The sequence below is a fragment of the Choloepus didactylus genome, chromosome 14 (genome assembly GCF_015220235.1).
Source record: "Choloepus didactylus isolate mChoDid1 chromosome 14, mChoDid1.pri, whole genome shotgun sequence".
Classification (NCBI taxonomy): domain Eukaryota; kingdom Metazoa; phylum Chordata; class Mammalia; order Pilosa; family Megalonychidae; genus Choloepus; species Choloepus didactylus.
In genome coordinates, this window is record NC_051320.1 from 1,887,217 (window position 1) to 1,959,305 (window position 72,089).

Sequence of the window (72,089 nt, forward strand, 5' to 3'; positions counted from 1 at the left end):
TTTGCTAACAAGAGACCTGCCCTACTGGAGATACTAAAGGGAGCCCTACAGACAGAGAAACAAAGACAGGACAGAGAGACTTGGAGAAAGGTTCAGTACTAAAGAGATTCGGTATGGGTACAATAAAGGATATTAATAGAGAGAGGGAAAAATATGGCAAACATAATCCAAAGGATAAGATGGCCGATTCAAGAAATGCCTTCACGGTTTTAACGTTGAATGTAAATGGATTAAACTCCCCAATTAAAAGATATAGATTCGCAGAATGGATCAAAAAAAATGAACCATCAATATGTTGCATACAAGAGACTCATCTTAGACACAGGGACACAAAGAAACTGAAAGTGAAAGGATGGAAAAAAATATTTCATGCAAGCTACAGCCAAAAGAAAGCAGGTGTAGCAATATTAATCTCAGATAAAATAGACTTCAAATGCAGGGATGTTTTGAGAGACAAAGAAGGCCACTACATACTAATAAAAGGGGCAATTCAGCAAGAAGAAATAACAATCGTAAATGTCTATGCACCCAATCAAGGTGCCACAAAATACATGAGAGAAACATTGGCAAAACTAAAGGAAGCAATGGATGTTTCCACAATAATTGTGGGAGACTTCAACACATCACTCTCTCCTATAGATAGATCAACCAGACAGAAGACCAATAAGGAAATTGAAAACCTAAACAATCTGATAAATGAATTAGATTTAACAGACATCTACAGGACATTACATCCCAAATCACCAGGATACACATACTTTTCTAGTGCTCACGGAACTTTCTCCAGAATAGATCATATGCTGGGACATAAAACAAGCCTCAATAAATTTAAAAAGATTGAAATTATTCAAAGCACATTCTCTGACCACAATGGAATACAATTAGAAGTCAATAACCATCAGAGACTTAGAAAATTCACAAATACCTGGAGGTTAAACAACACACTCCTAAACAATCAGTGGGTTAAAGAAGAAATAGCAAGAGAAATTGCTAAATATATAGAGACGAATGAAAATGAGAACACAACATACGAAAACCTATGGGATGCAGCAAAAGCAGTGCTAAGGGGGAAATTTATAGCACTAAACGCATATATTAAAAAGGAAGAAAGAGCCAAAATCAAAGAACTAATGGATCAACTGAAGAAGCTAGAAAATGAACAGCAAACCAATCCTAAACCAAGTAGAAGAAAAGAAATAACAAGGATTAAAGCAGAAATAAATGACATAGAGAACAAAAAAACAATAGAAAGGATAAATATCACCAAAAGTTGGTTCTTTGAGAAGATCAACAAGATTGACAAGCCCCTAGCTAGACTGACAAAATCAAAAAGAGAGAAGACCCATATAAACAAAATAATGAATGAAAAAGGTGACATAACTGCAGATCCTGAAGAAATTAAAAAAATTATAAGAGGATATTATGAACAACTGTATGGCAACAAACTGGATAATGTAGAAGAAATGGACAATTTCCTGGAAACATATGAACAACCTAGACTGACCAGAGAAGAAATAGAAGACCTCAACCAACCCATCACAAGCAAAGAGATCCAATCAGTCATCAAAAATCTTCCCACAAATAAATGCCCAGGGCCAGATGGCTTCACAGGGGAATTCTACCAAACTTTCCGGAAAGAACTGACACCAATCTTACTCAAACTCTTTCAAAACATTGAAAAAAATGGAACACTACCTAACTCATTTTATGAAGCTAACATCAATCTAATACCAAAACCAGGCAAAGATGCTACAAAAAAGGAAAACTACCGGCCAATCTCCCTAATGAATATAGATGCAAAAATCCTCCACAAAATACTTGCAAATCGAATCCAAAGACACATTAAAAAAATCATACACCATGACCAAGTGGGGTTCATTCCAGGCATGCAAGGATGGTTCAACATCAGAAAAACAATCAATGTATTACAACACATTAAAAACTCGAAAGGGAAAAATCAATTGATCATCTCAATAGATGCTGAAAAAGCATTTGACAAAATCCAACATCCCTTTTTGATAAAAACACTTCAAAAGGTAGGAATTGAAGGAAACTTCCTCAACATGATAAAGAGCATATATGAAAAACCCACAGCCAGCATAGTACTCAATGGTGAGAGACTGAAAGCCTTCCCTCTAAGATCAGGAACAAGACAAGGATGCCCGCTGTCACCACTGTTATTCAACATTGTGCTGGAAGTGCTAGCCAGGGCAATCCGGCAAGACAAAGAAATAAAAGGCATCCAAATTGGAAAAGAAGAAGTAAAACTGTCATTGTTTGCAGATGATATGATCTTATATCTAGAAAACCCTGAGAAATCAACGATACACCTACTAGAGCTAATAAACAAATTTAGCAAAGTAGCGGGATACAAGATTAATGCACATAAGTCAGTAATGTTTCTATATGCTAGAAATGAACAAACTGAAGAGACACTCAAGAAAAAGATACCATTTTCAATAGCAACTAAACAAATCAAGTACCTAGGAATCAACTTAACCAAAGATGTAAAAGACCTATACAAAGAAAACTACATAACTCTACTAAAAGAAATAGAAGGGGACCTTAAAAGATGGAAAAATATTCCATGTTCATGGATAGGAAGGCTAAATGTCATTAAGATGTCAATTCTACCCAAACTCATCTACAGATTCAATGCAATCCCAATCAAAATTCCAACAACCTACTTTGCAGACTTGGAAAAGCTAGTTATCAAATTTATTTGGAAAGGGAAGATGCCTCGAATTGCTAAAGACACTCTAAAAAAGAAAAACGAAGTGGGAGGACTTACACTCCCTGACTTTGAAGCTTATTATAAAGCCACAGTTGCCAAGACAGCATGGTACTGGCACAAAGATAGACATATAGATCAATGGAATCGAATTGAGAATTCAGAGATAGACCCTCAGATCTATGGCCGACTGATCTTTGATAAGGCCCCCAAAGTCACCGAACTGAGCCATAATGGTCTTTTCAACAAATGGGGCTGGGAGAGTTGGATATCCATATCCAAAAGAATGAAAGAGGACCCCTACCTCACCCCCTACACAAAAATTAACTCAAAATGGACCAAAGATCTCAATATAAAAGAAAGTACCATAAAACTCCTAGAAGATAATGCCGGAAAACATCTTCAAGACCTTGTATTAGGAGGCCACTTCCTAGACTTTACACCCAAAGCACAAGCAACAAAAGAGAAAATAGATAAATGGGAACTCCTCAAGCTTAGAAGTTTCTGCACCTCAAAGGAATTTCTCAAAAAGGTAAAGAGGCAGCCAACTCAATGGGAAAAAATTTTTGGAAACCATGTATCTGACAAAAGACTGATATCTTGCATATACAAAGAAATCCTACAACTCAATGACAATAGTACAGACAGCCCAATTATAAAATGGGCAAAAGATATGAAAAGACAGTTCTCTGAAGAGGAAATACAAATGACCAAGAAACACATGAAAAAATGTTCAGCTTCACTAGCTATTAGAGAGATGCAAATTAAGACCACAATGAGATACCATCTAACACCGGTTAGAATGGCTGCCATTAAACAAACAGGAAACTACAAATGCTGGAGGGGATGTGGAGAAATTGGAACTCTTATTCATTGTTGGTGGGACTGTATAATGGTTCAGCCACTCTGGAAGTCAGTCTGGCAGTTCCTTAGAAAACTAGATATAGAGCTACCATTCGATCCAGCGATTGCACTCCTCGGTATATACCCGGAAGATCGGAAAGCAGTGACACGAACAGATATCTGCACGCCAATGTTCATAGCAGCATTATTCACAATTGCCAAGAGATGGAAACAACCCAAATGTCCTTCAACAGATGAGTGGATAAATAAAATGTGGTATATACACACGATGGAATACTATGCGGCAGTAAGAAGGAACGATCTGGTGAAACATATGACAACATGGATGAACCTTGAAAACATAATGCTGAGCGAAATAAGCCAGGCACAAAAAGAGAAATATTATATGCTACCACTAATGTGAACTTTGAAAAATGTAAAACAAATGATTTATAATGTAGAATGTAGGGGAACTAGCAGTAGAGAGCAATTAAGGAAGGGGGAACAATAATCCAGGAAGACCAGATAAGCTATTTAACGTTCTGGGGATGCCCAGAAATGACTATGGTCTGTTAATTTCTGATGGTTGTAGTAGGAACAAGTTCACTGAAATGTTGCTATATTATGTAACTTTCTTGGGGTAAAGTAGGAACATGTTGGAAGTTAAGCAGTTATCTTAGGTTAGTTGTCTTTTTCTTACTCCCTTGCAATGGTCTCTTTGAAATGCTCTTTTATTGTATGTTTGTTTTCTTTTTAACTTTTTTTTTCATACAGGTGATTTGAAAAAAGAAGGGAAAGTTAAAAAAAAAAAAAGAAAAAAAAAAAAGAAAAAAGACAAACAAGGGAAAAAAAAAAAAAAAAAAAAAAAAGATGTAGTGCCCCCTTGAGGAGCCTGTGGAGAATGCAGGGGTATTCGCCTACCCCACCTCCATGGTTGCTAACATGACCACAGACATAGGGGACTGGTGGTTTGATGGGTTGAGCCCTCTACCATAAGTTTTACCCTTGGGAAGACGGTTGCTGCAAAGGAGAGGCTAGGCCTCCCTGTATTTGTGCCTAAGAGTCTCCTCCTGAATGCCTCTTTGTTGCTCAGATGTGGCCCTCTCTCTCTGGCTAAGCCAACTTGAAAGGTGAAATCACTGCCCTCCCCCCTACGTGGGATCAGACACCCAGGGAAGTGAATCTCCCTGGCAACGTGGAATATGACTCCCAGGGAGGAATGTAGACCTGGCACCGTGGGACGGAGAACATCTTCTTGACCAAAAGGGGGATGTGAAAGGAAATGAAATAAGCTTCAGTGGCAGAGAGATTCCAAAAGGAGCCGAGAGGTCACTCTGGTGGGCACTCTTATGCACACTTTAGACAACCCTTTTTAGGTTCTAAAGAATTGGGGTAGCTGGTGGTGGATACCTGAAACTATCAAACTACAACCCAGAACCCATGAATCTCGAAGACAGTTGTATAAAAATGTAACTTATGAGGGGTGACAATGGGATTGGGAAAGCCATAAGGACCAAACACCACTTTGTCTAGTTTATGGATGGATGTGTAGAAAAGTAGGGGAAGGAAACAAACAGACAAAGGTACCCAGTGTTCTTTTTTACTTCAATTGCTCTTTTTCACTCTAATTATTATTCTTGTTATTTTTGTGTGTGTGCTAATGAAGGTGTCAGGGATTGATTTAGGTGATGAATGTACAACTATGTAATGGTACTGTAAACAATCGAAAGTACAATTTGTTTTGTATGACTGCGTGGTATGTGAATATATCTCAATAAAATGATGATTAAAAAAAAAAAAAAAAAGAAAATACATGATGCATTAAATTCACAAGCACATATTTTCAATGTCTTACAGAACTTATCATCTAAACCATGTTATATAAGATGAAATAAAGCATACAAAATTAAACAATCAAAATCCATGTGTGTTGCTATAAACCATAGATTTTAGCAGGTATGGATACAGATTTTTTTGTTCTTGATGTTTATACAAATTGTGGATTTCCATTTTTTAAAAATAAAACTATAATACAAATTGGGGTATAAATGTGAATACTTATTTACAATGGAAAATTAAATAAAACAAATTTCAGTCATAAACAATTTGTTCATTGTCATGTAATCTATAAAATCCATCAATAAAATATTTTTGTCAATTCATTTGCAGACAAAGCATACTGGTTGGAAGGAGTGTTGTTAGAAAACATTTGGTATCATAGCAGAAAGCATTATTTAATAACACATCATTGACTTTGAACCCTTTAGTATACCCACTACACCACAAAAAAAAAAAAAAAAAAAATGTTATTAACTCACCTCCCTGTTAGAGGGCTTTCAGAAATCCCAGTGGATACTTGAATGTAACCTGATGTCAGGTGATGTGCAATGGAGTGGAAAGTGGAATGGAAAGGAAAAGTGACCTGAATATATCATGACTATGTGAGATGAAGATGATCCTGAGAAACTTAATTTTATAATGCTTACAAAGATACATCACTATATGAGTGCTTTGCTGGGCACCACCCAGGGTCTTGGAAGATGCCTTTGAAAATGAAACACTAAACCTAAGTTTTCATTGCCTTCATGTTAATTCTACCTCTCCCTTTAAAAATATCAAAATTCCATGAAAAATCATAGCTAAAAATTGAAATGTATTAAAAAATTTGGGATGCCATTATGTAGAAAAATAGTCTATTATGTCTACATTAACAGCTACATGATTTTATTACCAATAAGGATGCTCCAAACATTGCTGACTATATTCAATCTGTTATATCATTGCATAATGGGTTTCATATGGATACCTCTGCTTTGAGAAATAAGAGATTCTACCAAAATTTTAGCTTCAAAATCAGATGTGGAATTATTTTTCTATAACACACCATGAAAAAATGGTCTTCATTATGTCTAAAATACTATGCTTAGATAACGTTACATGAAAACTAATAATGATGCTTCTATAATAATTAATAATAATGGGCCAACAGAACCTGACACTGCTGCCTGAATTTATTTTACTGGGAGTTATCAGGTGCCTTCAGATACAGGGTCCCCTTTTTGGGGTCTTCCTCATCTACATGGTCGCAGTGGTGGGCAACCTGGGCATGATCATCCTGACCAAGGTGGACTCCCGCCTCCACACAGACTATGTATTTCTTTATCAGACACCTGGATTTCATAGATCTTGGCAACTCTACTGTCCTTTATCCCAAAATGCTGATAAATTTTGTTGTGGAGCAAAATACTATTTCCTATTATGCCTGTGCCACTCAGATGGCTTTCTTCATTACGTTCATTATCAGTGAACTTTTCATGCTGTTGGCCATGGCCTATGACTGCTATATGGCCATCTGTAACCCTCTGCTCTACAGTGTTATCATGTCCCAGAGGGTTTGCCATGTGCTTGTAAGTATCTCCTACTTCTACAGCACTTTTCAGTCTCTGTTGATCACCATTAAGATTTTTACATTGACCTTTTGTGGTTCTAAGGTCATCAGTCATTTTTACTGTGATGATATCCCTTTGTTACCCATGCTGTGTTCAAATGCAAGAGAACTAGAACTGTTGGTCATAATATTTTCAGCATTTAATTTGATTACCTCCCTCCTAGTAATCCTAAGGTCCTATATGCTGATCCTGATAGCCATACTTCAAATGCATTCTCCTGAAGGAATGAAAAAAGCTTTCTCGACATGTGGTTCTCATCTGACGGTGGTGTTTGTGTTCTATGGGACTCTACTATTTATGTATGTGCAGCCTGTATCTGGTCATTCTTTTGACATTGACAAAATGACCTCTGTATTTTATAATTTAATTATGCCTATGATTAACCCCCTGATATATAGCTTAAGGAACAAAGAGGTAAAGAATACCTTCTCTAGGGTCTTTAAAAATATATGCAACCTTTGTATTTAATATCAAATACAGGCTATAGTTTTAATAAATTATAAGGAAGGTAGATGTCACTTGATATTATTTCTAATAGGTATAATTACATTCTCTTTGTCTCTTGAACAAAAACAAAATATAAAGCATGGAAAAATTTATTTTCTCCTTATATTCATTCAAATTATTTCCCATATTTTAGACTCAGTTTAAATGTCATTTTCTCCTCAATATTCCTTATTGTGATTGATGCTTCCTTACATATTTCCATAGAAAGTCATCCTTCTATTTATGGGAATACTTAGTACACTCTACCTCAGTATATTATGTGTCTGCTTCTGACAGTTCTTTTTAAGGATAGAGATTTTCTTAACCATGTTTCCATCATATTTTCTGAGACTAATTCAACCACACAAGCAAAATTTATGACAAGGAGTTATCCATGTCTACTATCAAGACCGTGGAGTATTTTTTTGTCCTCCTGTTATCAGTCATTTCTATGCTAATAATCTTTTATTTTTATCTATGCTTTACAAAACATGTTTGAAAGAGACTTGATAATTTTGATTTGTTAGCACTTAAATGAATTTTCTTCTTCCTGTGATACTCATTGCCCTAAATGGTGATTCTCCTGGGCATTTCTAAACACACAGATAATAGCTACAAAAAAAAAAAAAAAAAAAGGAATGGTTATAAAAAGTGAATAAATATATAGTGGAGAATAGGAAGAAGGGGACAAAGGAAAGATATTTAGGATGCTTGATTGGAGGGCCTAAAAACTTAGTAAAGGTGACAGCTGATGGAAAACATGACAAGGAAAATCTATAGTAAGATCCAGAGATAATAAAAACACATTATCTAATTCATATTGTCATTGGATTTGGAGAATATTGTTATGAAAAGGAATTAAAACATATGAATAGTACAAATTACTCTATCATGAAAACGTTTTGTTGCCTGACATCCAAATATCTTTATAATGGAATATGTGAAAAATAATACCATTCATTAATACAGGATATATAAAAGCATGGTGATCTAAATTCTAATGAATTAATACACATTCTAATAATGTATTATACCCTTTTATCCTTATTTTACATTTTTACACTAGAAATATTTGCTTATAGATTTTTATATCATTACAGTATTTTCTCACTTTCAAAATGAAGAAATAAACAAACATCTTCCTATATTCCATACTTTCTTCATTTAGCTAAATAATTAAAGAAACTAGTTACAAGAGAAAATGTTGTGTCATAAATACCACAAAGTAAAGATAAAGCACAGTTTTTATTCTCTACTTTGTTGTGGTATAGCGAATGCAATAAGAAAAACTTTAAAACTGCTAAATATGATAACTGTTAAAGAAGCACATAAATAAAGTTTTGCATAATGCTTACAGTCCTTATCATACCTGTTGACCTTGTTCTAGTCACCCCAGGCATACAAGCCACTAATCTAGGCAAACACATTATTTTACTAAGGTTAAAGTATATTTTTTCCTTCACTTCCATGGAAATCAAAGAAAATCTGATAGAGTTAGAAAATATATACAATTCCCAACAATGAACTAAAAGAACATCATCAGAAATATAGAAAGACTTCATATCTTGTGAAAAATCAAAAGAGTGAGGAATCAGAACAACAATCAATCTTGGGAAATCAAAAGAAAAATAAGCAGAAATTTATTAACTGTTTGCAAGCTTTCTTTTCAAAAATAGAGATTAATGGATAGTTTAAATTGTATTGCTAATGAAAATAATATTCCTACTATACATGTAGTTTGCATCATACATATATGTATATAACATATATTTTATTTAGAGGAATGCAAAATATAAATGAAATGAATATGGCCTGTGTAATTTGAGCCTATATTCCATCAACAGAAAAGGAGAATGTGAGCCAAAGAGAAATTGATTTTTACATACATTTTATATATATATGAATGTATAATTGATGAAATAAGAACTGGATTAGTAAAATGAAAACAGATTCAATTAAATTTTTAGTCTTTTTTTTTCATTTAATATAAAATTATTTTATTCTTTAACCAAACTCCAAAATTCTATGTGGAATGGACATTTTATTTTATAGGATTGCTCACAATATAATACAATTCTAAAAATCCTAGAACTCAGATGAAAAGGATAAAGCGAAGCATGTGATAAACAGGTCATTAATAGAAAATGGGACTAAAAAGTTGTGAAATGTACATCCATAGCCTTGTACTGAACAGAAATTCACAAAATAAAAAATAATCATTATAAAGAGTACAATTTTGTGGCATTTAGTACATTTAGTACATTTACAAATTTGTGCAACCACTGGCACTAATTCCAAAACCTTTTCAGCACCCCTAAAGGAGACTCTCTACTGATTAGGATGTCACTCCTCATCACTAAGCAATGGTGAAATCTGCTTTCCCTTTCTTTGGATTTAACTATTTTGCATATTTCATAGAAATTGAATCATAAAATATATGACATTTTACCTCTGTCTTTTTTTCCTCACCATAATAATTTCAAAGTTCATCCACTATGTATCATATTTCATTGTTTTGCATGGCTGAATAAATTGCATTGTATGGTAGAGCATATTTTGTTTATCTAGTCATCTGTTGGCAGACATTTCTGTTTTTCCCATCTTTTGGCTTTGTGACGTGTTTATATGAATATTCATTTACAAGCACTTGTTTGAATACCTGTTTTCAATTTTCAATTATTTGGGTAAATACCTAGAATTGACATTTCCATTGTACTAATAAGGGTTTGTCAGAGAAATAAATACACACATGCACACACATGCAAACTTCTTAGGAGGCTGATTATAGGAATTGGTACATGTGATATGGACCAGTTGGAAACTCTGATGAAGGGGATGTTAAAATCCCCAAAGGAAGCAGGCTGGTTGAAGTAGACACAGAACTTCTTTCTGACTACTGACATCCTCAATCCTTGCTTTAATTCCTCCAAATGATTGGATGAGGAGGGTCCTCTCATTGCTGAAGGCAATCTCCTTTGCTGTTTATAGATGTGATTGACAGTGGATAGAATCAATTGAATAATTATTTACATATGAATCAATTGAATAATTATTTACATCTATTAATGAAATAACCTCACAATCAGTCCATTGCTGTCTGCTTGATCAAACAACTTGGCACCATAAACTAAACCAGTTAACACATGAAAATAACCCTCTTGACACTGATCCTTAATCTCTAAATAAAGACAATACTATAATATAGCCATACTATTACCTAACATTATTCAAATTTCTTGCCTACAACTGGAAATGCACTAAGCCTTTCTCCAGAAGAGGAAGCAAGTCCTTGGGTGATATTCAGTATTATAATTTATATCACCAAATTAAATATTGTGCTGTAAGAGTAATACAATTTATGTTAGGAAATGAGATCAAATATATATATTTATAATATAATGTAAATATATATATATATATACACACAAAACACATGTAATAAGTACCCATAACAACAGTAGTCCTTGCTTCTGCAACTTGTCACATGGTCATAGCTCATATTTATTACCAACATCTGCTACTACTGATTGCATTTTCCATTTACCTTCAACAAGCACCTCAGCAGGTAATGGTTCCTTGCATGATAATGTGACTCATATTTTCATTCCTGAACCATATGGGCCATTTCTTAATTGAGTTTCCATAACTTTCCTTTAACTTTGATTCACAAGTGATTATAGTGCGTAGAGACATCCTAAGGAATATCCTGCATTCTAGGTACACTACTTTTTGTAGTAGCACATCTATTTCCTTTTGATAATCAGGATCAATCACTCCTGAAAGTCCATAATGTAAGGTACTTTGGTTCAAAAGATGGGCAATGAAGCCAAATGGGCGGGTAATAAAGAAAAGTTTTATTTGAGAGAAGCCTCAGGGTGACCCCTGCTGCAGAAAGGCTGCTCAGAGGGGAAAGCATGCAGGTGGGTGGTGGGATTCCTTTTCATAGGGCCTTTTGCCAATCAGGAGGTTACACAGTGTAAGGTATGTGAATTTTGGCCAATAGGCAGCTACACATAGATTATTTTGTAACTTTGGCAACCCCTGGCTTTTGCATTTGAACAGGAGAGGTGAGGGGGGAATAAATTTATAAGGGAAAGGGAGGGGGCAGTGAAGGGTGAGAACAAAGAAAGTGGCATGAAAATGAAGAAAGGGAGGGGGCAGCAATGTGAGGCATGGTCTAATCTGCAGCCTGGATTTGCAAAACAGTGAGATGGGGGAGGGGCCCAGGGCCCAGACATGACAAAGGACACATATTTTCCTGTTGATTTTCAGAGGTGTGAGGAGCACAGTGAATAGCAGGCAATTTTAACTTCCTTTTCAATGAATTCTTTGTTGCATCCCCTGGGGGAAGCACTTGTCCTTCTGGAAATAAGATCTTTAGAATATCAGAGCATAAGGCAATAGGGTATAAAAGATTTCCTCATGGATCACAAAGAGTAGTAGTGAGTGATGCCACTTACATTTCCAATCTGTGGTTCTGGACCCCTTTTAAGCCTACTGCTGAGAGGTACTGCTCAGAACAAAAAGTATTCCTTTCAAAATATTACTGCATATTGACAGTGCACCTGGTCACCTAAGAGCTCAGATTGAGATGTACGAAGAATTTAAGGTTGTTTTCATGCTTGCTAATGCAATATACATTCTGCAGCTCATAAATCAAGGAGTCATTTTTACTTCCATGTCCTAATATTTAAGAAATACATTTCATAAGAATATATATGATATAAACAGTGACTACTCTGAAGGATCTGTACAAATAAATTGAAAGCTTTCTGTAAAGAATTAACCATTCTAGATGCCATGAGAACATTTGTGACTCATGAGAGGAGATCAAAATATCAAAATTAAGAGTAGTTTGGGAGAAGAAGATTCCAACACTCATGGTGACTTTGATGGTTCAAGACTTCAGTGGAGAAAGTAACTGCAGATGTGGTGGAAAAGGCAAGAGAATCAGAAATGGAGCCTGAAGATGTGACTTAATACAATCTCATGAGAGAACTTTCATGGATAAAGAGTTACTTCTTATGAATGAGCAAAAAGACAGTGGTTTCTTAAGATGCAATCTACAAATGGTGAAGGTGCTGAGAATATTGTTGAAATGACAACAAAGGATTTAAAAATAATACTTGAACTTATTTGGTAAAGTAGCAGCAGGGTTTGTGAAGATTGACTTCAATTTTAAAGGAGTTCCACTGTGAATAAACTGCTATCAAATGGCATTGCATGCTACAGAGATATCTTTTATGAAGAGTCAATGGGAGCATCAAATTTCATTCTTTCCTTACTTTAAGAAATTCCCACACCCAACCCAACATCCTGCAACAACCATCCTGATGAGCCTGCAGCCATCAATATGGAGGCCAGACAGGCCACCAACACAAAAATTATGACTCCCTGAAGTCTCAGATGATGTTTAGAATTTTTAGTAATAAAATACTTTAAATTAGTTATGTAAATCATTTTTAGGCATAATGCTCTTACACACATAACAGACTACAATATTATGTAAATATAAGTTTTATATGCATTGTGAAACCAAAAAAATTTCATGTAACTCACTTTATTGTGATATTTGCTTTATTGTGGTGGTCTGGAAAGGAACTGTAATATCTCTGAGGTACTCCTGGATAAAAACAATGTAAGCAAATGAAAAAAGAAGTTATATCAAGAACATATGCAAATATCCAAAAAAAATCAATTAAAAACATAATCCATTTAAAAAATGACCATAGCTAAGAATAAAAGGTATATTAATCACCAATAATTACAGGGACAAGTGTTCATTAATTATCATTAGTCATCAGGCAAATGTAACTAAAATCACAATGAGATACCACTTTACATCAATTTCAGTGCCAAATTAAAGAGAAAAAAATGAAGCCTCTGCATCAAAAGTTGGCAAGAATAAGGAGCAAATATGATCATACTTAGTTTGGGGATGTAAAATGTTACAATAAATTTTGAAAGCTGGCAGATTTTTGTAAAGTTTAATATACCTTTTACCTGTGACACAGTATTTCCATGTTAGATACAAAATAAAGAGAAATTAGTGGATGTGTACACAAATATATAAGGATGCTGATAGTGGATATCTTTCAAAAAAGCTCCAAATTCAAACATCCATCAGTGAGACAATGGTAAAAAAATCATGAGATATGGAGTTACAGAAAACTTCTGTACCTAAAATAATTTCTGATTCATACCACCATATATAAAGATTGAAAACTCAGGCATTCCTTTGCATACTTCTGTATCCTTTGTGCTTCTGTAGTTATCCATAAATGAAGGTATGAAAATGTACACATTAAGATGTTAATTAACCAAAGGAATGGGCACAGTGTAAGAATCCAGGCATCTTAAAAGGGAGATAGTTACTGAGAATGAAATGGAGATAGACAATAAATACCAGAATATTTCTTCAAAAAATATTGAAGACATCAAAGTGTTATAAATGGTATCAGAATATTGTACTTCTTTGTGCAATCCAGTGAATCTCTTATTGTACAATAAAATCCTATGATAGCAGACCCCAGGAAGGGCAAGATTCAGGTAAAGTTTCCAAGAGAAGATGAGCTTTAGAGCATTTATTTGGGAGGAGGAAGGACCTAAAGAGGAGAATAATGCTTAATGGAGAACAGAGGCAACCTCGTCCAGGAAGAAGAAATGGAGGTGTTCCAATTTCAAGAAGAGTCCTGTCCCCAAGATGGTAGATCATGCTGGCAAAATAGACACCTTAAATTAGCAGATTCCTAGATTTGCTGCCCCTTTCTTGAATGATCTATTCAGAATAGCAATAAAAATCATCTTTATTTGGTAGTGGTCAAATGGTGATGACTCTGACTGCAATTTCCCCAAACTTTAGGTCCTATGTGACATTAGTCCAGACTAAGTCTGGAGATTCTATCACATTATAATCATTCTACCCTGCATTTTATGTGACCAGATATTTTAAACTCTATTTACTTGATCAATTGAGAAATCATGCTTTCAGAAATGTAGGTTTTCTTTGAGGAGAGACTGAATGTGAGAGGTATTTAAAGGGAATCCAAGTGGCCAAGTATAAGTGCATCACTAGCTACAATCAGAGTTGTTCCAATTTTGACTATTTACTGATTTTTATTGTAAAATTTTATGAAATGAACAGAGCAGAATTTTCCATGGAAATATCTGAAATTCACAGTGATATATATTCTATAAATTGTTCATTTTAAAGTTCTAGAAATATATCAAGAGCTTTCAAAATTTGATGTACTAAATGCACAAGCAAATAACTTAAATATTTTGTAGAACTTATCTTCACAGTGTTATATGAGACAAAATAGGCATAATAAATTAGTCAGCTATATTAATATTGATATAAACCATAAATTTTATCATGCTTAGGTATATGTCTTGTGGGCCTGGAAACATAGAAAGTGCAAATTTGGGCATAAAGGTGAATATTTATTACAAAGGATAAATAAATAAAAACAAATTTCAGATATGAAGAAACTATAGTGGTTGCATAATTAATAAAATCCTTAAATTGAATATTTTATTAATTAGATAAGAGACAAAACTCAGCTTGTTAAGTAGTAGCAGTGTTTTAGAATCTGTTCCACACCAGAAAACATACATGTCCTTCTGGGAAATGTGTCATTGATTTCAACCATACTGATACATCCACTAAACCTCAGATGAATTTTTATTAACTCAATTCCCACTTAGTTGGACCCCAGAAATGACTCCAGACATTTCAGTGCAACTTTACATTGGAAAAGCGCCTGCCATGGAGAAGACATAATGGAAAGAAAAGGTGGCCTTCATTGATCACGGTTATCATCACCATGATTTCATAACATATACAGAGACCAATCACTGTGTGAATATATTGGTAATACCACACCCAGAGCACTGGTCTTGCCCTAGAATTTAAGTTTCATTAGCTTCTTGTTAACTGTGTATCTTTCATGTCCCCTACCTCTACAGCACCTTTCAGTCTCTGATGTTCACCATTAAGATTTTTACATTGACCATCTGTTGCTCTAATGTCATCATTCATATTTACTCTGATGATATTCCTTTGTTAACCATGCTGTGCTCAAATTCAAAAGAACTGGAATTTTTGATTATAATATTTTCAGTATTTAATATGATTTCCTTCCTCCTAGTAGATTTAGTATCCTATGTACTGATACTGGTAACCAAATTTTGAATGCATTCTCCTGAAGGCAGGAAAAAAGCTTTCTCCACAAGTCCATCTCATCTGATGGTGGTGGTTGCGTTCTATGGGACTCTAGTATTTATGCACATGCAGCCTAAATCTGGTCACGCCCTTGATTTTGAAAAAATAGCCTCTGCGTTTTATACTTTAATTATCCCCATATTTAACCCCTTGATCTATAGCTTAAGGAACAAAGAGAAAAAAATGCCTTTCACAGGGTCTTTAAGAATGCATACATTTGTATTTGATATCCATCATAGACTATTTTCCTAATGAACTATGGCAGAAGCAAATGTATTTAATATATTTTAATAGATACAATTTCATTAATTTTGATTCCTATACAAAACTAATTATGAAGCACAGTTAGATCATGTCCCTTATGTTCAGAAATTAATCCTCATAAGTTTGTTTGTTTGTTCCTTTCAAATAAACAAACAAACCCAGCATCTTCCTATTTTCAATTCTTTCTTCATCCTAGTCAAATAATTAAAGGATCTAAGTATAAGATAAAATTCCCAACCAATTTCAATAACTTATATGAAAATGAAACTTATGCAAAGATTATACACAATCTGACTCTCTGCTTTGAATTGCTAAAGGCAGTATGCTAACCCTAGCATCTAAACTGGTAAATAAGGTGGCTCCTATAACAAACACAAAAGTAAAATTTAGCATAATGTGACAGTCATGTGTTTGGTCCAGTTTCCATATAGGCATTGGGCCTCTAATCTAGAAAAGTTCAATTTTTTTACACCTAATTAGAAGTGGACCTTCATTTGCTTTTAAAGAAAATCTTATTTGACAGAGCTACAAAATATGCATTAGACTCAATAATGAACAAAGACAAAAACATCATCAGACATATAGAATGATTATATATTTTGGGAAAAACTGAAAGAGTTTGAGGAATTAGGATATTGAATTTCAGAAAAGCTAGTATAGAAAAAGAGAAGAGAGCATGAAATAATTTATTTGGAATCATATAATTATTTTGTAAAAAAAACTAGAAATTTAGTTTTAATGTGGATTGTTAGCAAGTATAATAATAGTATTCTATGTGTGGCTTGCATATAAATAATATAACACAACGTAATCTAATATGTACTGTAATGTAATATGATGTAATGTAACATCACATCACATCACATAACATAATATACATAGCTACTTTTAAAACTAATATTTATGGTATCCAAAATAAAACTCAAGTTAATATGATCTAGGGATCTGAGACTATATTACAGCAATAAAGAGAAACTTGAGCTCAAGAACATTGATTTCAGATAAAAAAAAATGTGCACATACCTGTATACACACAAACAAATATGTAATATGAACTAAATAGGCAATGACTAATATAAACAGTATGTTGGATGGATTTTTTTTGCTGGTTTTTTCCACTCTTTGGCTCTTGTGAAAAGTACTTCTATGAACATTTTTGTACTAGTGTTTGTTTTAATACCCATTTTCAGTTCTTCTGTGTGTGTACCTAGTAGAGGATTGGTGGGTCACATGGTAATTCTATGTTTAACTTTTTTTAGGGCAACCAAATTTTTTTCCATAGTGTCTGCATCATTTTGCAATAATACAAAATGTACGAAGGTTCCAGTTCCTCCACATCCTCTTGAACACTCCTATTTATGCTAAGTCTAAAGATGAAATACTAGACAGCCAAAAAAACAGATTCTAGTCAAAACCTGCTGCATATCAGAATTCCTTCCTCTCCTATTAAATATTCTTTTCTGAGTTTGCTTTACAGGCAGTCAAACTCAGCTCCATTCTTACCCTACAGGTTCTTTGGTTTAAGTGAGCCCCCTGATAAGCTGATAGAGGTTAGCAAATGCATGATAAGTGATTTACCTGGCTATCTACTGGAGTGGTATCTATATGTTTAAAATCTCAGGTGGTGATAACACAGATTAAATATAACTGATACACTCAAGGGTTAATTGTATCTTTTTCATGTCTTTCTTGTCTCCTTCTTGAGCTTGTAAACACATGGACACTACTTTGCATGGACTCTCATAATAACACTTTGCTTCATTACCATTGCATACTCACTCTGAAAATTAATTGCCATCTTATACATTCATTTGAATAGGCATTTTCTAGATTTTTAAAATATTTTATTTATCCAATCATGCTTATTACTAGAATTAGAAGTGAAAATAGCAAGGAATTAAATAAAAATGCAAACCATGCTCTCTTGATCTCAGACCCATATTCTGCACTTATCTTTCCTCCTTTTTTAGTGACTGGATTTTACTTTATTGGAAACACAAATTGAATATAATAAAAAAATTCAAAATTATCTTTTCCAATCAAATCAATTCTTTTTATCATGTTAACTTCTGCCCCTAAAGATATTTGATGTTATGAACAAATGATATTTTGTACTGTAATGTTTCATATTATACCATGCAGATTTAATATTTTGGTCATGTATGTTTTCTTTCCTGTACTTTTTTTTAATCATCATAGCCTTTGCATCAAGATACATAACAATGATAGCAAGTTTCTTTTTAAAGCTTAGTATTAAATACTACATGTCTTTTCCTGTTTTAATTTTACATTACTCTGCCAAGAAAAAAAATAATTTGAAGCCTGGACATACTTCCATTAGCTGGGCTATGTAAATTTGGTGACTTTGTTCTTGCAGTTTTGTATGCAGATCCAGGCCCTAGAAAGACAGGACCTGGCTATAATTTTCAAAATGTGTGCTAAAAAAAATGGGTGTCTTTTTCAATTAGTCAGGTTACAAAGTAAGGATGGGGATAAGGGAGGGATATTTTCTTTCAGAAACAGGATTTCTGAAGAGTCCCAGTCCATCAATTATTCCCAAAATGGTTTGAGGATGGAGTAAAATCCCAACATGAGATTCAAAGTACTGTCTCTTTGAGGGGATGGTAGTTGTCTTGCAGGTAGGGGGATGACTAAATTGGACCATCCCCTTCCTCTCCAGCTGGGGAAATGGACATGGAAAGTTTACTGCCCAGTGAGTATAAAAGTGGGCTGAAGCTTTGATGGTGGAGAATTCTCTAAGAGGTTTCTTCTAGAAACAGACAACTTAGACTACTCATCTCACTTCAGCAAATAAGTTATTTTTAAAAGCACTTGGGAAGTTCCTCACCACTCCTCTGGTGGAAAGTTCAGTGAAGGGAGTCATCAGTACAGCCACCTCCTAGGCTATAATGGAATTCCTGAAGACTGGAGATGCTGTAGAAGTGTTCAAAAGCAGTTGCCACCACCAGGACATGGAAAAATCTGATGAGACAGGAACCATAGATCAAATGTTCCAGGACAGAAGCACCCAGGGATTCAAGCAGCATAAAGTGCAGCTCCATTGATGCACATTACAGCCATGAGGAGAAACCAGTCATCTGCCTCCCACGGTGGCTTTGACAAAGACCTCAGCAATAGTAAAGTGCATGGTGGGCACACCACCACTCAAGCCAAGTTCCAGGAACACTCATGCTCTTGCTGCTGGTGCTTAGGAGTGTCAAACATGTCCCAGTGCATCACAATAATGGCAGAAATCCCCAGGATACAGACAGTGCAGAGGTAGATGAGCCATGGCTGTGGGAAGTAGTAGCAGGAGTAAAAGAGGCAGAGATCAAAGTTCCCCATAATCAGCTGAGCGATCTCTGAATAGTCCACTTTGGAAAAAAGTCCAAGAGACTTTCTCTGAATGACAATAGACAGTATGAAGGAGCCAGGAGAAACTAAAGCAGAGCACAAAACAAGAACATCCCCCAAACCACCTCCTTCTGTAGAGGGGCCATGAAGTTCATGTTTGGTTTGAGCATGGTCAAGATTCCAAAAAAGAGAAACAACACATAACTAAGCAAATGGGTTCACAATGCTACCAATTTCTGTACAGATGCTCAAGATGCTCTTGAAGCCAGCCCGAAGGCAGGGCATGAGCAGTCTGTGGTCATGCAGCAGGTAGTCATTGTACTTCAGTCAATTGGGGTGCCCTTCCAACGTCCCTTCCAGATCTTGTATATGAAATCCTCCATCTTCTCCATGGCCTGGTAAGCTTGCAGGGGAAGTGCCAGTACCCACATCACCTCCTCTATTTCTTGAGTTACTGGGCATGTCTGCTTTTCTTCAGCTTTTGTTGGATTGGCAATTACTCATTTACCCTTTCTCTTCTAGCAGGGGTCCTAGTTCAGTCAGTTCCGCCATGTTAGTTCCCCTGTTACTGGCAGGAGCCCCATTGCCCTGTGCCACCACAGATCCTTTGTGGGAAGATATCTGACTGATATCTCAATACCCTGCAGCTTCTGCTAGGAAAAGTATGGGTTTTCTCAGCCTCCGGGGAAAGAGATTTCCCTATTATGGTAGACACGCCCAGAGGGCAGGCTCCACTGGAGGCAGGGATCCTAGCAGCACCAGATCTTCAGTGCCCTCCCTTGATCATGTATTTTTTCCTTTCTCAAATGCTACATACCCATCAGTTTTCCCAACCGACAAGTAAGATTAAATAATATTAATAGCACTCTCCAGTACTATCCACATAGAATGCATTTTAATAAAGCATACCACATCAATTTTCCTACAACTTGCTTTTATTTCTTGAGAATTCATCATCAACTATTTGTACAATAAATAAATTTTTTAATTTTTAATGCAAGCATTTTTAAATGTGGAGTATACATCAATCAATTTATATTTGACCATTCCTTAATTGATAGACATTTGTTTGTTTGCAAGTTTGTTTTTTTCTTTTTACTGACTATTTAAAAAATGAATGCTGTAATAATCAGCCTTTTCTTTTTAATCTGATATGCTAATCCTTTTTTTATCTTCATTTTATTGAGATATATTCACATACCATGCAGTCATACAAAACAAATTGTACTTTTGATTGTTTACAGTACCATTACATAGTTGTACATTCATCACCTAAATCAATCCCTGACACCTTCATTAGCACACACACAAAAATAACAAGAATAATAATTAGAGTGAAAAAGAGCAATTGAAGTAAAAAAGAACACTGGGTACCTTTGTCTGTTTGTTTCCTTCCCCTATTTTTCTACTCATCCATCCATAAACTAGACAAAGTGGAGTGTGGTCCTTATGGCTTTCCCAATCCCATTGTCACCCCTCATAAGCTACATTTTTATACAACTGTCTTCGAGATTCATGGGTTCTGGGTTGTAGTTTGATAGTTTCAGGTATCCACCACCAGCTACCCCAATTCTTTGGAACCTAAACAGGGTCGCCTAAAGTGTGCGTAAGAGCGCCCACCAGAGTGACCTCTCGGCTCCTTTTGGAATCTCTCTGCCACTGAAGCTTATTTCATTTCCCTTCACATCCCCATTTTGGTTAAGAAGATGTTCCCCATCCCACGATGCCGGGTGTACATTCCTCTCTGGGAGTCATATTCCACGTTGCCAGGGAGATTCACTCTCCTGGGTGTCTGATCCCACGTAGGGGGGAGGGCAGTGATTTCACCTTTCAAGTTGGCTTAGCCAGAGAGAGAGGGCCACATCTGAGCAACAAAGAGGCATTCGGGAGGAGGCTCTTAGGCACAACCATAGGGAGGCCTAGCCTCTCCTTTGCAGCAACCGTCTTCCCAAGGGTAAATCCTATGGTAGAGGGCTCAACCCATCAAACCACCAGTCCCCTATGTCTGTGGTCATGTTAGCAACCATGGAGGTGGGGTAGGCGAATACCCCTGCATTCTCCACAGGCTCCTCAAGGGGGCACTACATCTTTTTTTTTCCTTGTTTTTCTTTTTTTTTTTTAACTTTCCCTTCTTTTTTAAATCAACTGTATGAAAAAAAAGTTAAAAAGAAAACAAACATACAATAAAAGAACATTTCAAAGAGACCATAACAAGGGAGTAAGAAAAAGACAACTAACCTAAGATAACTGCTTAACTTCCAACATGTTCCTACTTTACCCCAAGAAAGTTACCTAATATAGCAACATTTCTGTGAACTTGTTCCTACTATATCCATCAGAAATTAACAGACCGTAGTCATTTCTGGGCATCCCCAGAACGTTAAATAGCTTATCTGTTCTTCTTGGATTATTGTTCCCCCTTCCTTAATTGCTCTCTATTACTAGTTCCCCCACATTCTACATTATAAACCATTTGTTTTACATTTTTCAAAGTTCACATTAGTGGTAGCATATAATATTTCTCTTTTTGTGCCTGGCTTATTTCGCTCAGCATTATGTCTTCAAGGTTCATCCATGTTGTCATATGTTTCACGAGATCGTTCCTTCTTACTGCCGCGTAGTATTCCATCGTGTGTATATACCACATTTTATTTATCCACTCATCTGTTGAGGGACATTTGGGTTGTTTCCATCTCTTGGCAATTGTGAGTAATGCTGCTATGAACATTGGCGTGCAGATATCTGTTCGTGTCACTGCTTCCTGACCTTCCGGGTATATACCAAGAAGTGCTATCGCTGGATCGAATGGTAACTCTATATCTAGTTTTCTAACGAACTGCCAGAATGACTTCCAGAGTGGCTGAAACATTATACAGTCCCACCAACAATGAATAAGAGTTCCAACTTCTCCACATCCCCTCCAGCATTTGTAGTTTCCTGTTTGTTTAATGGCAGCCATTCTAACCGGTGTTAGATGGTATCTCATTGTGGTCTTAATTTGCATCTCTCTAATAGCTAGTGAAGCTGAACATTTTTTCATGTGTTTCTTGGTCATTTGTATTTCCTCTTCAGAGAACTGTCTTTTCATATCTTTTGCCCATTTTATAATTGGGCCGTCTGTACTATTGTCATTGAGTTGTAGGATTTCTTTATATATGCAAGATATCAGTCTTTTGTCAGATACATGGTTTCCAAAAATTTTTTCCCATTGAGTTCGCTGCCTCTTTACCTCTTTGAGAAATTCCTTTGAGGTACAGAAACTTCTAAGCTTGAGGAGTTCCCATTTATCTATTTTCTCTTTTATTGCTTGTGCTTTGGGTGTAAAGTCTAGGAAGTGGCCGCCTAATACAAGGTCTTGAAGATGTTTTCCTACATTACCTTCTAGGAGTTTTATGGTACTTTCTTTTATATTGAGATCTTTGGTCCATTTTGAGTTAATTTTTGTGTAGGGGGTGAGGTAGGGGTCCTCTTTCATTCTTTTGGATATGGATATCCAACTCTCCCAGCCCCATTTGTTGAAAAGACCATTAGGAGTCAGTTCAGTGACTTTGGGGGCCTTATCAAAGATCAGTCGGCCATAGATCTGAGGGTCTATCTCTGAATTCTCAATTCGATTCCATTGATCTATATGTCTATCTTTGTGCCAGTACCATGCTGTTTTGGCAACTGTGGCTTTATAATAAGCTTCAAAGTCAGGGAGTGTAAGTCTTCCCACTTCGTTTTTCTTTTTTAGAGTGTCTTTAGCAATTCGAGTCATCTTCCCTTTCCAAATAAATTTGATAACTAGCTTTTCCAAGTCTGCAAAGTAGGTTGCTGGGATTTTGATTGGGATTGCATTGAATCTGTAGATGAGTTTGGGTAGAATTGACATCTTAATGACATTTAGCCTTCCTATCCATGAACATGGAATATTTTTCCATCTTTTAAGGTCCCCTTCTATTTCTTTTAGTAGAGTTATGTAGTTTTCTTTGTATAGGTCTTTTACATCTTTGGTTAAGTTTATTCCTAGGTACTTGATTTTTTTTAGTTGCTATTGAAAATGGTATCTTTTTCTTGAGTGTCTCTTCAGTTTGTTCATTTCTAGCATATAGAAACATTACTGACTTATGTGCATTAATCTTGTATCCCGCTACTTTGCTGAATTTGTTTATTAGCTCTAGTAGCTGTATCGTCGATTTCTCAGGGTTTTCTAGATATAAGATCATATCATCTGCAAACAATGACAGTTTTACTTCTTCTTTTCCAATTTGGATGCCTTTTATTTCTTTGTCTTGCCGGATTACCCTGGCTAGCACTTCCAGCACAATGTTGAATAACAGTGGTGACAGCGGGCATCCTTGTCTTGTTCCTGATCTTAGAGGGAAGGCTTTCATTCTCTCACCATTGAGTACTATGCTGGCTGTGGGTTTTTCATATATGCTCTTTATCATGTTGAGGAAGTTTCCTTCAATTCCTACCTTTTGAAGTGTTTTTATCAAAAACGGATGTTGGATTTTGTCAAATGCTTTTTCAGCATCTATTGAGATGATCAATTGATTTTTCCCTTTTGACTTGTTAATGTGTTGTAATACATTGATTGATTTTCTTATGTTGAACCATCCTTGCATGCCTGGAATGAACCCCACTTGGTCATGGTGTATTTTTTTAATGTGTCTTTGGATTCGATTTGCAAGTATTTTGTTGAGGATTTTTGCATCTATATTCATTAGGGAGATTGGCCAGTAGTTTTCCTTTTTTGTAGCATCTTTGCCTGGTTTTGGTATTAGATTGATGTTAGCTTCATAAAATGAGTTAGGTAGTGTTCCATTTTCTTCAATGTTTTGAAGGAGTTTGAGTAAGATTGGTGTCAGTTCTTTCTGGAAAGTTTGGTAGAATTCCCCTGTGAAGCCATCTGGCACTGGGCATTTATTTGTGGGAAGATTTTTGATGACTGATTGGATCTCTTTGCTTGTGATGGGTTGGTTGAGGTCTTCTATTTCTTCTCTGGTCAGTCTAGGTTGTTCATATGTTTCCAGGAAATTGTCCATTTCTTCTACATTATCCAGTTTGTTGCCATACAGTTGTTCATAATATTCTCTTATAATTTTTTTAACTTTCTTCAGGATCTGCAGTAATGTCACGTTTTTCATTCATTATTTTGTTTATATGGGTCTTCTCTCTTTTTGATTTTGTCAGTCTAGCTAGGGGCTTGTCAATCTTGTTGATCTTCTCAAAGAACCAACTTTTGGTGATATTTATCCTCTCTATTGTTTTTTTGTTCTCTATGTCATTTATTTCTGCTTTAATCCTTGTTATTTCTTTTCTTCCACTTGGTTTAGGATTGGTTTGCTGTTCATTTTCTAGCTTCTTCAGTTGATCCATTAGTTCTTTGATTTTGGCTCTTTCTTCCTTTTTAATATATGCGTTTAGTGCTATAAATTTCCCCCTCAGCACTGCTTTTGCTGCATCCCATAGGTTTTGGTATGTTGTGTTCTCATTTTCATTTGTCTCTATATATTTAGCAATTTCTCTTGCTATTTCTTCTTTAACCCACTGATTGTTTAGGAGTGTGTTGTTTAACCTCCAGGTATTTGTGAATTTTCTAAGTCTTTGATGGTTATTGACTTCTAATTGTATTCCATTGTGGTCAGAGAATGTGCTTTGAATAATTTCAATCTTTTTAAATTTATTGAGGCTTGTTTTATGTCCCAGCATATGATCTATTCTGGAGAAAGTTCCGTGAGCACTAGAAAAGTATGTGTATCCTGGTGATTTGGGATGTAATGTCCTGTATATGTCTGTTAAATCTAATGCATTTATCAGATTGTTTAGGTTTTCAATTTCCTTATTGGTCTTCTGTCTGGTTGATCTATCTATAGGAGAGAGTGATGTGTTGAAGTCTCCCACAATTATTGTGGAAACATCAATTGCTTCCTTTAGTTTTGCCAGTGTTTCTCTCATGTATTTTGTGGCACCTTGATTGGGTGCATAGACATTTACGATTGTTATTTCTTCTTGCTGAATTGCCCCTTTTATTAGTATGTAGTGGCCTTCTTTGTCTCTCAAAACATCCCTGCATTTGAAGTCTATTTTATCTGAGATTAATATTGCTACACCTGCTTTGTTTTGGCTGTAGCTTGCATGAAATATTTTTTTCCATCCTTTCACTTTCAGTTTCTTTGTGTCCCTGTGTCTAAGATGAGTCTCTTGTATGCAACATATTGATGGTTCATTTTTTTGATCCATTCTGTGAATCTATATCTTTTAATTGGGGTGTTTAATCCATTTACATTCAGCGTTATAACCGTGAAGGCATTTCTTGAATCAGCCATCTTATCATTTGGTTTATGTTTGTCATATTTTTCCCCTCTCTCTATTAATATCCTTTATTGTACCCATACCGAATCTCTTTAGTACTGAACCTTTCTACAAGTCTCTCTGTCCTTTCTTTGTTTCTCTGTCTGTAGGGCTCCCTTTAGTATCTGCAGTAGGGCAGGTCTCTTGTTAGCAAATTCTGTCAGCATTTGTTTGTCTGTGAAAAATTTAAGCTCTCCCTCAAATTTGAAGGAGAGCTTTGCTGGATAAAGTATTCTTGGCTGGAAATTTTTCTCACTCAGAATTTTAAATATATAGTGCCACTGCCTTCTCGCCTCCATGGTGGCTGTTGAGTAGTCACTACTTAGTCTTATGCTGTTTCCTTTGTATGTGGTGAATTGCTTTTCTCTTCCTTCTTTCAGAACATGCTCCTTCTCTTCTGTGTTTGACAGTGTGATCAGTATATGTCTCGGAGTGGGTTTATTTGGATTTATTCTATTTGGAGTTCACTGAGCATTTATGATTTGTGTATTTATGTTGTTTAGAAGATTTGGGAAGTTTTCCCCAACAATTTCTTTGAATACTCTTCCTAGACCTTTACCCTTTTCTTCCCCTTCTGTGACACCAATGAGTCTTATATTCGGACGTTTCATGTTATCTAACATATCCCTGAGGTCCATTTCGATTTTTTCAAATTTTTTCCCCATTCTTTCTTTTATGCTTTCATTTTCCATTCTGTCATCTTCCAGGTCACTGATTCGTTGTTCAGCTTCCTCTAGTCTTGTACTATGAGTGTCCAGAATCTTTTTAATTTGGTCAACAGTTTCTTTAATTTCCATGAGATCATCCATTTTTTTATTTAGTCTTGCAATGTCTTCTTTATGCTCTTCTAGGGTCTTCTTGATTTCCTTTGTCTCCCGTACTATGGTCTCATTGTTCATCTTTAGTTCTTTGAGTAGCTGCTCTAGGTGCTGTGTATCTTCTGGTCTTTTGATTTGGGTGCTTGGGCTTGGGTTATCCATATCGTCTGGTTTTTTCATATGCTTTATAATTTTCTGTTGTTTTTGGCCTCGTGGCATTTGCTGAACTTGATAGGGTTCTTTTAGGATTTGTAGACCAATTGAAGTCCTTATCTCTAATTTTTCAGATCTACAGCTTCGTGGAGTACACTTTCTCTAACTAACCAGCAGGTGGCGTCCACAAGCCACCTGTTCTCCACAAGCCAGTTCTCCCCTGCTTAGCCTTTTTGGTGAGTGGGGGAGTGAGTCTTGTGGGGTCCAATTGGTGTACCAAGCTTGCGTGTGTAGTTGGTGTTGCCTGCCCTGTATATGGGGTGTGTTTCTGGGCAGTCAGGGAGGGGGGGTGGCCCTAACAATCAAATCTCCCTGGTGATCCTAGAGTTTTAAAGCTGCTGCAATAGTCTAATCCTTCAGTTCAGTCCTGCCACAGTTTGTCTCTGCCACTGACCCACAAGTCCTTGGTATTGGCATATGGCTCCTGAGACTTGCAAGTGGGCCCCTCTTCCAGGCTGTGCACCCCGGGACCTCTGTTGAGGGATGACTGTGCTATGTCACAGGTGAGTGCCGTCTCCCCAGGGCAGTTCTGGGCTGCTGGGCTGTGTAGGGAGGCTCCCAGTCTGCTGAAATGATGGCTGAATGGGGCTTTGTTAATTCGCACTGCTCTACCTTCCCAACTCTGGGACAATCAGCTGAGGTTGCAGGGAAGGCTAATGTCCACGCCCAGTTTTGTGGTGTGTGCCTGTTATTTGAAGCACTTCCATCACACTGGGTTGTCTTGGGCAGCTCTGGGCTATGGGGCTGGCGATGGGCAGGAGTGTTTCCTGTCCGCCAGGATGATGGCTGTGAGCCGACACCCCCCTTTTTTTGGGAAGTTGTGGTGTTTAGTGAATTTTCTCAGCCACTGGATTATTGCCTTTTGTCTCAGAGCCCTCTTAGTTCTGCTCTTGACTTGACATGCCCAAATTGCAAGTCTTTGAAGCTTTCTGTATTGGGCTTCTTAGAGTAATTATTTTAGAAAAAGAAAAAAGGATTAAAAAAAAAAAGGGCCCTCCTCAGAGATCTAATGGGTTATTAAAATGCTAAGAGACAAAGCAACCAGGGCCATTAAGGAAAAGTCAACAGGGCAGAGAGATCAGCTTTTCTTCAGGATTTGCATATGCACCTCAGGGCCTGAGCTCTGCCCTTCCCCTTTCTATGTTCACCAGAACTCCAAAAATCCTCCGCTTTTATTTTGGAGTTTTTCATGTTGTTTTTTTCTATGCCTGTCTCCGCTCTGCTGGGCTGGCTGCTCTCAGATTCTCTAGTGTCTGGTCTCAGTCTATCTGTGGTTGGAGTTTGGATCAGTAGAATGAGTTTCCGATAAGGGCTACCACTGCAGTTCTCCCTTCTCCTTCCCGGAGCTGACAGCCCCTACTCCCACGGGACTGAGCCTGGCAGGGAGGGGCGCATGTCCCCTGGCCGCAAAAACTTACAGATTTCGCTGATCTCAGCAGTTCCACGTTTTCATGAGTGTTGTATGAAGTATGTCCAAAGTCAGATTGCTCTGTGGTGTCCAGTCCACGCAGTTCCTGGCTTTCTACCTACTTTCCTGGAGGAGTAACTAAAACATACAGCTCACCAGTCTGCCATCTTGCCCCGCCTGCTAATCCTTTTTTTTAATTCTCAAATAAATGAGCACAGGTTCTTCCACTGTCTAATGATGTGTTGTTAGGTACGTTTTTAAACCATATACAAAATAACTTGATAAAATAATGCTATGAATTGTGATTTCTTACAAGTAGTGCTTTCTTTTTCTCATTTTCCATGATAGGATACTAACATTTACTGACATCATTTTGTGTGTGTGTGTGGTGATCAATTTGCAAAATGACAGTTTAGGTGTGTGATATCAGCTGATATCATAGTTACAACCTCAATGCCTCTCAAACATCACCTTCTTTTGTGTAGAAAATTTAAAATATTCCAGATTTTACTGGATAATGCCATTGTCTGTAATAGACACAAAGCACAGTTTCTCATCATAATTTTAGTGATGAATGGTTCCAAAAGAATGTTGTTGTCCTACATGTAAATCCTTTATTTGTACATACATAAACTTCTTCCCCAAATAATAACCTGAAGATTTATTTTGATTATTTATTTTCATACTATATGCATTTAATGACCTGATGGACCAAAAACTTTTAGCTGACAAACTGGATTATACTTGCATTAGTACTTTGTAACTATTGCAGTAGTTACAAAAGGTCCTTATGACAAGATTGCATAAACTCAGCCCCCAGTTATTTCTAAAAGTTCTCAAGTTTGATTTCATACATTCGATACATGAGCTCAGTATTTAATTTCTTCTACTTATTTCATGGCTTCTTTATTGTCTTGAAGGGATTTTCTCAAAGGCTGCAAATTTTTCAATGGAACAGAAAGCCATTCTGGCTTTAAGTTATTGGAACTTGGGTCACAAACAGGCTTATGATATTTATCATTTTATCACATGCATCCAAGTGGTTCATTTCTTAATTTCACCTGTAAGAAGATTCAATTATAAGTTAGGGATCAAATTTTATTAATAAAATATGCACACTTCTACTATGTGTGACTATTCTTAGAGCAGAATCAAACTTATGATGTTCAAACAAGTTCTCCCCATTTGACATGAGGTCTGCTTCTATACGGTAGATGCAAAAACTGAATACAGACAAAACAAGCTTGTAAAAGAAAAAAGTTGAATAATTTACAGCAATGACTTCAAGGCTTACTATAAAGCTACAGCAATGAAGATAAAGCAATATTTTGTAAAGATAAATAAATAGATCAGTGGAACAGAATTAGAGTCTAAACATGTACACATATGTTCAACTGAATATCATCTAAGAAGCTAAAGTAATTTAATCATATCCAGATTATATATAAATATCCCTGAAAATTAATAACAAAAAGACAGACCAATAAAAATAGGCAAAAGATCTGAACAGACATTTCACAGAAAAAAATATGAATGGCCAATAAACACAGGAAAAAACATCCTGGTATCCTATGTCATCAGAGAAATGCCATTACAGTAACAATGAAATATCACTTTCTACCCACTAGATTAGCTAAAATTTAAAATAGTCATATTACCAAATATCAACTACTATTTGCAGCTTCTGGAATCATCACACATTGTTGGTTGGAGTCAGAAATTGTAGAGTCATTTCAGAAAACATTTTGGCAATTTCTAATATAGTTACCATATTTCTACCAGATGTCTCAAGAATCTCCTCCATTCTTACCCAAGAGGAATGAAAGCATATGTGTAGAAAAATACTTGAACTTCAATATTCAGGATAGCTTTATTCACAATAACTTTTACTTCAAATATTCCAACTGCTTATAAACAGAAAATAATATGTTTAAAAAAAGTGGCATATTCATAAAATCAATTCTACTCAGCAACAAAATGTAATCAACTATTGTGCCAGTTTGGATGTGTTGTGTCCCCCCAAATGCCATTATCTTTGATGTAATCTTGTGTGGGCAGACCTATGAGTGTTAATTAGATTGGAATTCTTTGAGTATTTCCATGGAGATATGTCCCACCCAACTGTGGGTGATGACACTGATTGGATAATTTCCATAGAGGAGTTGGCCCGCCCATTCAGGGTGGGTCTGAATTAAATTACTGGAGCACTATATAAGATCAGACGGAAGGAGAAAGCTGCTACAGCCAAGAGGGAAACTTTGAAGAAAGCACAGGAGCTGCAGATGAGATACCTTTTGAAGATGGCCATTGAAAGCAGACTCTTGCTCCAGAGAAGCTAAGAGAGGAAAAACACCCCAAGCGCAACTAAGAGTGACATTTTTGAGGAACTACAGCCTAGAGAGGAACATCCTGAGAGAGAGCCATTTTGAAACCAGAACTTTGGAGCAGATGCCAGCCACGTGCCTTCTCAGCTAACAGAGGTTTTCCGGACATCATTGGCCATCCTCCAGTGAAGGTACCTGATTGCTGATGTGTTATCTTGGACACTTTATGGCCTTAAGACTGTAACTGTATGACCAAATAAACCCCCTTTTATAAAAGCCAATCCATCTCTGGTGTTTGGCATTCTGGCAGTATTAGCAAACTAGAACAACTACTAAGGCATCCAACAGTTAAAATGAATTTCAGTAACATTAAGTCAATCAAAAGAAACCAGAAAAAAACATACTATATTATTCTATTTATATCATGTTTAGGATAGATAAAATAAATCTGCTGATAGAAATATCAATTGTGGTCTGGGATATGATGTGGGGAATTAACTGCAAAGAGACATCAGGGAACTTTCTGGAGTGATGGAAATACTCTCTTGATTGGGGCACTGATCAAACAGGTGTTTCATTTGTCAAATCTCATCCACATACACTTACAATCTGTGCAAATTATTATCTGTAAATTATACCTTACTATTTATTGTTAAAGAAGCCATTATAAGGTAACTTTTATTATTTTTATTCTTCTCAGAAGCTTGCTCCAAAAGTCTATGTAATACATATAAATCAAGTTTTAAAGGCTACATTTTACTAAATATATATCTCTATATTTCATACATTTCTGAGATGTGGATTTAATTTGATTCCAGTATTATATAATGCTCTAATGAAGATTTTTATTTATATATTTTAATAATTTGTATGACTTCTGCATAACTAAATTCAGAATTATATTTTCTGTCCAATGAAAATATATTTCTTTCCACCTGTTTAGAATAATTGCTTTCCTCTCTTTCTGGCATATCATCATCAGTGGGCCTAGCAAAGTGCATCTTTTTTTTTGTTAATTTTTTTTCTTATTCTCTTTTCTCTTTATTCTTCATCCATCCCTTCTGCCACACTTGAAATATTTAATGTGAATCTGCTTATTTTCTTGTATTCTTACAAAATGTTTGTTTCTGTTCCATGTGCAGACATTTATACTTTATATAAATGGCATTGTGTCATATAGTTCAACTTCCATCTTTAAACTTAAGGTAAACAGGGGACAAACTTATGACACAACAGAAAGGAAGTTTTCCTACAAAGAGGATTTAAGCTCCACAGAAGAGAATTGCCTCAGGGACAATTCTTTCTACATAATCCTATTAGCCATTACATACATTATATATATATATATATATATATATATATATATATATATATATATGATCCTGTGTTTAATATGATCTTAAAATATAATCTAACCTAATGGAAGAGTTTTCTTTGTAAATACTGTTTGACTAATTCCCAGTAGTTACCCTCTACCTTTTCCTCACCACAAATACAAGAGTAAAATAATCACTTTATTGCATGATGGTTGTTCTTTGGAGGATCAATCCTCCTTTTAACCTCTACTTCACCACAATCCTTTAAACAATGACTATGCTAATTGTATTCCTTGAGGCAAAAGGCTAGAAAAATCCAACAACAGATAGTGGCCTAATGAAAATATTATTTATACTTGAATCACTACATAACTAAACAGACATGGTTTGCTCTAATTTGACTGCTAGATATTTGGGTCCTAGCTTTTCAACATTCTATTTTTATGGAAATCAATCCCTGAATACAAAGAGCTGCTTTGGGAGATATACTTAATCACTGTGTCCCTTACATGCCATGGAGTTTGACTCACTTTTATAATCTAGACTTGGACTGTCACAAAGAGGTCCCAAAGGTTGCCTGGCTGAATTCCTAGAGGAGATCCTGTTAAAGAACTAATCACTGGTGGCACCTTTGCCATGGAGGTAAAAGGCAGTTGTGGATCCTGGAGTCACTGTGCTTCAGAGATAGGGTCTAAGAGCATACAAAATGTACTAACAATACTTAAAGGCAATGTTAAGTACTTTTGTCAGTCTAGGAGTTTCTCTCAAGATTTATTGGACACTATTTGGTTTTGTTGTGAATTACTCTAACACAATATAGAATGGAAAAATATTCAAGGTAATCAAGAGATTAAAAAAAGGTCAGGAGTAAAACAAACTTCATTCATTCATTTATTCTACCAATACATTTGGAGAGTATACTAATTGCTACATCTTGCTAGGTACTGAAGATAAAACTGGGGAAAACATAGAACCACCTTTGCTTATCAAGATCTTGAAATTTAGAGCAAATTACAAACAAATGAACAGATGGATGTATTAATGGGTGTTAAAACTTGATCAGTAGTGAATGGGTCTGAGAAGGAAGGGAAATTTCACCTGAAATCTGAAAGATAAGTTGAAAGAAAATAACCAAGTAAAGAGGTGAAGATAAACAAAGTAGTATTCTGACCAAATTACACAAAGTTCATTGCCATAAATGAGAAACTGATGCTATGAAACATGGCTAGAACATGGGTATCACCTGAGAGAGTCACAAGAGATGGCCCTCATCTGCAAAGCAGGAGCTTGTTTATCAGGGTTAAATTAGCCATGTTAAGGAGACTAGAATTTGTGTTAAAGCCAATGTGAGAACAAATTGGCATAAGCATAAGACCGTGCAAGGCTGTAGGCTACAATAAAAGACATAGGGCAGTAATCCAGATAAGTTGTGGTAAGACCTAAATAAATGAAAGAATAGAGACAATAATAGAAATAGACCTATTTGGGGGAAAGAATAAATTATAAGTAGTATTTAAGAATCGATTCATTATTTGTAGAAGGGAGCATGATGTATGAAATATGTTTTCTTGATTTCTTACCTGAATAACTGGCTAGAAGATGGAAACATTCAGTGATTTAGAAAATATATGCACCAAGGCATATGTGTGGAGTGTTAAGTTGAAAACAGACTATAAAAACCAAAGTGAGAATACATTTATTGAACAAAATGGCATGCATAGGAGCATAACTAAAAGGAAGTTACTTACTGCTTAAAGCAAAATGGTGGGGAAACAGTTTATATACTTGCTTAAAACAAAGAAAGGGTATGGGAAACAGGGATGAGGAGGCAAGGGGGATATGAGTTATGTGAACTTTCTAGGCAAATCTGCAAAAGCTTCTCAGGCAGAATGTTGGTGTAGGAATGAGTCTATCTGGTGAAGAGAAGCAGACTTGCTGGTCTTATCACAGTTCCTCCTCTCCCATGGAGGCAGGGGTCTTAACTAGTTCCACAAAGGATTGTTGGTATGTTAACCTGCTTCAGTTGGTTTTGTTTCTTCTTTGTAGTTTTCTGAGTAAAAATAGAAGTTTAAGCATATTAAGATGACCAGTAAAGCTATTTACCATTCTAAATTCACATTTCCTCTTTTTGGTCAAGGGAGTCTAAGGACTCTCCAAAGACCAAAGGGAATTATCTTGTTGATAAAGGCTTTGGTATCTTTGAGACACAGGTAAAACAACAACAAAAAAGTGTTTAATGGCTTTTAGTCATTGAGACACAAAGTTGGTGAGCCATCAAAGGATTCCTGAACTAAAGAGGAGCAGGAGCACAATCACAATTAGAGAGATTAGAGAAAGTGGGAAGTTATTACTATGTTGCAATTTACTCCCTCCAACCACTCTTACCATTTTTCTGCCAATTCTGCATAAGTCCCTGGGTGTGGGAAAAGGAGGGTGCAGGTTTACAGTCTTATTGAGAAATGAGGACACAATTACAATATAAAAAGCAATCAGATAGATAAATAATCTTTTTTTTAATACACTAAGGTGTTTTGGTGCTTAGGATGCTATATTCAGCAACTGTTCTTGTTAAGCTGTTTCAAACAGATGTTACATATGGGTGGGTTTTGTTTAGATATTTTCTAACAATTTTAATAACATGTTGAACAGAGGGAGAATAGTTAGAATTAGGTAGTTGCCACATTGGGGGATATGGGTGATTAACAGTTATTCAATTACTCCAGTTAACTGAAGGCAGTGGGAGAATATTCCATAGGAAGTCAGAGCTACTCAAAGCTGGTACACATCAGCATATTCAACAGTCAGTCTGGTTGAGGAATGCCACTACGTCAGCTCAATCAAGATGTTAGGTGCAGTTAGTTGAAGCTGGAAAAGAAGCCTAGAGGTTCAAACATAAATGTTTATTGAGTACCTGAAAGGGTACTCATTTAGAGAAGCATTTCAAGAAGATTTAGAGAAGCATTTAAGAAGTAAATGTGACTGATAAAGCAATTTGGTTGTTTCTGTAATATATAACTTCTTTAAAATAATTAAAACCATGACTAACAACACAATATTGTTATCTAACATAATGAAGTTCAGTAAATAACAGATTAGAAAATCCTTTTTTTAATTTCTGTAATATTTTCTAAACATTTCTTATGCAATTTATAACAAGCTAAATGAACTTAACTATTTTTTAGTACTTCATTTTTTTACAAGGTGAAGGAAGAAATGATTTGCAACTATTTGGAATAAAAATATATCATTTAGGGTTTGACCTTGAGAAAGCAAAATGTTAAAAATTGTCAAGTTTGATCTGAGACTCAGAGTTAGAGTTCTGCAACTCTGACAGTCAACGTTACTCCATGCAACAACTGTTAAATAAGCTGAAAAAGAGATGACACTTCAATTGGAGATATGAATGAAATGGATCTGGTTAGGACTAAGGTAAATCAGAATACAGGGTAAAGGATGATATTGTCTGTATTTTATAACTTCAACTTCCATGTGAGACCAAAGGAACAGATGCTTATTTGGTCCAAAGTTTAAATTTTCTGTAGCACACTATCTAACTTAAACTTCTTTATCAGTTTATTTAAACACCTTATTACATGGAACCTAGAATAAAGAATGACACCTTCTTATTCTGTGCAGGTTAATGTAATACTTGGGTATATTCCAAAATATATGGGGCAGAAAATAAAACAAAACAAAAAATGTATTTGCAAAGTCCCCTTGAGGAACTGAGGAAAAATATGGAATGATTAAACTTCCCCACCTGGGGAATTTCTAATATTCTTTCAAGCATTAGGGGCTCTGAAATGAATAAGTCAATCACTCAATCTTGAGACTTGCCTTACAAAATTTATTTCTACAATGGCAAAGCTAGGCCTGCTTGTAATTATGCCTGAGTCACCTTAGAGAGCCTCTTTTGTTGCTCAGATGTGGCCTCTAACTTTAAACAGACTTTAAACAGACTCTGAAAATAAACTCACCACTCTCCCCCCTATGTGTGACACGACTCTTAGGTGTATAAATCTCCCTGGCAATGTGGGACATGACTCCCAGGGATGAGCCTGGCCCTGGCTTATGGGATTGAGAATGCCTTCTTGACTAAAAGGGGAAAGAGAAATGGTACAAAATAAAGTTCCAATGGCTAAAAGATTTAAAATAGAGTCAAGGGATCATTCTGGGAGTTATTCTTAGGCAAGCTTTAGCCATATAGTACAAACTACTAGGGTATGTCAAGCCCCAATGAACAGTTTTTCTGAAAACCATAGGGAGTGCCCTGGGCTCTATCTAATTCTCTATAAAAGGTTTTCTTAGTAAGTCTATTTTTTTTTTCAGAAACTTAAGGCTTCCAGATTGATCCCATGCCAGATAAGCCCTGAAACCTAGAGGTACAAGTCTCTCTGAGAACCTTAACCAGTTTCATTCCTTTACCCCACAAGGAACAACAGCCCCTTCCAACATGAAGAAGTTAAACTGGTCATTGTCCAGATGTCCTTGAAGATTGAGAGAATGATCAAATGAAAGAAAGGAGGTATAACTCAGAAATTAGGATTTAATAAATGACTATGACTACTGACTCATTATATAGATATTTCTTTTTAGTGTCTGGTGTTTTAGAATAGACAGAGGGAAATACCTGAAATTGTTGAACTGTAATACAGTAGACCTGATCTTGGATAATGACTGTATAACTATATAGCAATAAATAAGTAAATAAATAAATAAATATATAAATATATAAAAAGTTCATTGCCGGGGTTTGTATGGATATACTTCTGGATGTTTTGTTCTGTTCCACTGATCCATATATCTATGACAATACTACACTGTCTTAGTTTTTCTTAGTTTAATTAATTCCTTGGCAGAGTATTCCCTCACAATTACAGTTTAATTTATCCGCCAAACAGGGCTGTTAAAGAGAACTTTGCATTGGTCTGACAATTTGCGTTTTTGATAATTCTTTAATTGTATTGGTTATTTCTTTACCTTTTCTCAGGAAGTCTAGGTTTTTTGATCCCAGTTCTGTCTAGCTAAGATAACTCTAACTTTGGGCTGTTTTTTGTTTGTTTGTTTGTTTTGCTTTGTTTTGTCTTGTTTTGTTTTGTTTTAACCTCTTTATTTTAAGAACTGACAAGCCAGCCCTGTAATCATTATCTCTCTTATCTAATTGTTCCCACAAGCCTGTCACTGAAGTGGAGGTGGATATCTGCTGTCTCTTTCTAGCTGTAACTCTGCCAATTTGCAGATTCCTCTGTCTTTCTTGAGACAGTTTACAGTAGCTGACTGTACCACACATGACAACAGTGAGCTCACTGCAGTGGCAGTGTGCCTGCTATCTTTACTAAGTTTAATAATCTTTTCTTTCTGTGTTATGCACTCTGTTCCCGCAGACATTTTCAGGGCATTGCCTTACTCATGTGGAGGTTTGTAAAAGTTAAGCAACAGGGTGACTCCTCACATTAAAGAATCAGGCCACACAGCATTACTCCTTGCAGGTTCCCTACCCTAGTTCATGCTTTGAGTCCAGGGAACAGAGGGTTTGATTTTGAATGGGAACATTGGGGCTGGGTTGGATGGGTTGGTTCTAAAGGACCTGTCAGGGACTGTACAGTTTGTTGGGTTTAACCAGGGGAGGAGAAAATGGAGAAAGGAGTTTTAGCAGTGCTGCAAGAGAGAGAGGGTTTCAGTTTTTACATTCTTCACTGTTTCCTTTCAGTAGTTCCTAGGAGCCATTTGTTAACAACATCCCATTTAGCAAAACTAATTTCAAATTTGAGGCTGCTACATTTTTCCTTGAGATAATTAATTCTAACCTGATCAAAACAGCTCCACTGTGGCTGTGTAAATTTAGGTTCATCAGAGGTTAGTTTAACTATTTACTAAGATGATTGCAACTGTTGACAGTCAATAAAACAGAGATCTCTTACTCAAAGTTTCAGTAATGAATCCACAAAGGACTTACCAGGCTATTTGCTCTACAGAATACATTGACTGACAGTTTCTCAGAGTCAGAGAAACAGTGGAGAATTCTCTAACCTGAGGGTTGAAAACAGCAGAGACCATAACAGAGGGCCCAACCAGACTTCAGTTCAACAAACAAATGGATTTGACCTGGACCAAAACATGGTGGGAGTTCTAAGAGCTCTTTCTTGGCATTGGTGTCTTCTCTTCCACTGCAATCACTTTTCCCATTCTTTGCTTCATTCCTCATGCTCTTCCTACATTTCATAAACATTTTCTTGTTCATCATTTGCAAAACACAAATTCTAAGCCAGAAAGTCATTGTAGAAAGCCATTCAGGACAAACACGCAGTGATAGAAAGATGGTTCACAGTGTGTATGACCCTGGGTTACCTCACAGGAGTTGGACAAGATCTAAGCCACTTTGACACACCTGATTGCAAATAGTCTAGCCATGTGTGCAGGAGGCAAAGCAAAAAGATTTGGTTATCAACCAGCCACCTCTGCTCTGTAGTGTTCATCAGTTCTGTGTGACTTCAACAACTACTTTATCAGCATTACCCTAAACTATCCATCTCATAACTATTACAAATACTAAAATATTAAAGATACATGAAAATTTTATCTTTGTCTCTGTTAAACTCTGAATTTCTTTGTTGTCATTTCAAATTCAGACCATTTGAAAATTAAAATATAATCCTATACCAAGGCAAGTAAAAACAAATCAACTCTATCAAATTAAATCTGATTAACTATTTATCTAATGCTTCCCATACATATAATCAGCACATATTCATAAGTAAGAAGTCAGGTGTTTGAAAGTGTTGTACATTGATGGGAGAATATATATTAATAAAATTAATCTTGAAAGGATCCTTAAGAAATTAAACATGTTTATTTGTCTTGAATCAGGGACCCACTCATGGATATATTTCAGAGTTATTCAACCATGGATCAGCAGAAGGATGCACATAAAGTTATTAATTGTGGTGATACAGGTAGAACTCAGTAGTCAGGAACTAACTGAGTGTTCATTACTAAAGAAAAAATACATTTATTAAATGTGGGTAGCTACAGATAATAACAATAGAATGATACTACTGTAATATTAGAAGGATATAGAAAACAGCAAAGAATTGGTGTATTTGTAGGAAAATTAATAGATCTCAAAAACATATCTGACTGAGAACCATAAACATAGATATGTCATGTATACATGTTCAATAAAACATGCATTATTTTACTTTATGAAGATGTGTGCTCTTGTAAGGACATGTATCAACCTTCTTAAAAGTAGACCTATATATGAAAGAAAATTGAGGTAGAATGGAGAATGAGGTTAGATGAAGATTATGGGATAAGAAATTAAGGTAGGATTAACTCAATTTAACTGTGAAATCAAAAGAAAGAAAGAAAATAAGAGTAACACAAATTCATAATTCCTATTCTTTCTGAATCATCTAAACACACTATGGGGTATATTAAAGAAATCTACATTCATCCTTAGACATAAAACTTAGCTGAAACAACTGTGAAAAATACTGAATATTAAAATAATTTATGTGAGTTTAAAGTGTATAGCCAACAAATGCAACACTTAATTCAAGGTGTTTGAGAGGGGGTGGCACAAAATAACACAAATCAGGAAAATTGTATATAAAATAAGGTTATCCAATAGGGAAATCAAAGTTACTCTGGATAATTATCAAAGACCCAGTGGCATCTTTTACTCATCTCAGATGCTTTGGGAATAATAACAAATTGCATTTAGCTGTTAAGGTTGTATCTCAAAGAGGGGGGGGGTGTGTGTGACACTCATAAATTCCTCTTACTTCAGTGAGGTCAGCAACCATATAGGGGAGCAATAATACAGTCCTTCTTTGAGGTGAGTTGACTCTAATCTCCATGATTATCAGATTAGCCGCAGTGACAATTCTTGACTCCTGCTTTCCATTTAAATTATGGAAATGACAAGTACCACTGCCAGACTCAGCACAGTATAACATAAATGTTAATAATCTCAATTCCTAACAATGTTTTCTGGAGTAACTTGGTATTTTAAGACCATTATTACCCTTGAAAAAAACAAGAAATATGTGTCTATTTTTATGATTTCCCTATTGATACTGGAAACCTAAACAGGAAAATTCTGAAGGGGAAAAGTGCAAACACTGTTTGAAAGCTTTACCTAGAATGTGGTCTGATTAAAGATGGTGATGGTCAGCTCTGGTTATTTATGCTGAGTAAGGGTTTGTTTCAGTTACTAATAGTTTTCAATAAGAGCTGCCGGTTATTCAGCAATGTGATGTTGGCATTATCATTGTCTCCTATTGATTACATAGTTTCATTTGTGTCATGGATATCTGTGTCTCATTTTACCAATTCCATACAAGAGACAGGGATTGCCAGACTTGAAATTCCCCATTGAGAAGATCCCTTAACAAGGACTTGGGTATACGATAATCAATTTGTAGGTGATATCAAGAAGAAAAAAATGAGGATTTGGGGAATGTGAAGCATGGAAATAATGAAAGCTCACAGAGTGTGCAACAAACAGCAAGTTACTTGGTAAACAAGGGAGTCTCAATCTCTTGAAATACTTTGACATGTAATCTTGGGTTTGTCTCAAGGTAGATCAGAGAAGTTACAGCTTGGACAAAACTTCAGGGCACATCAGAGATGGTCCAAAGTAATAGAGAGTGGGGAGACTGATATTTTTGCAGCAATGATATTTGAAATGGTAAATTAATGTCAAAGTCAAAATAAAATATTAAACATTTTGACTTAAGACAATATATTCATCAGAGCACAATAATAGAATGCCTTGGGCTGTACTTTTTTTGCATTAAATTTGCAGTTGTTTCCATATGAATAGTGAGGTTCAAGGCTTGGAAGCATCTCTGAATATATTTCTAATCAGGGCCAAAAAGAGTTTAAAATTAGCACAATTAAAGGGTCAGGGAGGATCAGTCCTTAGATGACTTATGTCAGTTGTGTGTATTCTGCTTTAAACATTGGTTAACTTGCCATGCCTTAAACATCCCATAGCTCTAGGCTTGGGTATTCTCCTGCCCTTTACATAAAATACCTAAATGCATTGAAGGAAGTGTCATCCTGATCGGTAAACCATGTATATATTTACCATATCAAAAAGAAAGTGGGAAACTATGTTTGAGAACGGGAAAAGAATGAAATCATCCTATCTCTCTCTACAAGCCCTTGTTATATGACACAGATACAATGTAAACTGTATCTCTCAGCCCATAAGATTTTGTCCATGTATTTGTGAATCTGAAATAATGGGATATAATTATATTGAAGAAGGACAGCTAAAAATTATCTTCAAAGATCATCCCAAGCTGCATAATAATGATTTGACATTCATCCACAAATATATCATTCACTGAAATCCCTGTATGGTGGACTTAGTGTTCCATTATTGAGATAACTCACTGTACTTATCCCAATTAGGATGGAACATTTAGAAAGGCTCATGGCTTTATTAACTGTGTTGGATGAGAGGAGTATGGGTGTTTGTACTTTCTGATTTATAATTTTAAAATAACATTATAAAGCAAAGCTCAGTTGATGCAAACTCATCCAAAGACTCCCAGTCCTGATGTATTTTTAGAGTCATTCAAGGATCTTCCTTCCTTTCTTACTTTTCTCCCCTTTTTTGTTCCCTCTGTCCTTTAAGTAGGAGCATGATGGATTTAATCTGACCAGCCTAGTAATCTCAGTTCAGACCATATAAAATATCTAGAATAGGAAATTCATAGAGACAGAATGTAAATCAAAGGTGACCTATTAAGTTGATATTTAAGATATATTGATCTTTTCTCAGGATATTTGCATCTATATATATGAAATAGTGGGCCATAAATATTGTTTATACCTTTTCATAAAAACAAGGTTTTGCTGATCTTCTTGGTTGAGTTGCAGAGTAGTCTTTGTTTCATGTAATCCAGAAGAGCTTGTGAAAAGACAGATGATCCCTTCCTTGAAAGTTCAGAAACACTTGCCTTAGAACCAAAATAAAGGGAAAAGAGTTGGTAAAGTAAAAGTAGAGAAAATGTAATCCTCAAATTAAAAATCTGTTAATTAAAAATGTTTGGTGTACACTTGAGGAAGATTAAACAAAGAAATAAGAATAGCATTCAAAATTAAAATGTAGCAAAATATTGCATTCCTTTCAATGTCTTGCCTGTGTACTTTTAACAAGTAAAATTTGTGTACTTTGCAATAGGCATACAATATCTCCTTCCCCTTATTGCTTATTACTTTCTTTAACTACGATACTTCCTACAGTCTAAAACAGACTCCCTGTTTTAGAGGTTTGATTCATTCATTGGTTAAGCATACTTTAGTGGTGTACTTGATAATCTTAGATGATATATTAAGAATGTATTAAGAAGTGCATTTTAAGAATTTCATATGTCTTATATTATAAAATTATAACTAGAAAAGTAAACCCTTCTTTTCAGAGATATTATTGCTTAGTCAAAGCTAATGAGGGAATGCCTAATAATGGTTTTTCTCAAGGTGCACAAAATATAGATGCAAGACTTATTTGGTATTCATACAGTTAACATCAGGAATGTTGCACACAAGTCCTGAAGTTTGGAAATATAATTTTAAAGTGAATTAAGTGCACTAGAATCAGCACATTGGTGTATCCTGAAAATGAACTAAATTCTTACCTACCATTATAGAAAAGCAATGCACATTGTTTAAAACTCATAAAGATAATGGAAAGATAATACAGTTTATAATATCAAATGCATAATGGAATGAGAATGCTTCTTAAATGTGAAGTTAAGAAGAAAGGAAGTAAATCAGTCTGCTAAATGAATTAGTAAATGTTTTTCTATGGATATGCAGACTGAAGTGTTGGGAAAAGGATCAAAGGGCAAATATTTTTTATTGTAATTTCTTCTAAATATGTGGTATGTTTTAACAAATAATATGCATTTTTAAAATGTAAAAAATTCAAAACAATATCAGGATTTCCACAATAGGCCAGAATTACCAAATGTGCTATTGCTGACAGAATCATGAAGGAGTATGGATCTGTGGATGGAGACCAACATTTGACATGAAATGAAATTGTGACTATATATCTTCCACTATGGTAGCTTCTAAATGAGGTGCTATTTTTGATAATAGATGGAGGTCTTACTTTAAACTACATCATCAAAAATTTTAATGGCTTTATCTGACACATAATGGCTTTGTATACTAAAATTTTACCAGGTGACACCTCCTGAAATCCAATGACTCTTCTGATGGTTCTTCCCACAGTAAGTTTCCCTAATGACCTAGATGGACAGGCAAAATCGAACTGTGCAGAATGAATTCACTCTGACTGGGATCACAGACCACCCTGAGCTGCAGGCTCCATTCTTGGGGCTGTTCCTCATCATCTACTTGATCTCAGTGGTGGGCAACTTGGGCATGATCATCCTCACCAAGATGGACTCCAGGCTACAAACACCCATGTACTTTTTCCTCAGACACTTGGCTTTTATTGATCTCGGTTACTCGACAGATGTGGGACCCAAAATGTTGGTAAATTTGATAGTGAAACAAAATACAATCTCCTATATTTGTTGTGCTACACAATTAGCTTTCTTCATCATGTTCTTCATTAGTGAACTTTTTATTCTTTCAGCAATGGCCTATGACCGCTGTGTGGCCATCTGTAACCCTCTGCTCTACACTGTTGTGATGTCCCAAAAAGTATGCTGGGTGCTGGTGGCAATCCCCTACCTCTACAGTGCCTCTCTGTCTCTGCTAACCACCATAAAGATTTTTATTTCACCCTTCTGTAGCTATAACATTAGTCATTTCTACTGTGGCAGTCTTCCCCTGTTATCTTTGCTGTGCTCAAGCACCAGTGACATTGAGTGGATAATACTGATCTTTTCAGCTTTTAATCTGGTGTCTTCTCTTCTTAGCATCCTCTTGTCTTACACGCTGATCCTCATGGCCATCCTCAGGATGAACTCTGCAGAGGGCAGGCAAAAGGCCTTTTCCACATGTGGATCTCACCTGACAGTGGTAGTTGTGTTATATGGGACTTTATTTTTTATGTATGTGCAGCCCAAGTCCAGTCACTCCTCTGATACTGATAAAATGGCCTCTGTATTTTATACCATGGTAATACCCATGCTGAATCCCATGATCTATAGCTTGAGAAACAAAGAGGTAAAAGCTGCCCTACACAGGATCTGGAAATACCTGTGAAAACTTCTTATCTAAGTTCAATGGAGAATGTATATATACAATAAATTAGGTCATTACAATGGTTTTCTATCTGTGATAAGTTTTAGAATGCACTAATATGTGAGAAAACAGAAAAAGTCAGCTATAAAGCTGTGTTAATTCAGGAAAGATCTATAAAGGATTCTCCTGTCCAATGGTTTAGACTCCCATGGATTGCAGAGACCAAGAATGTTCTTGAGAATTTTGTATCAGCAGAAACATTGTCAAACTGGATTGAAAGGGACAGAAATAGGATTAAATAAAGGAAGAATTAGTCAAAGAACAGAATCATAGATACAGATACTGGCCTAGAGGGATCTCCTAGGTCCAAGAGTGCAGGCAGGCCTGCCTTTGCATACTGAGAGGGTGGCATATTCTCTCCAGTGTTCAGAGAGGACATGGCCACCACCCAGGTATTTGGAGAGAATGGGGCTGTCATCCTGATAGTCAGAGATAGTTGGGATGTTACTCCAGCAGCTCAGGAGGTCAAATCATCAAAACCCAGATTACCTGCAAGACTTGAAATCCAATGGTAGTTGTTCTGCTTTGTTTTGGATTTGGTTGAAACCCTGTGACCACCCACAGCCTTTTTGTCCTTCCAATTTCTCTCACTGGTATGGGAATGCCTATACTATGCTCTGTCATGGCATTTTATTTTGGAAGCAGATAAGCTGTTTTTTGGTTTCACAGTTCTGCCTATGGGGTTAAATTTCAAATCAAGATAGACCATATCCAAAGTGGATTTAGATGAGATTTTTTACATACAGCTGTTACTGAAATGGCTCAAGTCTTTTGGGATATTTAGATGGGATGAACAAATTTTGCCATGGGAAAGACATGGCTTTTTGCTCCAGATGGTAGCATGTTATGGATTGAATTATGTCCTCCAAAAAGGTAAGTTCAAGTGCTACCCCTGATACAGTGAATGTGACCTTATTTGGAAACAGGGTTTTTGAACATGTGATTAGTTTAAATGAGGCCTACTAGATTACATGAATTCTTATCTAATATGACTGGTTTCTATATAAGTGGAGGAAATTTGGACACAATAAGAGAGGAACAGGGATGGCTATATGATGTAGGCAGAGATAGAACTATACCACAAATCAAGGAACCTCATGGAATGCCACACACTGCCAGAAATCTGTACATTTCAGAGGAAACATGGTCCTATCAAGAACTTCATTCAGACTTCTAGCCTCTAAAATTGCTAGACAATAAATGTATTTCATTTGCACAAACAAAACTATGGTACTTTTTCACTATAGCCCTGGCAAACTAAGGCATTCTTAAATGGATTTTATACCACAGTTGAAGAAAGAGAAGGAGAAGGAAGGAGAAGGAGAAGAGGGATGGATCTCACGGGCATAATAGTAAGTGCAGAAAACCACACCCCCTATAAAAAAAAAAACTTACACTGGCATATATTATACTAAGACATATTGAGCTGGACTCATAAGATTCAGGCAGTTTTAAAAGTTATACATTTAAAACAATATGTGATACAGCTAAATGAGTACTGCATACATACAATAATTCAAGGTTGATTTCATATATGAAAATCAATCTATATAATTAAAATCATTATAATTTAAAAGAAAAACTAAAAGGGGCATATTATAAAACTCATCAATTTATATAAACTTTCTAGCAGAACAGAATAGAAACAAACATCAATCTAATAAATGATATCTATAAAATTCTTACATTAAACATCTAATGTAATAGTGAAATGTTAAACTCTTCCCCACTGCTATTAGCCTCAAGGGGAAGGCTGAATAGGCTTGAAAGGAAATACTCAGCACACAGCTGATCTGTAAAAACTGAGGGAGGTGTATTTTGTTGCTGTTGTTCATTCAGTTCCTGAAATTCAAGGGACCACTTTCGTAACACTCACTGAATACAACTGAAAGAAATAAACTTAAGTGATTACATACATTAAGTAATACAGCCTTTGTGCAAATAGGTTAGAAAAATCACTAAACGAATATAGTAATACCCCCTTTAATAATTAAAAAATAAGACAAACTTTTAGAAGAGAGAAAATCTGAATTCCAGAGCTAACACATTAATATTCAAATGTTCAACTTTCAAATAAAACACAAAACATTCAAAGACACAAGAAAAGTTTGTCCATCTCAAAGGAAGAAATAAAGTGACAGAAAACATCCCTGATGAATCTCAGACATTTTACCTTCTAGACAGACTTTAAAAAGAGGTTCTTCAATATGCTCAAACAACTAGAGAAAACATGGGCAAAGAACAATAGGAATTAAGAAAATAATATATATGATTAAAATCAGAATTTCAATAGAGGTATAAATTATAAGAAGGAACAAAACAGAAATTCTGGAGCTGAAAAGTACAATAAAAGAAATAAAAATGTAGAGATTACTACTGACCTTACAGAAATAATTTTAAAAATGATTATACTAGAATACTGTATATATTTGTTGTATGCCAACAAATTAGGTAATCTAGATGAAATGCTCAAATTCCTAGAAATGCACAATCTACCTACTCTGACTCAAAAAGTAGTAGAAGCTCTCAACACATCAATATCAAGGGATAGAATCAATAATTCAAAAACCTCCCAAAAAAAGAGTGCCAATATCTATGTGCTTCACTGATGAATCCTACCAAACATTCACAGAAGAATTAACACCAGTCCTGTCAAACTCTTCAACAGCAGCAACCAAAACTGAAAGGAAGAGCACTTACTAGCTCATTATATTGGTCTAGAATTACACTGGTATCAAAGCTAGGTAATGAAATCACAATATTCCTTATAAATACATAAATCATCAACATACAGTATATAATATATATTATGAAGTGAGAATTATTCCAGAATGCAAGGGTGGTTCAATACAAGAAAATCTATCAGTATAATGCACCATATTAAGACAACAAAAGAAACACACACACACACACACACACACACACACACACACACACACACCTGGTTTTCTCAATTGACACAGGAATTTGACAAAACTCAGCACCCCTTAATGAAAACAGTTCACTCAAAACTAGGAATAAGAGGGAACTTCCTAAACATGTTAAAGAGAATATATGAAAATTCACAACTAATCATACTCAATGGTGAATGATTGGAATCGTTCCTCTCAAGTCAGAAACCAGATAAGGATGACCACTTTCAACACTGCTATATGGCACTATACTTGAAGTTTTAGCCAGAGCAATTAGACAAGAAAGAGAACTAAAAGACATCCAAACTAGAAAGGAAGAAGTAAAACTATCTCTATTTGCACATGACATATTACTCTATATAGAGAATCCCCCAAAACTCCACAACAAAGATTCCAGAGCTGTTAAATGAATTCAGAGAAGATTTGGGTACAAGAACAACAATAAAAAATCAGTAGTGTTTCTATATATAAACAATTAACAATCTGAAAAAAAATCAAGAATAAAATTCCATTTATAATATTATATAAAAGAACAAGCTAGGAGTAACTTTATCAAGAATGTGAATGGCATGCACACTTAGAACTACAAAATGTAGCTTAAAAAAATAAAGAAGGTCTAAATAAATGGAAAAACATCCATATTCATAGATTGAAACACTTAATATTGTTAAGAAGATGTGGTGGGTTGAATTATGTACCTCAATATAGATCTATATATGTTCTTAAACGTAATCCACATTTCTGTGGGTGTGAAACCATTGTAAATAGGAACTCTTGAAGATTTCATTTTTAATTAAGTTGTGGCCTAATTGAAAGAGGGTGCATCTTAATCTGGATTACTGGAGGCTTTATAAAGGGAAAATTATAGTGAAGAGCCTGAAGCAGGAAGTCAGCAGGAACTCAGAAGAGAAAGGGAAAGGCAAAGTCATGCAATGGGAAAGCCAAGAATCCCCAAAGATTGTCAGTAAACAAGCACCAGTATGCCACCGACCCTGAGAGGAAGCAAACCTCATTTCTAAAACCGTGGGGCCATTAATTCCAATTATTTAAGTCAACCCCATTGTGTGACATTTGACATAGCAACCTGGCACACTAAGATGGATGGCAATACTATTCAAATTGATCCCATAACTTAATGCAGGTCCCTCTTAAAATTACAGCATCTTTTCAGCATAAATGGAAAAGTCAATCTTCTAATATATATGGAAATGCTGTTTGCCATGAATACCCAAACAATCTTGAAACAGAAGAACAATGTTGGAAGACTCATACTTCCTGATTTCAAAACTCACTACAAAGCTATAGAAATCAAAACAGTATGTGACAGATATAATGATAGACATTCAGTTCAAAGGAATAAAATTGAGAGTCCAGAAATAGACATACACATCTATTTTAAGTGTTTTCAACAATGGGGCCAAGCCCACTCAATGGGGAAAGAATAACCTCTTTAGCAAATGATGCTGTGAAAACTGGGTATACATTTGGAGAAAAAAATGAAAATGGGTCATTACTTTATGCCATAAAGAAAAAAATACATCAAAATTATGGGAGAAAAATGAAATTTGATCATTATCTCATGCCATAAAGAAAAAAATATATATCAAATATGTGGGAGCCACACTATCAGATATGATTAATAAAACTATAGTAATTAATATATCCATGACATTTTCAAAAGGATACACTGACTGACCTGTAAAACAGAAGAGTGTCCAAAAAAGAGAGCCACACTTACACAGTCACCTGATTTATAATAAAGGCATCACTGTTTCCCAAACAATAAAAGAACATTTCAATAGTGTTAGGTAATTTTTAAATCTATTTTGAAAAAAAAGAAGAATCAGGTCATTTCCTCACAACATATACACAATTATTTCCAAGTGTATTAAAGATCTAAATGTGAAACTCAAATGATAAATATTTTAGAGAAAACTACAGGTAAATATAATTGTGCTATTAGAACATTTATAGTTTTTAAAACAGAACACACAAACTACTATTCATATAATAATATAAAAGATTAATTGGACTGTTTTAAGAAGTTCTAGTCACCAAAATAAATAGTACTTCTATGCAACACACATAATTAGGTGTTTAGATTTAACAAAAGACTCCTATCCATATATAAAACAGAATTCTTACAAGTCAATAAATAATAAACATGGAACACAATGTAAAGGTGGGAAAAAGAGCACTTTCCAAAAGGAAATATCTCAGTGGCTGTTAGGTATATGAAAGGCCCTCAATTTCTTTTGGCATCAGCGTAATACAAATGAAAACTACAGTGATACCCATACACATCATTGAGAAAGACTAAAAAAGTGATGGAAAATATTAAATGATGACAAGGATAGTGAACACCCGTTACTACCATGCACTGCTTATGTGAGTGTACATTGGTATAATAACTTTGGAAAATTGTTTCGCAGTGTTTACTAATGCAGAATACGTATGCGCTATGACCCAGAAAATCCAGGCCTATGACTCAGCAAATCCAGGCCAAGGAAGTATATGGATACATTTTTATGTTCATCAGAATATAATATATATTTATAGAATATAAATAGCAGTACTAGTCATAAAAACACAAAGCAAAAACAATCCTCATATTGAGCAATAGAATGATAATTAATCTGTGGTACACTCATAAATGAAATTGTATACAAAAATCAGAGTTAAGTGAAAGAGCAGTAGCAAAAAATACAATACATAAATTATACTTACTCTGTAAAGAGGACAAAATAAGAAACCAACATATGCTGATAGAAGTCAGAATGGTGGAAACACATTTTTTTGGGAGTTGGGCATCACAGTCAAAGGAAGAATATGGGATTCCTCTGGGGTCTTGATAATGTTTACTGTTGTAACTACTATTGTTTCAATTCTGGTTACAGAGATGTACCAAATTTGAAAACACTTATTTATGCTATGTGCATTTATTTATATGTATATTATATTTCAATAAATTAAAAATACAACAGATAAGGGGAAAATGGCTACACAAAATACATTATCTTTTCCTCATAGTTTTTAAAACAATGTACAAGGCAGTGTTTAAACACTTCTCCAGTGTTTCGTCAGCCATAAAGCCATGAATATACCACTTTAATAAAAGGACATTATTAGGGGTTACAAGACTGATTACAACAGCTGTCTTACAGGTGCAATATTTTGATTCCAAATCTCTAGTTGGCAGCAGAGGAGACAATCAAGGGAATTGTGGAAAATTATAAAAAATAAAGTCCTTTTATGAAATATAAAGATGTCATTTGTAATGAGTAGAATCCCATTCCATTGATTTGCTTTGAAGATTTCAGATGATTTGGACAAAATTAATAAAATGCATGCCTTCTCTGGAGGGAGAGTCTCAAATGAGGAAAGAAACCCATAAATTTTTATTGGGTTGTGTTAGGAGCACACAGATAGCACAGATGTATTTCTCATTAAAGGTAAGTCCCCCCCCTCCAGTTATGGGACTGTGGTGTTCTGAAGCAGTATGTACCCCAGAAAAACATGCTCTTACATCAAATCCATTCCTGTGGCTGTGAACCATTTTAATGAGGTAACTTCAGCTGGAAAGCTATAGCTCCCCTCAATCAGGATGGGTATAAATTCTGTAACTGGAGTCCTTTGTAAGTGTAATGAAATTCAGACAGAGAGAGCAGGAAAGCCACAGGAAACAAGAAGCTGAACCACTAAATGAAGACAGAGAACAGGAGGTGCCACCATGTGCCTTACCATGTCAGAGGAGCCAAGGATGGCCAGCACCAGAACACTGGTCTTTGGGAAGAAAGTATTGACTTAATGATGCCATGATTTGGACTTTTTCCCAGCCTCAAACCATGAGCTAATAAATTCCTATGTTTAACCCAACCATTTCAAGGTACTTGAGAAGCCTAGGAATCTAAAACAGGGATTATCCCTCAGATTTCCAGTGACCATTTCTAGCCCCCATCAGTCTTTCATTTAACTCTGTAGTCTCTAATAATTGATCTAAGTGACTTAGCCACATGCCTTAAAAACTGCTTTCACAACTGGAGTTTCTGGGCTCTTGTGGTATTTCAACAACTTTTATTGTGGTTTTTGAGAAAAGATTAATATTTACATCCAAGCCTTCACTAGTTAATTGATACTTTTTGGACAGTACAAACATGCAACTTCTGAGGAGGGGAAATTCCACACCCACATTCCTGAGATTTTCATGATGATTTTCTTTCATTTGGACCCAGAAACAAGATGTCAAGTGTGATATTGTCATTTGTAGTTAATCAGATTTGTAGGCAGAATTAACCTCAAGATTTCCACAGTGCTTTCCATTTGCCTTTAAATTAAAAGACACATATTATAAATACTTTCTATTATCCTTGCATTTACTTGGTTTTGAATATGCCCTGTGTATTTCACATATTTTCCAGATTTACTAATTATAATTCAAATGATCAATACCTTTTGTGATGCACAACTTTTAGTTGGATGAAGACAAATGAAAATATTAAAGTGTCTGTTTCAATATAATGTGACTCAACCACACCATAATATCTAATGAGTACTAGAATTGCCCCTGGATGTTACCTCCAAAGCTTAGAGGAGTCTTTGAAATGTCACAAAATTATCATTTGAATGAATAACATGCATCTAAAGGAGATCAGAACTAAGATAAAAACCTGTACAACTGCAGATTTAAGCAAAGAACTGCCCTTGCAAAATTATGGAGCAGGAATATGTACTTGGCTTAAAATAGTAGTATCATCCAATACCAATTTATTTAGTGGTTCCAGGTGCTCTTTCTGTAAATTTCTTTGATTTTTAAATAACTGTATTGAAATGCATTTTTTCTTGATCTCTCATAGTAGAAATATTATACATATTTATATATGGTCATTTATTTTAGTGCTGAACGTTGTATTGGGGTTAGGGGACTGGCTCTGGGGAATGATTTGGCTTCTCTTATTTCCTCTTATGTCCTGGTTTTATAGTGACATGATAGTGAGAAGCTATGTTTGTTATGTATTGAAATGTGAGCCCCAAAAATGTGTTTTGGGTCTCCAACCATTATTGTAGAACCATTTCTCCCTTTAAATCTATCAAGTTTTGCCTCATGTACTTTGATTTCTGTTATTAAGTGTGTATATGCTTATAATACTTATATCTTATTCATGGATTGATGAATAACTTTTTTCCTCACTTCTTCCATTACTCATTTATTTGTATTTAATTGATTTTTCTAGTATCATTTTAATTTCTTTCTAATTGCTTTTCTGGATATGTTTTAGTAATTTTTTTTTTTTTACCCTGGAGAGTGAAAATACTATTTTTAAATTTATAAATTTAAATAATCACATTTGAATTAATACCAACTTAGCATAAATAGTATATTAATATCTGATTTTATACAGATTTGCTTCCCCTTATTTCACAATTATGCCTTTATACAGCATGGGCCCATTAATGTAGATTTAAAATGACCATCTTGTGTGTTTGCCTTGTAAATCTTGTGTGTGTGTGTGTGTGTGTGTGTGTGTGTGTAGTGTATTTGCCTTTAAGTATTTTGATAAATGTTAGTCAGGTGGACTTGATAGCCCTTAGAAATACATATATACACACAAGAGCTACATACCAAAAATAAACTAATATTGGCTTTTTTATCTATCTATGTAGTTACATTTAGAGTACATAGTATATCATTTATAATCTTTTTGATTTTTACCTACTTGGAGTTCATTGATCTTAGATGTACAGCTTCATGTCTTTCATCATACTCATTTTCAACCAGTATCTCTTCAAATATTCATTCTATCCCTATCTCCCCTTCCTCTCCTTGGACATTCATTAAGCTTATGTTGGTAAGTTTGATGATGTCCCACAATTCTCTTAGGCTCTGTTTATTTTTCTTCCTTTTCTTTCTGATCCTCAGAGTGGATAGTTTCCTATGACCTATCTTCAAGTTCAGTGATTCTTTCTTTTCCCTATCAAATATGCTGTTGAACTGGACTAGTGAATGTTTTGTTTCATTCATAGTAGTTTTTATTTCTAAGTTTTCCATTCAGTTCTTTTTTATAATGTCTGTTTCTTTAATGATATTCTATTTGGTAAGACATATTTCTCCTGGTTTCCTTAGTGCATTTTCCATGGTTTCCTTTAATCCTTTGAACATATATAAGATGATTGCTATTAGTCTTTGTCTAGTAATTCCAGTATTTGTGCTTTCTCAAGAATACTTTCTCTTTATTTTTTTTTTTAATGTGAATGGGTCATTTTTTCTTGTTTATTTTCAAGTCTCATAAATTTTTCTTGAAAACTGGTATGTGTGTATTTGAATATTATATGTGATAACTCTTGAAATCAAATTCTTTCTCCTTATGGCTGTGTGTTTTAGTTGTTTGTTCAGTGACTTTTTAAAACTACTTCTCAAAGACTAACTTATTTTAAACGTTTGTTTCTTCAACTTCATTCCTATTAGTTTAAGTGGTCAACTAATGATTTGATAGAGATTTCCTTAAATGAATACAAAAGAAAATTACTGATATTTGCAGATTGACTATGGGTTTAGGCACTCTTTCAACATTTAGCCAGGTCATCTACAACTCTGCCCCAGCCTTCACTTATTGCTTTTATGGAATCTAAAGTGTAGTCAGAGATGAAAGCTTAGGATCTTCTCAGGTATTTTCTATGCATACACTCGGTTCTGTGCATACATATGCTTTCTAGGTTCCTTAATGTATGCAAAATTTTTCAAATCACTGATACCCCAAGTATCTCCATCCCCAGGATTTCCTCTGCTGCTTGCCCTGTCTGTTATCTCTTTCCCCAGGCACTTCAGCTAGTATATTTGCCTTTAAGTATTTTGATAAATGTTAGGTGGACTTGATAGCCCTTAGAAAGCTCTGAGATGGGTGAAACAAATGTAAGCCTCTGAACCAATTCCTCAGGGATTTACCAGACAGATCAAAACAAACTACCACAGTTGTTATAGATATAGGATGTATGATTCCCCTGGAACCATCAAGAAGCCCCAGAATGTAGAACAACATCACTTAGGGTGGGTTGGAGCTGGTGAATGGGGGGTGGAAGGTGTTTTAGTTCATTAAAACTGACTAAATGCAATACCAGAAATGAGTTGGCTTTTAAAAAGGAGATTTATTGATCTATATGTCTATAATTCAGAAGCTGTGAAAATTTCCAAATCAAGGCATAAACAGGGAGATACCTTCTTCCTGAAGAAAGGCTGCTGGCAATGTGGGGCACCTCTGTCACATGGTTAGGCACATGGGACACCTGATGGTCTGTCCCTTCTCCTCAGGTTTCATTGCTTCCAGCTTCTGGCTTCAATGGCTTCCTCTCCTAACCTCTGTGTGTTTCTCTCTTGAAGCTTCTGTCTCTCTTAGCTTCTGTGTATCCTTCTCTAAGCTCTGGCTTTTCTCTCTCAGCTTCTCTCTCTCTTGTCTTTTCTGTGTCTTCTCTCTGTCTTTTGTTCTCTTATAAAGGACTCCAGTAAGAGGATTAAGACTCACCTGGAATGAGGTGGGTCACATCTCAAGTTAAGATCCTACTCACCAAAATATCCTACTTACAATGGGTTCACATCCATGGGAATGAATTAGCTTTAAGAACAGGTTTTTCTGGGGAACATCAGAGTAGGCATTGAAATGCCCTAGCATTCTCTAACCATTATTTAAAACTTTCTGTCTTTTTAAAACATTTCCATAGACACTGGATATCTTTATTAGATTATTTAGTTCCCAAATTCTTTATTCTTCATGACAATTTTTGACAGTCTAATCATTTCATTAGTCAATGAATGTGGTTTTAAAGATCCCTACTCTGACATTTTTATTGAAATCTATCTGTGAAAGGAATTTATAAATTAATAATATCTATGTTTCACAACATTGTCAATTGCATTGTGATTCAGTCATCAACTCAACTGTATTACAAGGAGTAATGTCTTTATTTGATGGAATATAAATAAAGATAGAAAGATAGTATTTGAATCTATGAACAAATAGATTTTGGAAAATAATCTCACAGGCAAGTTATTGACCATATCTGTGAAACAAATATCTTTTGTCTGGACCATACAGATCAAAACAAAACAAGAACTGGAAGTTTAAAGATTGCAAACGGGACATGTACTTTTGTTTCTTTTAGTTAACACTACTTCCCTATACTAGACTACCTGATAAATTCCATGGTATCTATCTAGCCCCAGAGGGATCTATGGTTTTGATCATTGCTCTTTTATTATGCTGTGACCTTTAATATTGGAGATTCACATTAGGATTTTAGGTAAAAATGCCAATTATCATGTTTTTAATAGTTACATATATACCTTAATTCATAATAGAATAAATATTGTTGCACTATAAATCCTTGGTTTTGTAGATAAGTCAAAAATTAAGAACTTTTGTCAATCCACTTGTCTCAGACTATATTGGTGGTTGCAATATGTAAGTGGTATCCAGCTATGAGAATATCATCAAAGGACTGGCTTGGTGTCTAATGTTGAATAAATGAAGATTTAAAGGAAATTAAATTAGTTATATGACTATTTAGGGTTGATTGAAGGAGATGATATATGTTTGCTAAATTCATATCTGACATAGCAGATATTCAAAGTGTAATATCTAAACTGATAAATAAATAAATATTGAAGAAATGCTTTAGCAACAATGATGCAACCATGAGGAAAAGTAAAACAAGAAACAGTTAATATGATCTTTTCCCATTCTCATTTGCTTCATGAACATGCAATCTGGGAAAAGGGAATGGGGATGCTGAGAGGTAGAACTGGGGGCAGTTTATTTTCATTATATTGTATTTCTACACTTAATTGTTAAATCCATTGTATGTTTTCTTTTATTAAAAAAGTTTTTACAAAGGCTGCTGCAATTTCCTCTGTAGTTCTACTTTATCCCCCAATGTTCAGCCTTTTCCACTCCTAATTGGGAGATGCAAAAGAAAGATTCTTTGTACCCATACAAAATTACCTTAAAAAAGAAAAGAATATAAGGTAATCTGTCACAGTTTTCTTATGTTGCTGCTCAACCACTTTTAAGGACATTACTTATTTTAACCTATTTCATCTGGATTTATAATGGATTTCATGTGGCTACTTTATGAAATAGGACTTTCTACATTTTTCCACAGGTTTTTTAAAATTTATTGTGAATAGTTTTAAGCACATAAGAAAATAGGAAGAACAATGCAATTGTAGTCCATTTACCACTAAGATCAATTCAACAGGTATTAAAATCCACTGTGTGTGTCTGACAGATTAAAATGCTAAAACATTTTAAAGTAATTAGCAAACATCATCAAACTTTGCTCTCTTAATATTTTAGCATTCATCTCATAAATCAAAACATTAGCTTAGTAAAACTTTATATAATTTTCATACCAGGAAGAAATAAACACAAAAGTTACTGCCAAAAGTATAAATGTCTAATTTGTTATCTCAATTAAAATGAACCAATTTGCCACAAGAGATGTATTTTGGAAATACTGCCATTCACTTATCTTTTTTCTTTCTTTCTTTCTTCCCTTTCTTCCTCCTATGCTTTTTTCCCTCCCTCCCTCCCTCCTTCCTTCCTTCTCTTTTTCTTTCTGTCTTTCCAGAATCCAATCAATACATCAATTTACACTTTCTTTAGATTTCCAAATAATAATTAACTTTGGGAAGTTTTAATGTTAAAATCTCTTCAAAGATATGGTTATCATTTTGTGACTAACAATATGTGGGGAAAATCATTGGCACAGAAAGAATACCATCTTCTAAGGAATTTTCCTCAAGTAACAGTAAAATTATTGCATGAAGATAACAATACATTAATCCTACTGATGATGCATACCACTCGATTTTTTTTTTGAAATAATTGCTCTGAGTACTGATGTCAATTTTACAAAATAATAGTGAACACTCAGCAATTGTTGCTATGGATTTATCTTATGCAGATTATATAAATACATGTTTTTCAGTCACATTTACCAAAAATTATTGATTCTTCTTACAATCATTTCCAACATAAGTTTCTAGTTGAGTGGTCTGGATGGACAAAAACCAATCTAAAAATTCTGAATGAATTTATTCTAGTGGGAATCACAGATTGTCCCGAGCTGCAGACCCCATTATTTGGGCTCTTCCTCCTTGTTTACATGACCTCAGTGGTGGTTAACCTGGGCTTGATCATCCTCACCATGATAAACTCTAGGCTACAAACACCCATGTACTATTTCCTCAGACATCTGGCATGCACTGTTCTTGGTTATTCAACAGCTGTTATTTAATTTTCTTGCAGATCAGCATGCAATCTCATTTAATTGTTGTGCTATCCAATTCACATTCTTAACTGTGTGTATCACTAGTGAAATTTTCATTTTATCAGCAATGGCCTATTACTGCCATGTGGTCATCTGTAACCATCTGCTCTACACAGTCATCATGTCACAAAGATATGTCACCAGCTGGTGTGATAATTTATCTCTGCAGTGTTTTTGTGTCTATACTAATCATCATAAAATTTTCTTATCATCATTATGTGGCTGTAATGACATCTGGCATTTCTACTCTGATACTCTGCACTTGATATCTTTGATCTGCTCAAACACACACGAAGTTAAATTGATAGTACTGATCTTTTCAGCTTTTAATTTGGTGTAATCTCTTCTGATAGTCCTCACATCCTACACACTGATTCTCATGGCCATCCTCAGGATGAACACTGCAGAGGGCAGGCACAAGACCTTCTCCACATGTGGCTCTCACCAGAGAGTGTTGGTTGTCCTGTGTGGAACTCTAGTCTTTATATTTATGCAGCCCAAATCTGGTCATTCCTTTGATAGTGATAAAATGGCCTCTGTATTTTATATCCTTGTGACACCCATGCTAAATTGTATGATCTACAATTTGAGGAGGAAGAGGTGAAAAAGAACCTAAAGAAAACATGGAAAATATGTACACATTTTCTATCTAAAATTCACTGTGGGATTTGGTAACAATAAATTACATTATAGGCAATGTATACTATGTCTGACATTGCTTTATCCTTGTACTCTTTGCTGTCATAGGGATGGTTAAGAATCTCTCAGTAAGGCTAAACTTGCATATAATTGTGCCTAAGAGTCTCCCCCTGAGTACCTCTTTGTTGCTCAGATGTGGCCCTCTCTCTCTCTAACTGAGCCATCTCGACAGGTGAACTCGCTGCCCTCCCCCCTACGTGGGACCTGACTCCCAGGGGTGTAAGTCTCCCTGGCAATGCAGAATATGACTCCCAGGGATGAATGTGGACCTGGCATCGTGGGACTGAGAGTATCTTCTTGACCAAAAGAGGGATGCAAAATGAGACGAAATAGTTTCAGTGGCTGAGAGATTTCAAATGGAGTCAAGAGGTCACTCTGGTGGACATTCTTATGCACTATATAGATAACACATCTTAGGTTTTAATGTATTGGAATAGCTAGAAGTAAATACCTGAAATTACCAAACTCCAACCCAGCAGTCTGGACTCCTGAAGATGATTATATAATAATGTAGTTTACAAGGGGTGACAGTGTGATTGTGAAGACCTTGTAGATCACACCCCCTTTAGTGTATGGATGAGTAGAAAACCGGGGATAAAAACTAAAGGACAAATGGGGTGGGATGGGGGTGATGATTTGGGTTTTCTTTTTTCACTTTTATTTTTTATTCTTGTTCTGGTTCTTTCCGATGTAAGGAAAATGTTCAGAGATAGATTGTGGTGATGAACGCATAACTATGTTATCATACTGTGGACAGTGGATTGTATACCATGGATGATTGTATGGTGTGTGAATGTATTTCAATAAAACTGAATTTAATTTTAAAAAAAAAGAATCTCTCAGTAAGGCATATAGAAATATAGAAATTACTTCCTTGCTTTCAAATCAAAATCTAACACTAAGAGATGACTAACTTCCGCTCATGCTTCAGGTGGGAATTTATATTTTGTTTCAAGTCCAGGTTAGGTTTCTTTCTTACTTTTCCCACATAGAGTCTGTTTTGTTTTCTCTTCCACTAAATAGCGGCCTTAATGTAACTAGGGACTCTGTATAGTACATTCACCATTTAAGCTAAAGTTCCTACCATAGTTAAAAAATGCAATAATTCCTGATAAAGATTATGAAAATAGATCCATTCACACATAGTTAAATGAAACAATCAAAATTCCAGTCTTTATGTGTCCTACATTCCCTTAGAAAGATGCTGAATATAGGCAAAATGAGAAATGGATTATACAGTATGATTAAACCTAATGATGTATATGAAAATGAAATACAACAAATAGTCAGAATGGGAGATAAATTTTAAATTATGGTAGCCAAGAGAGCCCTCTGAAAAAATAACATTTAAGCAAATATTTGAGAAATTGAATGATTGGGCCATGTGAATATTCATTGGGAGACATGATGGTTCAGGAGCTCATAAGTGATAATATCACTGTTATATTGAGGAGAAACAGAATCCAAGATGTTTTGAGCTGAGGACACCATGGGTAAACATAGGTGATGATGATAGATTTTAATACAGGACCTCACTGTGTAGTAGTTTACAGGCTGGTGTAAAATTTTCTATTAATTCTGATTGGAAAATGTAAACTTTAAAGGAGATTTATCTGAGGAGAGATATGATGTGTCCTCAGTTACAGAACTGTTGTGTAAATAATAGGTTACAGTGACAAAGATTGGAAAATGGAAAATTGTGAAGGGTTTTTATTGTACTCTTAGGAGTATATGGATACTAAGGCAATAATGGAAGCAGTCAGGTTATAGAATACCTGACTATAAATACTATTGACTTGCTTTAAAGAAAATGTCAATAGTATTTCTTCATATTAATATGGAATGTAAGAGTTTATTAAAACAGGTTAATAATTAGAAAATAATGGAAATACTAAATCCAGATATCATCACAAAATATGCTGAATCCTCATTCCCTTTTCCAATTTATCTGAAATACTAGGAACCCTATTTAACCTCCCACCTGAAAAAAGAATAAGAAAACTAAAACTAGATATTTGAAAAATCAATATTCACGCCATGATACTGACATCAGAAACTGAAAGAAAGTTTCCATGGTTTATGGGGAAAACAATGAGATGAACCATGTGACTGAAAAAACCTACTGCCTTAAGATATTTTCCAGACAATGCTGCAAATGGGGGATCATAGTTGAAGCCAAACAGAATCCCTGAGTTTGATTAGCCATTCCAGAAATGTATTGAATTTGTAGATATAGCAACAGAAACTATCAAAAATGAAACACAGGAAGAAGAATCAATACCACATAAAGAGCAATAAATGAGCTTTGCTGCAATTTCATGCAGCCACATGTATATGTAAATAAAGTTCTTAAATTAAAAGGCCCTAAATTATTTAAAGAAATAATAGCTGGTAGTTCTCCAAATGTGATTAACAAAACATAAGATTAACCAACTTCAGAAACATGAATTGTATAGAAAACCTACTTAAATGTATATCTTAATTAAATTGTCCAAAGACATTGGGAAAAAAAAAAGTAAAAACTTAGACAGCAAAAGAGTAAATGGCACCTTGAATGCTGAGGAACAAAGTTAATGATGGCATAAGATTTCTAGTTAGAGGCAAGGCAATCACGAAGAACATGGAGCATAGCATGAAAGTACTAAAAAACTAAACAAACTGTGAACGTAGAATTCTCTACCCAGGGAAGACATATTTCAGAAAGGAATGCAAAATAATGTCTTTTCACACACACAAATGACAAAAGAATCCATCACTTGCAGACCTGCAATATAAGATATGTGACTTATCTTATGTAATGTAAGATAAGTAAACTGATACCGGATGGAAATATTGATTGAGACAAAAGAATGAAAAGCACCAGAAATGATAACTAAACTATTGATCTTTTAATTAATTGTATCTCTTTTAAAGATAATTAACTGCTTTAAAACAATAAAAACATAACAAAAATTACATGTGAATTAGAATAACTATCATTGACTATGGGCTGTGACAAGTAAAATATCTATAGTACATATACAATGAATCATAAGGCAAACACTAAAATAACAATAGAAAAATATGGTTTTTAAAGAAACAATAAAAAGAAATCATAGAATCACAAAACAAATAATCAGTTAATCAAAAAGAAATTAGAAAAAGAAGAAAAGGTGTCAAAAATCCCATGGGGCAAATGGAAAGCAAAGAGCAAGATGATGGACTTAAACCTAATTTTATCAATGATGACATTAAATATAAATGGTTCACATAGTCAGAAAAAGGCAAATTGTCAAATCAGATTTAAAAACATAAGACCCAACTGTATGTTGCCAACAAGGCACAATTTAAGTAAATGAACACAAATAGGTTTTATAAGAGCAGAAAATATATACATGCTAATGCTAGTCAGCAGAAATCTGGAATGGGTATATTAATATCAGATTAAGTTGATTACAGGGAAAGAATACTGTAATGGATAAAAAGGGCATTTTATAAAAATAAAGTGATATATTAATGAAGCAGACATAATACTAAATGCCCATGCTTCTAATAACCTAGCTTCCAAAAACATGGCTAAAAACCTGACAGAAATATAAAGATAAACAGGCATTCAATATACAATAGAAATTCCATACCCCTCTCTTGAAAATAGAGATGAGTCATTAACTCCAAAAATTTTGTATAGAATTGCTAAGTATTACCAACCAATTTGACCAAATTGATATTTATAGAATACTCAACAACAGCAGAATACATACTATGTTTTTAAGTGCACACAGAAACATTTATTGGGGTACCTAAATTAAAACAAGTCTCAGTAAATTCAATACATTTTAAATTATACAAATATTATTCTTTGTCTAGAGTGGAATAAGCTTAGAAATCATTTACCAAAGATTTCTAGAAAATATCCAAACATTTGTGAACAAAATATCAAACTTAAAATAACCAGTGTATCAATAAAAGAATCAATAGGGAAATAAGAAATTATTTTTATCTGTATGAATATTAAAAACGGCATATAAAATTGTGGTATGCCACTGAAGTGTAAATAAAAAGGTAAATTTATGGCATAAATCCTTACATTGTTAAATCAAAGTCTGAAATCAATTCCTGTGCTTACACCTACAAAATTAGATAAAGATCAAATGAAATTCAAATTAAGCAGAAGAAAGGAAGAAATAATGATCAGAGATGACAAAAATGACATAAAAAACAAAAAAAGTAGTCAATGCAAACAATGAAGATCTTTGAGAAGATCAATAAAATTTATAAAGTCTAACCAAACTGATCAGAAAAAAAAGAATTGCTAATGTCATGAAAGAAATGAGTAATCTTACTATAGATTTTAAAAATATGAAAAGTATTTCAAGAATATTATACACATCTTTAAGCCAATAAATAGAGCATCTTAGATGAAATTGGTATGTCCTTGAAAAAAACATGCTATCAAAACTCACAGAAGAAATATAAAACCATAGTAACTCTATATCTAATAAAAGGAATAGAAATTCTATTTAAAATCTTTGAAATATACTCTCAAGGCACAGATTATTACAATAGAAAATTATTTGAGAGCTATAAGGAAAATAATGTCAATTTTATAAAAGTATTCCATAAACCAGAATAGGAGAGAATAAATGATAATTTAGTTATCATAATACCTTTACTCTGATACCTAAAGTATTTAAAGACACTTTGGAAGAAAACAAAACAATAGAGAATAACCTCAGGAAAATAGATAGAAAAAATTTCTTAAAATATTTTAGCAAATTCATTCTACTAATACGTGAAACTGATAATAGTTCATGAACATGGTGGGTTTGTTTTTGGAATACAAATTTAGTTTACCATTCAAATCTCAACTAATGTAATCTTTATATTAACAAGCTTTAAAAAGATAAAGACCATTCCAATGCATATAGAAAAATCATTTAACAATATCCAATATTCATTAATGATAAAAAGTTTCAGCAAACTACTATTAGAATGGTATTTCCTCAAACTGAAAAGGGCATCTTAGGAAAACATACCACTAACAACCTACATGGTAATGAGAGATTAAATACTTTCAAAAAAAAAAAAAGCACACACACAAAGACACAAACATGTAGACTCACAAACATATGCAAACATACATATATATTCCTAGAAATATATACATTTACATATCACCTATTAGATGACAGATGGATAGATAGATAAATGGAGAAATGGATGATAGGTAGATGGGCAGACAGAAAGACAGACAATAGACAGATGAAGCAAAATGTAAAATGTTAAAAACCTTTCAGTATTAGGTATCTAGATGCTAATTATATGATTCATAAATCTTTTATTTTTATATGCATATTTATACAAAATATACTAAAACATTTGGATCTCACATTTCAAAACATAGTCCCATAAAGTCCTATGCCTACAGATGGTTCACACTGTTAACACACTTGACAGGTATAGGGCATATGTATGTGTGTGTGTGTGTGTCTTTGTGTGTGGAAAGAGAGAGAGAGGAAGAAAAATAGAAGATAGTTTATTATAGGAATTGTCTCATGTGACTGCAGTTTGTAAAGTCCTCATTTCACAGGGCAGGCCATGAGTTGGGAACTCTGATGAAGTTTCTGATGAAATTCTCAGAGAAATTTCCTGGCAAAAATAAAGATAGAAAGTCAATCAATTGTCTGTCTTTCTATCTATCTACCTACCCATTTATCAATCTATCATCAAATATATATATATATGCACATATATGTGTGAATGCATACTTATCTATGAATATATATGCATGTGTGTATACACCTGTAGGTGTGTGTACTTGTGTGTGTTATTTGTAGGATGTGGGTTTATTTTCAAAATCTTAAATTAGAAAATTTGCAGTCATATTATTCATACCAGTTTTGTATACTAAAAATCTATCAGGTGATGCTACATGAAAGCTATTGGCTAGGCTCATGTCTCTGACAGAATAGGTTCCTGACAGATCTGGTGGAAAAATACAATTAAACTGTACTGAATGAATCTATTCTAACAGGAATCACAGACTGCTCTTACATGCAGGCTACATTGTTATTCCTCATCATCTATGTGATCTCAGTGGTGGGCAACTTGGGCATGACCATCCCACCAATATGGACTACAGACTACAAATATCCATGCACCTTTTCCTCGGAAACCTGGCTCTCACTGACTTTGGTATATAACTGCGGAACTCAAAAGGTTAGTAAATTTTATTGTAGATGAAAATAATATCTCAATTTTTTTTGCACTACACAGTTAGCTTTCTTTGTAGTACTCATCATTAGCAAACTTCCATTCTCTTGGCAATTCCCTGTGGCAACCACATCCAAAGACAACAGCTAAATATTCTCAAACATATAGGACAGTCCTATTTACAGAAGAAGAAAAATGGAGTCTGTAAAGGAAAGAAAAACTCACCAGTGATGTGATTGTGCTGCAGAGAGAAACTACATTAGTTAGAGTACCAGTTATTGTGGTGTGGCAAAAGGGATTCAGAAACAGGGTAGCTTAACAAAGAGAAAAGTATCATCCTTGGATATAACCATGCAGAGTTTAGCTGACCAGAATTTGTGGGTGGGTCTTTTCTACAAGATAATCCTGGGGCCCAGGTTTCTTCTATGGTGTTTGTTTTGCTGTCTCCCAATATATTGTCTTCTGCAGGGCTGAAAATATATGGAGAATGCTTGTTCATGTGGAAAGATTTTAAGGATGAATTTAATTTTTAAATAGATATAAGGTTATCCATTCTTCTGGTGTGATCAACTTTAAGAAATTATACATCTAAACTATCAAATTTATCAACAAAAATTTTTAAATAGTATTTTCTTACTTCCTTTTCATGTTTGTGGGGACTATTGTGTTATCCCTTCTTTCATTCCTTATATTGGTAATTTGTGTCTTTTCTCTTTTTAGTGGTTGCTATAGGGATTCCCTGAATTAATATATGTACAAATTTATTTAATTGTATAGTACCTAATAAGCTGATAGTGGTAAATTTTGGCTGATAGTGGTAACTTTTGCTATTTATTTTTACTCATTCATTGATTTGCTATACCTTCAATAAATATTCTCTAAGCTAACTACACATTCTAGATACTATGTTTTGCACTGGTGATACAATTGTGGTGATACAATTGTGAGAGCAAATACAAACAAGGTCTGCCTTTATGCAAGTTACAGCATCAGTATAGTGGTAGATCTGCAAAGTAATCAAATATCACTACAACAAATATTAAGTGACATCTGTGTTAAGTGATATGAAAGAGCAGTCCCAACAGGGATGGGGGAGTAATGTAGTTCTTCCTTGAGGAACAGTTAATTGAGCTATGAGGATGGAAGACTTATTAACTTGAGAGTTAAATATACGATTATTCCATATTTATCTGAACAAATCACAAATCAAGGGGTGTTTCTTATTCTCACCATTTGTTTTCTATTTTTAGGAAACAAAAAAAGGTGGAGTAAGTAGTGGAATTTCATGCACATTAACTTGACATCCATTTTTGTCTTATTTGTTGAATCAATTATTGGCCAGATATTTTTAGGCATACGTGAGTGTATCCTTGTTCCTAAGGCTCATCTCTTTCTTTCCAAAGAAAGACTATATTTTGTCAAGTTGAAAGAGCAACTAAATCAGCAAACCAAGGAAACCAAGGAACAGCTTGACTGCAACTTTGCCTTAACAATCTTGAAACCCTGATTTGAATTGTTTAAGTACACCAAATGATACTGGAATGCTGCAAGAAATGTAAATTTTATGAGATGCCTACTTAGAAACAGTTTTGAAATAGTTTATTTCTTTTTCTAGAAAAAGTACCTCAAAAGTTTATAATAAAAAAATAAGTAACTATATATCATTAGAAGCCAAAATGCTATCTACACTATAGTCGGTGCTGTGTTTCTCAAAATTATTTTTTAAAATTTAAACATTTTTATATACTTTATTTTTAAAAGCAGAATTTGGCTCAAGGAGTATTTCACAGAAAGTACAAAGTATTTCTATATATTCTTTCTACTCCCCAACAGTTCCTCATATTATCAATATCTTAAATCAGTGTGGGACATTTTTTATAATTGGTGAGCCTACATTGATGCCTTATTATTAACTAAAGCACATACTTTATATTAGTGCTCACTCTCCATGTTGTACAATTTTATGAGGTTTTAAAAATGTTAATTTTCTTGTATCCACCATAACAATATCATATAGAATAGTTTCAATGGTATAAAAATTCCCTGTGCACCCTCCATTCAACCCTCCCTCTTACCTCTGAGTCCTTGACTACCACTTACACATTTACTCTGTCTATAGTTTTCCTTTTCACAATGTTACATTGTTGGAATCTGCAGTTTGTTACTTTCAGCACTGGCTTCTTTCACTTAGCAGTATGCATTTAAGGTTCCTTTTTGATTTTTTGTAGCTTGATAGTTCATTTCTTTTTATAGCTGAATAATACTCTATTGCATCAATGTATCACATTTTATTTCTCTAGTCACCTGTTGAATGAGTTCATTGTTGCCAAATATTTGAGATTTTCCAGTTTTCTTTTATTATTTATTACTAGTGCGATTCCATTGTGATCTGAGTGTGTACATTGAATGAATGCTATTCTTTTAACTTTGTTAAGGTTTGCATTATGGCCCACAATGTGGTCTATCATGGTGAATATTCCATGTGAGCTTGAGAAGTCTGTGTAGTCTGTTTGGGATGAAGTATTGTTTAAATACCAAGTACATCCAATTGATTGATTATTCTATTAAGTTCAACTATATCCTTACTGATTTTCCACCTGCTGGATCTGTCAATTATTGATAGATGAGTGCTGAAATCTCCAACTGTAATAAATTTATCAGTTTCTCCTTGCAGATCTATCTGATCTTACCTCACATATTCAGACCCTCTATTGATATATTCAGGATTATTGTATGTTCTCAGAGAACTGATCTCATTGTCATTACAAAATGCCCCATTTTATCTTTCATAATTTTCTTTGTTCTGAAATCTGCTTTATCTGAAATTTATATAGGTAGTCCAGGTCTTTTGATTAATTGTAGCATGGTATACAATTTGATATCCTTTTACTTTCAATTTACCTGTTTTAAAATTTAAAATGGTTTTCACAGACAGCCTGTAATAATAGTCTCTTTCTTTTAATTAGAGTATTTAGACCATTCTATTCCCACTTAAAATGCTTATTGACATAGTTGGATTAATATCTGCCACATTTCCAGCCATTTTCTATTCCTTGTCCCTGTTCTTGATTAATTTTTTGTCTCCTGCCCTTTTTCTTTCTTCCCTGGTGTTATCTGAGTATTTCACATGACTCTATTTTCTCTCTCTCTTAACATATCAATTATACTTATTTTTAAGTTTTTTAGTGGTTGCTGTTTGGTATTGAATCATGTCCCCCACAAAAGGCATGTCCAGGTCCCAACTCTGGTCCTGTGGATGTGGACATATTGTAAATAAAATTCTTCCAGAGAGTTAAGGTATGGCCCCAAAGAATCAAGTTGGGCTTTAAGCCAGATGACTCAATTCCTTTACTAGCAGAGGGAAAGTCAGATGGAGAGAGAAGTCATAGGTAGCAGTCAGCAACTGAAAGTCAATGGAATTTGGAAGAAAAAGATGTCTCAAAAAGCCAAGGATCCCCACAGATTGCTAGCCAGCCAGAAGGTGCTGACCCCAGGAGGAGGCAGGCCTTTAAGGCTCTGAAATTGTGAGCCAAGGAATTCCTGTTGTTAAATCAACCTGTTGTATAGTATTTGTTTTAGTACCCAGGAAATTACAACAGTGGCCCTAATGTTGGTAATATATATTTGTGATAAATATATGTCCACTTTCAAATAGCAGTATAATTCTTCACAGTTATTTCTGGTACCATCTAACAGTCTCAATTCACTTCTCTTGTGGCTTGTAACATTGTTGTCATACATTTCATTTATACTTAAGCTATAATAATCAACTCTATTGTTGCTATTACTATTTTAAACAAATGGTTATCCATTAGATCAGTTATATATAGAAAAATAAAATATAGTATTTTACTTTCATTTATTCCTTCTCCTATGTTCTTTTCTATATGTAGTCCTGAATTTTTGATCTAATTTCTAATCTTTCTGCAGTACTTCTAACTCTTCTTGCAAATCATGTCTATTGTTGATAAATTCCCACAATTTTTGTTTATCTGAGAAAGCTTTTATTTCTCCATCAATTTTGAAAACTGGTTTTGCTAAATATAAAATTCTTAGCAATTTTTTTATTCAATTCTTTAAATATCCCTCTCCATTCTCTTCTTGCCTGCATAGTTTGATGGGAAGTCTGATAAAATTCCTAACCTTTTCCCTATATACAAAAGTTGTTTTTTATTCTAGCTATTTTCAAGATTTCCTCATTGTCTTTGATTTCCTTCAGCTATAGTATATTCCTAGTGTATTCCTAGATGAAGATTTCTTTTTTTTTTTTTACACATTTATCCTGCTTGGTGTTCTTTGAGTTTCCTGGATCTGTGGCTTAGTGTCTGTCAACAATTTTCAAAAATTCTTAGTCATTAATACTAATATTTCCTTTGGTCATTTCTTTCATCTTCTAGTTTCCCCTGTTACATATGTATAAACATTTTGTTACTGTCCCAGAGTTCTTGGATATTCTGCTGCATCTTTAAGTCTTCTCTCTCTCCTCTTCTCTCTCTCTCTCTCTCTCTCTCTCTCTCTCTCTCTCTCTCTCTCTCCCTCTCTCCCTCTCTCCCTCTCTCCCTCTCTCCCTCTCTCCCTCTCTCCCTCCCTCCTCATCATATTGGGAAGTTTCCATTGACATATCTTCAAGAAGATCACTGATACTTTCCTTGAGCATGTCCGATCACCTGATGATCCCATCAAAGGCATTCTTTATTTCTGTTAAAGTGCTTCTGATATCATGAATTTCCTCTTGATTCTTTCCTAGGATCTCCATCTCTCTGCTGACATTCTCCCTTTCCTCTGTGGTTTTTTTTTTTTTTTTTTCTGAGCTTTTATTATAGTAACACTTATACTACTCAAAACTTCCCATTTTAACAACTTTCAAGTGTACAATTCAATGGTATTACTTACATTTATTATTGTGACAGCATCACTTTAATCCATTACCCAAACTTTTTTATTACCTCAAACATCGATTAAGCAGTAATTCTCCATTTCCCTCACAATCTGGCCCCTGGTAGCATATAATTAACTATCTGTCTTTGTGAATTTGCTTGTTCCAGGAATTTCATATTAGTGAGATTATACCATATTTGTTTTATTGTGTCTGGTTTATTTCACACAAGTTCATCCAGACAGTATCATAGCATTTATCAGAAATCCATTCTTGTAGCAGTGAGGAAAGTAGACATTCTGTTATTGTTCCTTACCTAAGAGGGGAGGCTTTCAGACTATTGCTATTAAATATAATGATAGCTGTGGACTTTTTGTTTATGCCTTTTGTCATGTTGAAGAAGTTCCCTTCTATCCCTATTTTACCATGTGATTTTATTATGATATTGTGTTGGATTTTTTCAAGTTCCTGCTCTACATCAATTCACATAAGTGACTTTTCTTCATATATTAATGTGGTGCATTATATTGATTTTTTTTCTTATATTGAGCCACCTTTACATTCCTAGGATAAATCTCTGTGGTGTAATCCTTTTAATGTGCTGTCACATTCAATTTGCCCAAATTTATTGATGATTTTACATCTATACTCATAAGGAAATTGGTATTAATTTTCTATGTCAGTTCTTAGTCTCCAGTGAACCCCAGGTTAGGGGACCCAGACATCATCTGGGTCAGTCTTCCACAGAGCCAGCTGGGGCTGATGTACAAAGACACCCAGTATTGTCATTAAGGTGCAGCAATAATTGGTTCCTAGGGACCCTCAATTTAATATGCCTGGGCCACCACTGAGGGTCATAGGAACTACCACGCAGAACTGAGGGATGGGAATGGGGGACCGGGGGTGAACAAACTTGCCCTGGGTCTGCCCTAAATTTCTTAAATTTTTTTTCTTTTTTTTTCCTGGTTTCAGAAAATAACATTGGTTACTTGTTGAGTCATTGTCTAGCCTTGATTGTGTTGCAGAGTTTGGGGAAAGTTAATTTTGACAAAGTCTGCCCATTTTTCATTGCTTTCTCAGGGGCCTCTGTTCCAGGTGTGTCTTATTCCAGTCTTGCTCCTGTCACCTCCTACCCCACAGTTTCTGCATGTTGTGCACTTTTTACCTTAGAACTGTTAGCATATCAATCACAGCTATTTTAAAATATTCCTCTGATAATTCCAATATATCTGCCAAATTTGAGCTGGTCCTGATGTTGCCTTCATCTTCAGACAGTTGTTTTTTCTCCTTTTACCATGCCTTGTGTTTTGTTGAAAGCCAGACATGATGCATCCAGTAATGGAAACTGAGGTAAATTGACTTTTACTGTGAGGACTTATGTTCTTCTGGCTAGGAATTAGGGTGGGTTTATTGTTTCCTGTGGCTGTGAGATTCAGGGTTAAATTTCTTCTTGTGTCCTTGTTTCTTTCTCCACTGTTGTTTTTGGGCTTCTTTACAAATTCCTTCTTAAATTGGGTCTGAGCCTTTCAATTCTTAACAGTTGTCTCCCTTTCTTATAATCAATAACCCTATTAATATGTTGGTAAGATGAGGGGGGAGATAAATGTTCTATAATCCTATGGTTAAATTTTTCATCTTTTAGTGAGTCTGTGACTCTGGACTGTGACTTTCACAAATGTTTATCATCTTTATTTCATCCCCTAGGTGAGACATGAGGTCCACAGAGGCCTAGAGTTTGATGTCTGTTTTCCCCCAGGTAAGTTTGGCTCTCATAAATTCAGGATGGCTTGAGTCTGGTAAAATAGTATCTGGTAAGGATAGGTAGATGCTAAGGAAAGAATGCCTTGGGAATATTTTAAATGACTACTTTTTCCTTTCCTACTGGCAGAAGCATAAAGGACTTTTTCTGTAGAAGCCTACTGGGAACACTGGAAGTAAAACTCATCAAAGTGTGGGGGTCCCCCTAAGGCAGGGCCTCTAGGTATTTTTTATCTCCCAAGTTGGTCCACTCTTAATCTTCAGCAAATAGTCACATCAAGTACTTAAATTGTAATTCAAGGAAACTTTAATACATCCCCTTTGAGTACTCCTATCTGTTGTTAGCTCCAGAGGAGTGTCTACTACCAATGAAGGAAACTTGGAACCAAAGTAAATGCAGCAGAATAAATAAGGCAGAAACAGGGATGCCTTGAAATGAGAATTTTTCCATTAAGTGCCATGTTCATTAGAAGTAACTATGAGGAACAATAACAAATGCAGTCATTCCTCATACATAGAGGCTAAAGGTAGAGATAGAAACTGTGGCCAATATCCCAACATCCTAGGATCCTCAAATATTAACTACCTTTTCAGAATTGTGAAGCATCTACATCCTTTAGTCAGTTGTAGTTTCTTCATAAACTATAATTTCATTTGTCTGCCCTGGTCCTCATGTACACTCTATCAAAATATCAAAATAAATCAAAATATTTTCATGTAGTTTCAATATATTTTTGGGAGTTTCAGAAGAGATCTAATCAATTTAGGAAAGAATTTAATAATGGAATAAAATTCTATGCTGCTGGGCCAAAGGGTGCAAAAGGTACATCTAGAGGCCTATTTGGATTGAATGGGATAGTGCACATGGAGCAAATGAGTTAACCACAGGGAAGTCTGTAGAGGGATTTTAAAAGGGGAATAAACTTCACAATGATTGCAGAGGGATTACTATGAAAAATGTTATAATATATGAAGCCATCAAATCCTGAAGAGATCACCTCTAATTATAGTGAGTGAAAATCAAGTTACAAAATGACTAAGAACAGCAACATTTGTAAATCAGTGAATGTTTACTATGGACATGTTCAAACATAGTCATAGGCATAAAGATGATACAGTTTATCTATGTTTATAAAATGTTGCATAAGAGGCTAATTAATTGTTTATTTGGAAAGATTCTCAGGTATATTAGCTAAAAACAAGTCATTTTCTTCTCTAGTTTCTGAACATAAAAATATGCAATGACTCCCAGCACTCTTTTCAGTTTGACTCAATGTCAAATATGTACCTTATGGATGAACCCATTTTTCTCTAACAATTTTTTCA

At 34.9% G+C, this 72,089-nt stretch overlaps 1 protein-coding gene and 2 pseudogenes across 1 annotated transcript; 2 read left to right on the forward strand and 1 right to left on the reverse strand.

The window, feature by feature from the left end:
* Positions 1–6,551: 6,551 nt before the first annotated feature.
* LOC119509557 lies at positions 6,552–7,491 on the forward strand (annotated as a pseudogene).
* Positions 7,492–18,864: 11,373 nt separating this feature from the next.
* On the reverse strand, positions 18,865–37,748 carry LOC119509558 (annotated as a pseudogene).
* Positions 37,749–43,043: 5,295 nt separating this feature from the next.
* On the forward strand, positions 43,044–43,967 carry LOC119509193 (olfactory receptor 8K3-like). The gene has a single exon (XM_037803079.1). It carries the CDS (start codon positions 43,044–43,046, stop codon positions 43,965–43,967), a length of 924 nt encoding a protein of 307 aa, XP_037659007.1.
* Positions 43,968–72,089: the final 28,122 nt, after the last annotated feature.

Coding starts and splice junctions, on each gene's coding strand:
- LOC119509193 (XM_037803079.1), top strand. CDS start 43,044: ATGGACAGGCAAAATCGAACTGTGCAGAATGAATTCACTCTGACTGGG.